General features: G+C 32.2%; 2 protein-coding genes across 2 annotated transcripts; one reads left to right on the forward strand and one right to left on the reverse strand.

Moving 5' to 3' along the window:
* Window positions 1-27478: 27478 nt before the first annotated feature.
* LOC121391316 (coiled-coil domain-containing protein 22 homolog) lies at window positions 27479-45885 on the reverse strand. The gene is given in 14 exon segments (XM_041522985.1): window positions 27479-27562; window positions 27630-27704; window positions 27758-27817; window positions 27886-27981; window positions 28032-28139; window positions 28196-28459; window positions 28517-28609; window positions 28899-29102; window positions 29576-29789; window positions 43944-44059; window positions 44394-44444; window positions 45308-45424; window positions 45579-45750; window positions 45836-45885. Coding segments are annotated over 14 exon segments (1704 nt in total).
* A 778-nt stretch (window positions 45886-46663) lies between these two features.
* On the forward strand, window positions 46664-48979 carry LOC121391317 (glycine-rich cell wall structural protein-like). The gene is made up of 5 exons (XM_041522986.1): window positions 46664-46774; window positions 47455-47489; window positions 48023-48149; window positions 48673-48763; window positions 48819-48979. The coding sequence occupies exons 1-5, from the start codon at window positions 46664-46666 to the stop codon at window positions 48977-48979; spliced, it is 525 nt and encodes a 174-aa protein (XP_041378920.1).
* The last annotated feature ends 23110 nt before the right edge of the window (window positions 48980-72089 follow it).

Below are 72089 nucleotides of genomic sequence, written 5' to 3' on the forward strand. Positions count from 1 at the left end.
ACAACACACAACATGGTGGATTACACTCAAGTCATTATCTCCTCAAAGTTTACTAACAGTATTAACTGATATTAATGAATGTCAAGTTAGGAGTCTTATATAGTGAACACTCATTTTGATAGTAACTGTGTCAGTTCAAACTATCACAAGTAGTTAACTTATAACAAAACAATGGAGTACCTATATCTTCACTCCTCACCTCTCTTACCAAATACTTACCACTTACTAACAACAGCTCTAACTGGTAATAAAATAATCAAGTGGTTATCCTTGTATGATGACAATAAATTACTAATAATGATATCCCTCATCTCTCTCATCTCATCATTAACAATAAACACTTACCAATTACTAGATCTCATTAAATGTCCTAAAATTACTAAATTTGGTAAACAACAATTACAAAATGTTGTTGTTAAAAATAATAGTTTGAAAAGATTGTATGTTTAATGGTAATTATCTCCATTTTAATTATTAGTTATTTTTGTACATTGTCATTGCAAATTTTTTACTAAAATAAATTATTTCAAATTCCATAAGTCAATTATTAGTTAAATACTTGAGTTTTCCAGTTCTTTGTCTTTTAACAAAGTTAACAATTTTTATAATTCACTCTCTAAAAAACGCAACTTCTCTACTTGACAATTGACCACGCCTACATTAATTAATAATAAAAGCTTTAATATTGTTTTTATTTCTAATATTTACAAATAGAATTATAACAAACTAGACTAAATTGTACATTAATAGTCCTCTAAGTTAGTAACTATATAAAAATTAATATTATCGCTACCTCTAATATCACTAAATACTAACTGTTAATAAAAAATCCATTAATAAAGCCAATTAATTTATCAAATCACCTAAAAACTTATTTCTCACACACAGTTTACTTAACAAATTAATATTATATTAATAACACGTTCTATTTAATAATACACTCACTTTTAACAATTCCATAAAGTACTGATCCATACAACATCAGAAGATTTCTTGCAGTAACATTACAACTATTAACTTACTACTAAATAAAACTTAGTTCTATTAACAGTAGTAGACTGTATCTAGTAGTTAGCGTTTGGCTAGTTAGTTATCTTTCTATCATTAGTAGTTTATAGTAAAGAAGACTTAAAGCAGTAAAGACTTAAGTAATCAGTAGCAAACTTTTTCTCACCGACAGCTTGCTGGCTTCTCCAGCTGCTACTTTAATGAGTGTGGTCTGTAACTATGGAAAAATTCCAAACCTGCAAGTAAGCTTGGCGCTAAGAGTGATGTTTTATTATTAAACAGACTACAGATTGAAGGAAGAGGATGAGACCAAAGGAATATTATATTTTCATCTCCCTGGAATATTGAGGTAGTGTTACTAGTGTAGTGATTCTTCTGTTTTAGCTCATTCATCCATTCATCTATTGCACCCAGTTCTATAGGGTGTCAAATAACTTACATTCTTTCCATTCTACTTTAATGTACATCTCTCAGCTGGTACTGGAGACCTCACAAGTCAAGGTACCTAAAGGTCTGTAGTTCACATGACTATCGGAGGTGGGGCAATGAGTTTATTAATTGTGAAGACTATTAGTATTATTTAATGATGATATCTTACCATCCTACATCTCGAGTGTTGTAATAATGATGTCATCAACCTCTTCCCATTTACAGTCTAACTCTTTTTCTCCAATATTTGCAACAGTATCAACTGAATAGCAAAATATATCTTTAGCCACATGTTCTATTGTCATGCACATTTCAGTGACGTGCTGCTATTTGTTGGTTTCATTTATCTATTGTTAGCCATCTTTGATTTTTTTTTTTTCCTTCACAATGTTCCAAGGAGTTAGTAAGCTACCTGCTAACTACCTAGTAATATTTTCTACTTAATATACCTATGTGGTATGTTTTGGACTTGGAGGTGGAGTATGGGGGGTGGTTCTTGGTGTAAAACTTCACTCTGATGACAATCATCATTAAATGACAGGTAGTGATGTCATCATATATGATGACATCATCTAAATCCATCACCTACACCCTAAACCAAACCTTATGACACATAGTGATGTCATCATTATAGTACAAGTACATCATCATAGAAGTTACACCAAGATGGACCCGTTATGGGAGTAGTAGGAGGAGTTGTAACTGATATTGGTAGTAATACTGACATGTTCTCAGGTGATATATCTTCAACAGGTACGGACCTCTCCTATTAATTTTATATAATATAATATTTTGTAATTTATTTATTCATCCATTTTTCTAACTATGTGTCCATTTTCTGCATTCATCCATTTTTTAGGTACCTGTTCATTTACAAGTCAATCAGGTGATATGTTACGGTACAACTGATGGTCTAAGTGGGTGTGGTTTAGGTAGGAGTGGTTTTGGAGGTGGTTTTGGTCAACCTCAACAAAGATCTGGACTGTTTGATTTGGAGGTGGTTTAGGGGGTGGAGTCAAGCAGCTTAATTGGTCTAGCTGGAATTATTTTTTCAAAGTCTTGTTCCTAGCTCTGGTAAATAGTTAATAAATTACTTAATAACTAAATAATAACTAGGGAGCTCTTTAAAAACTACTGTAGATTGGGAAACTTTCATGTTGCAAAAGTTTCATGTAAAAATTAAAGTGTTGAACATACTGTAAATATTTCAATGTGTAATAATCTTAAGTGTTTATTTTCATACATTGTCCCAACATTTGAATTTTTTCACCATGAAACTTTTCTAATCTACAGTACTATAGTCTTCTTTGTTCACTTTGCCACTGGAAATTAGTAGTGTGTGTAATTAGTATACATAATACATACCACACATCATCAAATTAAATACTTGTGGTGTTATTGTTTGAGTTATCATATGAAAATAAAAGCCCACATGTCTGTGTGTATAGAGTTTTGATTTTCTTTTTATATAAGAACAAATTTATTAATTACAGTAGTATAGTACTTTACTTATATCTGTATGATTGAATGTTTTACAGTTGAATGAATTTCTAATCATACTGGTTTCCTCTTCAAGTGGCAGCCATTTTACTGATTAACAAAATTGACGAGATCACATTCCTTGTGATCAATGGCATCTCCTATACTTTGTTTATGAATAGTACAACAAATCTTGTTCTTGTGGGTCCTATCATATAAAAAATGAGGTCAAAAGAACCAGATGACGTCAGGAGACCACTTGACTTTGAAATATTGAATTTGTCAAGTTATTACAAAGTTATGATAATTTTTTTTACTGGCAAGGTGAATGTGAATATACTATAGAACTAGTGTCTTGAAAGTTAGAGTATATTTATTATTTATGAGAAGGTCTAGCTTTCCAGTTCCTATAAAATTAGAGACTGTGTCCATAATTTATAAGAGATTCTAATTTTCTGGTTCCTATAAATATTTCGATAAATGACAGCATTGTTGTTATACTACAAACATTACAATATGGTAACTATGGTAACTACCTCAAAATATAAATGTTTATTTGTTTTTTCATTTTTCCCAATTGGTCTTAGATAAGGAGGTGGACTCAATTCATACAGTGTTGGTAGGTGGGAGCTTATGAAAGCTATGATCATATCATTGTGTTTTTAGGAAGGTAGTTAGTTATAAAGTAAGAGATACTACAAAGGTCTGTTAGTAGGAACTTGACTTCATTGATATATGTTTCAATGATGGTAACCTCAAGAAGTTTACACAAGTATCATACTAGCTGTGACCTTTGGTCAACTTTAAATCATAATATTTAATTTCAGACAATAACTTATTAAGATGCATTATTTAGCAGAGTGTTTAATCATTTCTGTATGATCATGTGATTGTCATGTGACTTTTATTGTATACATGTTGTATGTGTCTGTTTACTTGCAATTGTTTATTCAATTATTTTATACAATTTCTATTGTTACATAGGCGTATGAAGGGGGGGGCTGAAGGGGCTAAACCCCCTCCCCCCCAATATTTTTGAAGGGTGGGTAGAGCCCCTCCCAATAATATTTGTTGGGTCTATAGTCTTAGGTACAGCCACCTAGTCTATCCCTTGAAAATATTCTATTAAAGGCTGCAAATGGTGAAGTTTACAAAGAAGATTTTCAAATGGCTAAAATTTCTTGCTATAAGAATATCAATTTTGATCACCTACAAAAACAACTTCCCTTTGTTCCTGATTTGTTTTGACAAGCCTTCCTGGTGTTACCTCTGTGCATACGGTTATGAAGCAATGAACACACCACAAGTTTATAAATCAATGCTGTGTGAAGTACACAATCTTTTAAGATTTTATTTAACAATTACAACATCAGCTACAGCGAGAGGTCATTTTCTGCACTGCGAAATGTTCTTACTTACTTACACTCGTCTATGACTAAACAGAGATTGAACAACTGTATGCTACTCCACATACACAAGCAGTTAACTGATTTTATACAAATTGCCAAGGTTAAAAATTTATTCCTATTAATGCTGAAAGAAAGCTTTACATTCACAATCATTTAACTTTTCATAATTAAAAAAAGCTAACATATAATTATAGTTAAATTTTCGTGACCTCAAATCACTGATAAATATTTATACTCCCTGCATGGTCAGCCCCCCAATATACTGGTTCTCATACACCTATGTGTTATTAGTAATAGTAGTACTATCAATTATAACTCTTCTCATTTAAACTTGGTAGCTGTTTCATCTTCAGGTGATTGAGCTATATATGATAGTATTTCAGTACTTACTTGGTACTACTCAGTATGGAAGCCCTATTGGAGTCATTGGGTTTGATATGGCTTTGATCCTATTAGTATTGTCCACAATGTCATATTCATTGTTATGATAGAAGTCATATATGACAGGTTTCCAAGGAATTACTATGGCCTGAATGTATTTTTTAATAGATTAAATGTCTTGATTGTCTAGTGAGTAGTCTCGCCTCTTTTTTGATAAGCTGACAGGCACAGTTTATCAAAAAGAGGAAGGCTAGCTCACTATGCTAGGGTCTTGAGCAAAATGGCTATTGCAGAAGATAGTTTCATTTGATGAGATATTAAATGACAAACCAACTTTAGATAGTTATGTGCACATGTTCCTATCAGTACTAACTGGTATATAATGGGAACACAACTGAAACTCACATGTCAGAAAGTTAAATGAAATTGATGATCTATCCAATCTGTTCCTTACAAAGTATCAAAGATGTATGAAACTGTGGCTGGATACTAATCCTCAAGCTACAAGGAGACAAATTATTGACACATTGAAGATGGAAGTTGTTGGTCAAACGAGTCTAGCTCAGCAATATGAGACAATGTTAAAAGATCACATTCCTGCTATCAGTAAGTGGCTGAATTAGTGCATAAAATAAACTTATTATAATATACAACAGAAGAAACTCTCAATGAATCAAGTGCTACATTAGATCCTGTAATAACAAGTAAGACAAAGACATTAGGTATAAAAAGGTTGATCATCCATATATTTAGCTAAATACTCTACTTGACTGCATGAGATCTTGACCTTGTACCTTATGTATGTCCATATACCATACCTGTTATAGTTCTATTATAACTAGTAAATACACTAATATTAACAGTAAATGTACCAGTGTACCTTTTCTCCAGTACCTGGCTGTATTGCAGTTTGGGGATAAGACTAAATATCATGTTAGAATACAAGTTGATACTATGATGGACTAACTTATAAATGTAGTTGACCTTGTGATCATTCTATTTCTATATTGCTTTATATTATATATTCATTTCCTGTTAATAGTGAAGTATTTGATTACAGCTATTAATAGTATTCATAGCAAAGACACTAACAGTGTTTTGTATACATATAGATGAGATACACTAAGTACATTGAGATACATACAGCGCTGGTAGTTGTGACTATATTTATATATGATAGTTATGATTGTATCATTGTTTCTCCATTTTTAAGAAGGTAGTTATAAACAACAAGAGATAATACAAAGTTTATTACCTTACTTTATCACTGTACTAATTAATATGTTATTTTAATAACTAATTTATAGTTTACATAAATAGTTACTATGGAATCTATAATTGATATAAATTCCTCATTATATAATTTGTTATAATATTATTATAATACAATGTAACTAGCAAGTAATATATTATATTTTTTACAGTGTGCATATATGAACTTAACTTTCACATTTAAATTGTCAAAACTGATTACTTTGAGACATTGATCAGCTGTAATATCTAATATCATCATAAATTTGTTAAAGTATTGTTCTATTATATTGTTGTACTAATATGAATCTGAATGCTCATGGCCTTGCCCAGTGAGATATTCTCATTATTCATATATATCCCATAGACAGTGGTAGCTCTGATACGACTAGTAAATATATTAATTTGAAAAATATACCTTTTGTAAGCTAGTACAAATCCTTTACATTAGATCTTTCAAGTCTATTTAGTCAATATGGTCTATCATATGAAGAAATAGATAAAGAGTGTGATGATGGAGTTTTCATTGAGGTCTCACAACATATGAATGATGACTATATAGCAGCTGGTCATTTGTCTCAATTTATCAACTGAAAAAAGTGCGTAGTATTTCACAAAGTGATAAAAGTGATGTACAAAAGAAGATTGAGGTGTTGTGGGCATGGAAAAGAAAAAATGGTAGTGCAGCTACTTACAAAGATTTGGTAAAAGCTTTCTTGAAAATGGAAGATCGTTTTGTAGCTGAATCTATATTAAAATATCTTTTAAAGAGAATGACATCATTGCCACAAACAATTACATTTCACTTATCTCTGGAGAGAGCAAAAAATCGTTTCCCAAACTGGAAGACTTAACAGAGAGTGAGAGCAGGAGGCAGTGAGAAACCAACTAATGGATGACAATCGTGATGTACGTGAACTTATGCTCTCTTTGTTGCTCAACTTATACAATCATTTGTTAAACGTGAAGTTGACCCAAAGATTATTCAGTCAACTGTGCGTAGTTATGGCACTTCAGAAGGTCACCATCATCAATCAATGGTGTTTTGATTTTAGAAGAGATGACAGTGTTTCAGATGTGTTTTCTGAGTTGTCCCAACACACTGCACATGGTTCAACTATGATTTCACTTCAAGTAATAATAAAGATTTTGGGAGATGATTCTGAAAGGAAGTGTTTAAAAGAATATGAAGATGAACATCTCATTCCTTATTTAAAACGCTCCCATTTTTGAGATACCATGTGCTCCTCCACACACTCGATCTCAACGTACTGAACTTCTTCTTAAAGTGTCAGCAGATCTTGTCATAACTGGAGGAGAAGTAAAAGCTATTCAACGTAACCTTGCCAAATTACTGGGTTTTCAAAGTAGTGCTATCTTACACTTCCATGATTACAATGAAGGCTGTATTGAATTAGTATTTAGTCTTCCTACAGTAGTATTGGAGAAAAGCTCTCCTAAATCCAAGCTGTTCACTTACATTGAATGGGAGAAGTCAAGTCAATCTTACAAAGTTAATGTTGATCTAGTGACTGTATTGTAAGTATTACTTTAAATATATTCTCATTTTATCATCATATTAGATCATATTGTGAGAAACCAGAAGTATCTCTACTTGTTAAGTTACTACAAGAAAAAAGAGGATGTTCTTAATGAACTTTTAGAGAAAGAAAAGACAAAACAAAGTTAGTTATTTTATATATTCTGACTGATACTACCTAATGTAGTCAAATATTAATATTAATATATAATTATTAATATTAATATATGATATTAATTTCAAAATTTCTTATAATGGAAATAGAATCTGATGACATGGAATTATGTGAGCCAATTGTTATGCAGTCACCATTATCTAATATAAAGTATATGGAAGATCCTATTGAACATGAACCAGTGCATCATATGGAAACTTTTTATACTAGTAGTAGTGGTATAAAAAGAAAAGGTGATGATAATTTGGAATATGAAACACCATCAAGAAACAATGTGAGTATAAATATACAGATAGTTTGTTTAAGATGATATAGTATGTATTGTGAAAGTCTATTTTATCTTGTTATATTTAATATTATTTTTGTCAAAGTTTAAAGATTTAGGGTTTAGATTTAGAAGTTCAGAGTTTGGTTAATACATTACATAAGAACAATGACCCACTGTTTTTATGGTTGCTTAGCAACAGTTGTATCTGTATAGTTTGTTCTATATACAAACTGTTACTTCACACAAACATCATTTACATAGCAACAACAATAGTTTATACTCAGGTTACATATATATACCTCTGTATAGTTAAATGCCTTTTCACTGACAGCTAATAATAATCAACACTGTATTATTTTTGTATATTTTTTAGTACTAGCACACCAGTATGGAGAGAGAAGAACCACAAGATCAATCACCAAGTAACACTTTATCAGGTACATGTACATTAATTGAGATATAACTATGTACCTAATGTAAACAGAGAAGATGAAACTATTAGATAGAATGAGTAAGGCAAGGACCTTAGAGATAGAGAAGTTAACCAGACATAAATGTGAGCTATAGTACTGTTAGTAGTACATACCATATATGGTGATGTTCTATAGCTACTGATAAAGTATTAGTAGAGAAACAAGAAGAGATTGAGGCATTACAAATGGAAATAAAATCACTAAATGTACAATTAATGGAGAGAGAAGAAAGTGGAATCAGTCAGTTAATGGAGAAGATGAAAGGTCAGTAAATGTTATGACATGTATCTTATTCTACATATATCTATAATTGTTTTACATAATTCAATTAATATTATAATTATCATTAATATAAATTATTGTAGATCCAAGAATTATTGAATCAAAATTGAAGAAGACAATGTCATTAGAAGTTAGTCAGTTAAGGTCTACACAGAAAGGTAAGAACTTAATAGATATTAACAGAAAAATGTAAATAAAAAGAGTATGAAACTTTCACATGAAATAATTAAAATAATAACTTCCCAAGTAATACTAAGTAAAGAGAACGCTAGTCTGAAGAGGTAAAGGGAATTCTATAGAATTGAAAGTAATTCCTTGTGTGCTTTGTGATGTGTAGCAAAGACTTTCTCAAGAGAAAACAAAACTAATTATAACATTGAAAGAGCCTTAATTTGGGTCTCATATATAGTTAGAATATTAATTTTAATAATTTATTGATCAAAATATAGTAGTAACAAAAATCCAAAGAACTCACATAACTAAACTGCATAGTATTTCATGGACCTTATATTTCTTGTCTCTTTTTATTATATGCACCTGTTACTATATATAATTATGTTTAAATCTAGTATTAATATACATGTGCTGTACATGTGCTTTGTATTCTATAGAATTACAGGAGCTACAATCATTACAAGAGATAATAACATCTCTTACTATACAACTAAGAGAGAAAGAGGAAAGAAATGTTCGTTTAACAGAGAACATAAAGGGTATATTAACAACATGTATAGTTCTTTACTTTATCTATTGTAGATCTGAAGTCTAGGATATTAGAGGTGAGAGATCTCCTTAAAACTAGTCATCCACTTCTAAGTCAAAAACTTGAGGAACCACTTGATAGCAAACAAGAAAGTACAGGTACACATGTTATTTAACTTCATTTGCAACTACACATTCTTTATCACTTCATGTTTCAGACAATGAATCATATGAACTGGTTGACAAGATGAAACACTAGAGGACCTCACATCTATTGTCCAAGAAAGAGAAGGTATTATATAACTACTTAAAATGTACAACATCTTATATTGTGTATTGCATATTGTGTAGCTACTGACAGACAGCAAGAGATTACAAAATTACAGGAGATGATTAGTTTTCACTAACTCTTCAATTGACTGAGAAAGATAAAATCATTACTCAGTTAACATCAAAAGATACAAATGAGGAGGACACCCAACAAGAATCATCAGATGATAAAGAACTACCAAGTAAGTTGTCATTATAACTTTAGTATTATTTAAAACATGTCATTAAACTACAATATATATATAGTACAGTATGTACTGACTTGTAGCACACTCTTACAACATATGATAACTCATCAATTTTCACATACAACAACTATATGTGAATTTATTACACGAAGACACTAGTCTATTTCATTAGTTGCTTTCATTATCACACCTCTTGTCAACATTGGACAAGAACTCTTACTCAAGTAATGACTTCATCACTGATGGCTCAGTAGCAATAAAAATTCCAACTATCCAATATTTCTCACTAATCTATAGTTGATCTCTGTCATAATAATACCTACACATGTACCAATTAATATAGAGTTTATTGTTTACTTCAAGATAACTTCAGAGCTTGAGTATGTGGAAACTAGGACATCAAATTCAATACTACACTGTATGATTGGGGTTAATATAATTTTTAAAAGTCAATTTATAAAATACAAATGGAGGAGATTCCCCGCACCTCAACTATTTAGTGCTACATGTATATGTATATATACTATAGTCTATTTGTGTTCACATTGTCACTGGGTAATTAGTAGTGGGTGTAAGTAAGACACACTTAAATGTTTTTGGTGTTTATTCTTTAAGTTATCACATGAAAATAAAGACCACATGATATGTGTGTGTAGAGTTGATTTTCTTTTCTTGTGAGAACAAAATTTATTCTCAAATCTATAAGTTAGTATTATATCATTAATATATAAAAAATATTAATAAAATGTATACAATAGTTTATCTAACAATGGATCAAAGGAGCAGCTCATCTTCCACTATTACTTGAGAGCCACAGGTTATACATAAGATAGCTAAGAAACCTGAGAAGGAGGTTAGATTGATGTCACAAACTAAATATGTAATTGAAAAGGTAAGGTAGTTTCTTTGAGGAAAGGAAGCTCATTTAGAGAGAGAGATTGTAGAACATACAATAGAGGTTACAAGTGTATCAGTAATAAGTGTGTGTGTGACATTCATAATGAATACATTTCTCAAGAGGGTAAATTACTGACTCCTGTTAAACAATAAACAACATATAGGGTATGTGTGAATCCAGACTCTTTTAATAAAGGAAGTAAATACATATACTGTTAATAGCTTTTACATACAGTGACAATATCCCACTTTTGACTACTGTATTAAAAGTTGATAAGAGTTTTTGTCTATGGAGGATTCTGTAAGAGTTGTGGTTTCATACAATAAAGGAACAGTAAACAATACATAATATGAACAATGTAATACACTGGAACAACTTGTATGTAAACTAATATATGCATGGCAACAAGACAGTAATCTATACTGACAAAAGATAGGTAAATGTACATCCCTGTAAAGAACATAGTTAGGTAGATGTTGATGGTAAAGGAGGATGGAAGGTACCAAAGTGGGAAAAGTCAAACTATTGACTGTGGTTGATGTTGGTAGAGTGGAGGGTTGGGTTCCTTGTGCACAATTGATTTTAATCTAAGACAAACTCAGTAGAACTATTATGATGAAACAAATTCACAACACTTTATAGAATGGTTTTAACAACAGTTATTTTCAAACATCTATCTAGTTGTAGACAGTGACGTCCCCATTTGGCTCAGATCATCTAATACAGTAAATTATTAGTATAACACTCAGTAAATTTAAGTCCGTTTTGTAGAATCCGTTCATCTCCATACATCGTTGTTATAGTAACCTAACACTAGTAATGGCGTCGTCTTCTTTGTTCGGCCTTGACAATCGTAGTTGAGCATGTTAGAGTGTGTGTATAGCTATTGTTGTGTGTGTAAAATATTATATAGTATAACTGTGTTTTATTATAGGAGACCTGGAAGTGTTGAGTGGACTAGTGATAGTGTTATACTTACTTCATCTACTGTGGCAGAATGTAAAGAAGTGATACATCAATTAAAGAGACAACAACATACAACATGGAGATTAGACTCGACAGATTATCTCCTCAAAGTTTACTAACAGTATTAACTATATTAATGAACATCAAGTGTGGAGACTTATATAGAGAACACTCGTTTTGATATTAACCTGTGTCAGTCAACTATCACAAGTAGTAACTTATAACAAAAACAATGGAGGTCCTATATCTTTACTCCTCGCCTCTCTTACCAAATACTTACCAGTTACTATCAACAGCTGTAGCTGGTAATAAAATAATCAAGAGATTATGGTTGTCTTATGACACCTAACATTACTGATAATGATATACCCTCATCTCTCTAATCTCATCATTAACAATAATACATTACCAGAACTATATCTCTATGGCTGTCCTAAATTACTGAATTTGGTAAACAACAATTACAAAATGTTGTTGTTAAAAATAATAGTTTGAGAGTTTGTATGTTAATGGTAATTATCTCCGTTAATTATTAGTTATTTTTGTACTATTGTTTGTAATTTTTTACTCAAATAAAAAAATAAATTATTTTAAATTCCATTAAGTCAATTATTAGTTAATTACTTTAGTTTCCAGTTCTTTGTCTTCTAACGAAGTTAACAATTTTTATAATTCACTTCTCTAGAAAAACTCAACTTCTCTACTTGACAATTGACCACGCCTAATTAATTAATAATAAAAGCTTCAATTTGTTATTTCTAATGTTTACAAATACAATTATAACAAACAAAACTAGATTAAATTGTATATTAATAGTCCTCTAGTTAGTAGCTATATAAAATTAAATATTATCGCTACGTCTAATACCATTAATTACTACTGTTAATAAAAAAATCCATTAATTAAAGCCAATTAATTTATCAAATCACCTAAAAACGTATTTCCTACACACACAGTTCACTTAACAAATTAATATTATATTTAATAACACGTTCTATTTAATAATACACTCACTTTTAACAATTCCATAAAGTTACTGATCCATAAACATCAGAAGATTTCTTGATAATATTACAACTATTAACTTACTACTAACAAACTTAATTTCTATTAACCATAGTAGACTGTATCTAGTAGTTAGCAGTTTTTTGCTAGTTAGTTATCTTCTATCATTAGTATTTCTAGTAAAGAAGACTTAAGCAGTAAAGACTTAAGCAGCAAACTTTATCTCACCGAGTGGTTTTCTCCAGCTGCTACTTTAATGGTGTGGTCTGTAACTATGGAAAAATGCAAAACCCGCAAGTAAGCATGGCGCTAAGATTATTAAACAGACTACAACCTGAAGGAAGAGGATGAGACAAAGGAATATTATGTCAAAAGTTCATTGTGATGTCTGTTATAGTCAGTCAATAATGAAAACTATTAGTTAGAGGTAGTTATCATTAACAGTGAAACCATAGATAGTGAACATTTTCTCTCCAGTTAGTTGAGAAATACTACTTGATGTCCTATGACCTGTGAACTTGATATTTACTGGAACATGAAACAATTGTGTCTTTTCTTCCTCAGAGATCCAGTCAGTTTGAGATCTAGTGAGTTGTTCAGATATAACATGATGAAGGTAAGTTTCATCATATCGTCTACAAATTAAACATGACCTATTGTTACAAGATTGGTCAGTCTTCCCTCGATGTCATCTGTTTATCCATTATCCAACTATATATCCATCAGTTCATCTATCCCTTCTATCTAATTTATCCTTCATCCATTGGTCCATCTATCTATCCATTCATTTATTTTTAACTCTTTTCTCACTCATTTTATAGTATCATTTTCTCTTATCCATCATTAGATACTTCTATTAAACATATATTAAGATAAAAGGTAATTTATATAGTGTTAATATATTATATTAGTTAGTTGATATTATTTAGCTCCATGTTGTCATATACTTAGTATGTTATATGACAGATCTTCTTGTGGGATACCATCAGTTAAAGCAGCATATGAAAGGTAAATGGATTGATAGAATGGAGGAATGGATAAATAGATGTATCTATGGATACATAAACAGATACTACTCCAGTATTACACATATCATATTGTCATTATATATAGTCTCCTCCGTACACATGTCATGATGTCCTATATAAACAGCTATCTATATTTGGATAATTCAGGGACTACTAAAGATGACTGTAAAGAATTTTCATAGAACCTGTTCCTTCTGTAGAAGCCAAATAATATAAGAAAATGATGAGATAAAGAAAGAAAGAAAGAGAGAGAGAGAGAGAGAACAGATGTGTATGTATTGGCAGTTTATCAGTTAAGGGGACTCTCTAGTGTATCACAATCAATCCTTCTCTTTTACCTACTTATCTTCCTATGAGAGTAGCAGAGAAGGTCATTTACTTATTTATTGGCACCTATACTAACTGACTATGTCATATTTAGATATTGTTTATAGGGAAGCTCTTCAGAATCTTTTTTAGGCGAAAGGATTAGAAATTTTTGTCAAAATATTTTGCAGTGAACTACAAAGAAAGTTAAATAAAGAATTGAAAGTTAATAAACAATGAAATTAATAACTAATTTAAATTAAAGTTATATCTATTTAAGTGAAATTATACAATTGTTATAATAATATTGGAACAGCTAGCTTTAATAAGTTGGCTCAACTAATTTTTTGTATACATTACACTATTGTAATATTTGAAAGTAAAGAGAGACTTAACTAAGTATACTGACCTAATCATTAATTATATTAATTTCGTATTATTATTTATTATATTCTCATATATAATTATTAACATAACTGAAAGCATACATTACAAACAATAAAGTTTAATTTACTATTACTATAAAAAATATAACATGATATGTGGAGTAATAGAATAATTTGTTATAATGACATTATGTATTAAGTAATACAACTGATAAATTTAAAATACTCCCTAAGTATTATAAAGTTCAAGTATGACTGATTAGGGGTTTAAGATATTAAGCACCATAGGGACTACTATCAATTCTCTAATCTACAAATGTTAGTTAAGTCCCAACTATTTACTGGAACACTAACAATCTTAAACAATTATAATTCTTTTGTATTAGGTTGGAATGGGAATGGACACAAGATTAGAGTAGGAATGAGGATGGGAACAGGAATGCTAATTGGATGGGACTAGGTGGTGTTCTAGGAACCTTTCAAACCGTTTTCTGTAAGTTATATCATCTGATTTTTAAGTGTATGAAGTACTGTAATTAGATATTAACTATAATATTCATTAATATTGTCAAATCATTTATTTCTACAATGACTATATTTCTGTATTATAACAATTATAAGTTGTTTGTATAGCCTACTATAGGAAATGATGTCATGATTAAATCTGGTGTATTATTTAATATTTATACTCTCCTCCCTTGTATTTACTGGTATTGAAAACAATATGAGAATAAAGTTTAGAGGTAAGTATGAATTAATGAACAGATAGATAAGTAGACATTATGATAGATATTATGAATTGAATAATATATAGATAACAATGATATAATAGTGAACAATTACTATATTATATTGGTATATTAAATGTATTATATATGATTGTAGGAATTGAGATTTGAGTATTACTTGTGGTAACAGACAATAGATATGTCTACAATAGAGAACAAGAAAAAGAGACTATAATAACCAGAGGAAGGATCATAAGAGACGCTAAAACTAGTACTATATTTTTAGTTATTATAATTAATTATTATAATATTATTAGCTTAATTTATTGTTATTATTACTAACTGTTTATATATATATATATATATATATATATATTATATATATATATATATATACACGTCTCATTAAGTAAGTTTTTTACTTTCAACTGTACATTTTTATTAGAAAATAATATAACTTTATATTATTCATAGCTGTCAAAATAAGGTGGAGCTATTCAATTTACAAGCCCCACCCTTCTTTATGACTACAATGGATAACTCACTCGAAAGCTACAGGAAAGCTGTTATCGATACGTTTAATTCTCAATATGCCAACCTCAGTTCAGCTCTACAAGGATGTATGACAAAATTTACTGAAGAAGCATTTGCCGCTAGTCTGATATCTGAGTCTGTTATGAGAAGTGAGCAATTTTGCTGATATTAGCTAACGAATTTAAACTGGCTTGAAGTTGAGGAAAGGACGTAGAGGAATACAGACACATTGTCATTGTCTTGTTAGAATTCTTGAGGATGCTTGGTGGACCAGCAGCACCTTGTGGTCAGGGATCTTGCAATGGAGCTGTCAACATTATCGCCCAGTATCGTGGTATTATGTCAATGACAAAAATGATGAGATATTCCAGTTCTAACATGTTAGAATAATAGGATTAATTCAATGTAACATTTAATAGAAACCTTGCTGCCTGAAAAAACAGGAATCAGGAAAACTAATGTTTATAAAGCTAAAAGAACCCTCAATTATTATGTCCCCAATTAAAACTAGTACTATATAATGGATTGTGTAGTAGTTATAATCGGTTTGTGATTGAAATGACTATATTTTAGTGGAATTAATTATGAAAATGTTCATTAATGTAGGTGTGGAATTATGGTTCTTGTCACTGTATCTCTTAATCTATCTTACTTTAGTATTTTTACTGGTTTCTAAACTTTCTGCTAAAATTGGTCAATACCAGGCAAGTTGTACATGACATTAAGGTTATGGAATGTAAGCACTTTATCGTGAGATTCTAGTTTGTGACTATGCTAAATAACTAATGCTCTAGTTTTCTTTTGATAAAAATTTATGTACTTCTAAGGTGTTTAGAATAGTACAAACCATTTTGTCTAGTTCAGGTATAGTCCAAACACTAAAGTAGTGGTCAGGGTTAACATAACACAGTATACAATATGATGGACTATACTTGTAAATGTAGGTTCTTGTGTGATCTATAATCATTCCATTCTTATATTACTTTATATTGTATAATAATTCATTTCATGTTGTAATCAGTGAAGTACTTTATTATTACAGCTATTAATAGTATTCTTATCAAAAGACACTAAAATGTTTGTATGTATCATAATTGGGATATACTCTAAGTTATTAGTAATGGTAGTGGTAGGTGTGGCTATTTATATGCTAGTTATGACTGTATCATTGTTTCTTCATGTTTTTTAAGAAGGTAGTTATAAAAACAAGAACTAATACAAAGTGGTTATCTTACTTTATCACTGTACTAATTAATGTTATTTAATAACTAATTTTGTAGTTTCATGAGTGGTTACTATGGAATCTATAATTAATTACGGCATCATATAATTTGTTGGTATGTTATTACAATAGACAACGACTTGAAAGTAATATATTAATATTTACAGTTTGTACATAACCTTGCTTTTCATTATTCTAATTATCTATATATGATAATAATCCATGCAAACTATTAAACAATCAATCCTATTTGGGACATTGATTGGTTTATCTTCATTATAAATCAGGTAATGTATTGATCTATTTTCATATTCTACACGATATATTATTGTACTTAGAGTGTGTCTATTCTTCTGGCTTTGCGTGAGGAGACATTGACTCCACCCATTATCTTAAAATAGTGGGGGTAGTTCCTTGGATATGCTAGTAAAAATGCGAAGTTAAAACATATTAAGTAGCAATTAATAAGTCTTAAACTCCATCCATTAATCTTTATATTAGATCTTTCCAGTCGATTAGTCCAAATGTCTATCATATGAGAAGTAGATAAAAGAGTGTGATGATGGAGTTGTCATTGAATGTCCTCACAACATATGAAATGATGACTATATAGCAGCTGGTCTTGGCTCCATTTATCAAACTGAAAGTGATGGTATTTCAATCTTCACAAATTGATCAAAATGTCAGTACAAAAGAGAGATTGAGTTGTTGTGGGGCATGGCACAGACAAAATGGTAGTGGAACTACTTACAAGAGTTGGTTAAATCTTTCTTGAAAATGTAAGATCGTTTGGTTGCTGACTCTATATTAAAAATATCTTTTCAAGAGAATGACATCATGGCCACAAACAGCGGACATCTCACATCACTCCAAGAGAGAGAGCAGAACATCATTTTATCCAAACTGAAAGATTTAACAGGAGACTGAGCAGAAGGCAAGTAAGAGATAAGCTATTAGATGACCAATCGTGAGTTCGTAAAGCTTAGGCTGTCTTGTTTGCTCCACTTATGAAGATATTTTAGAAAACGTGAAGTTGAACCCAGAGAGATTCAGTCAATTGTACGTAGCTATGGGACTCAGGAAAGGGATAAGCTAGAATCAATGGGTGTTCGATTTTAGAAGAGATGACAGTGTTTTCAGATGTGTTTTTATGAGTTTTGTACAACCACTTGCACATGGTGCAACTATGATTCACTTCATAGTAATTGTTTGAAATTTTGGAGTGAATCTGGAAAGGATGCTTTTAAAGGCATATGAAGAAAACATCTCTTCCTTGATTTAAAACGCTTCCATTTTTGAGATACAGTGCTTACCTCCACACACTTCGATCTCAACGTACTGAACTTTTTCTTAAAGTTCTGCAGATCTTGTCATAACTGGAGGAGAAGTAAAAGCTATTCAAGTAAACCTTGCCAAATTACCTGGGGTTGTCAAAGTAGTGCTATCTTACACTTCCATGATTACAATGAAGGCTGTATTGAAGTAGTATTTAGTCTTCCACAGTAGTATTGAGAATAGTTCTCCTAAATCCAAGTGTTCACGTTACATGAATGGGACAAGTCAAGTCAATATTACAAAAAGGTCATGTTGATCTAGGACGTATTGTAAGTATTATTTTAAATATATTCTCCCCTTATGGTCATATTATATCATATTTAGAGAAACCCGAAGTATCTCTACTTTGTTACGTTCACCTAACAAGAAAAAGAGATGTTCTTAATGAACTTTTAGTGAGAGATAAGACAAAACAATGTTAGTTATTTTTATATGTATATACTCTGACTAATACTACATTGTGTTATCAATTACCTACATAGGTACTAGTTGGCCATCAGGTCATCATATTAACTCTGTGTGCATTACTTTTATTGATATAGCTAATAAAAATCACTGTATTATATGTGTGTATGTTTTATTAGTACTAGTACACCAAGTAGGGACAGAGAAGAACCACAAGATCAATCATCAACTGACAACTTTATCAGGTACATGTACATTAATTGAGATATAACTATGTACCTAATGTAAACAGAGAAGAATGAAACTATTAGATAGAATGAATAAGGCAAAGACCTTAGAGATAAGAGAAATTAACCAGACATAAAGAAGGTGAGCTATAATACCATTAGTAGTACATACCATATATAGTTACTGATAAAGTATTAGTAGAGAAACAAGAAGAGATTGAGGCATTACAAATAGAAATAAAATCACTAAATGTACAATTAATGGAGAGAGAAGAAAGTGGAATTAGTCAGTTGATGGAGAAAGATGAAAGGTAAGTAAAATATAAAATGTTATGACATGCAAATATCTACAAAAACTACAATTATTCTATAGAAGTTTAATAAACATTATAATTAACATTAATATAAATTAATGTAGATCCAAGAATTATTGAATCAAAACTGAAGAAGACAATGTCATTAGAAGTTAGTCAGTTAAAGTCTACACAGAAAGGTAGGAACTTAGTAGATATTATTAACAGGAACATGTAATAAAAAAGAGCATGAAACTTTCACATCAAATAATTAAAATGACAACTTCCCAAGTAATACTAGGTAAAGAGAATACTATTATAGTCTGAAGAAGGTAAAGGAATTCTATAGAATTGAAAGTAATTCCTTGTGTGCTTTGTGATGATGTGTAGCAAAGACTTTCTCAAGAGAAAACAAAACTAAATTATAGCATGTGAAAGAGCCTCAATTTCGGTCTCATATATAGTTAGAATATTATTTTAAAATAATTTATTGATCAAAAATATAGTAGTAACAATAATCCTAAGACACTCACTAACTAAACTGCATATAGTAGTTACATGATATTTCTTGTCTTTTTTATTATATGGCTCCTATTATTATATATAATTATTATGTTTAAATCTAATATTATATACATGTGCTGTACATGTGCTTGTATTCTATAGAATCACAGAAGGAGCTACAATCATTACAAGAGATAATAACATCTCTTACTTTTACAGCTAAGAGAGAAAGAGGAAGAAATGTTCATTAACAGAGAAACATAAAAGGTATATTAACAACATGTATAGCTCTTTACTTTATCTATTTGTAGATCTGAGGTCTAGGATATTAGGAGGTGAGAGATCTCCTTAAAACTAGTCATCCACTTCTAAGTCAAAAACTTGAGGAACCACTTGATAGCACAAACAAGGTAACAGTTTCTATACAAGAAGGTAAGGACACCTGTTTAACCTTCAATCTTTATACTTCACATTATTTTAGACACAGAATTCATACTTGAGTTGGTTGACAAGATGAAAACACATAGAGGACCTCACATCTATTGTCCAGAAAGAGAAGGTATTATATAACTACTTTAAAATGTACAACATGTTATATTGTGTATTGTGTAGCTACTGACAGACAACAAAGATTACAAAATTACAGGAAATGATTATTTTGAGTTCACTAACTCTTCAATTGACAGAGAAAGATAAAATTATTACTCAGTTAACATCAAAAAGATACAGATGAGGAGGACAGCCAACAAGAATCATCAGATGATGAGAACTACCAAGTAAGTTGTAATTGTAACTTTAGTCATATTTAAAAGATGTCATTAAACTACAATGTATATATAGTACAGTATGTACTGGATTGTAGCACACTCTTCAACATATGATAACTGATGAATTTCACATGCAACAACAACTGTATGTGAAAATTATTACATGAAGCATGTACACAAGTCTATTTCATTAGTTGCTTTCGTCACTACACCTCTTGTCAATATTGGATAAGAGAAAACATTTACTTGAGTAATGAATTCATCACTTGATGGCTCAGTAGCAATAATAAAAAATTCCAACTATCAAATATTTCCTACTAATCTATAGGTGAATCTCTATGATGATCTCTGTCATAATAGTACCTTCACATGTTACCAGTTAATGTAGTCCATGTTATTGTTTACTTCAAGATAACTTCAGAGCTTGAGTATATAATATGGAAACTATATAGGACATCAAATTAAATAGTACACTGTATGATGGGGTAGTATAATTTTTAAAAAGTCAATTTATAAAATACAAATAGAGGAGATTCCTGTATGTACTTCAACTATTTAGTACTATAAATATAATGTAGGGTATTTTGTACCAGTGTTCAGTGTAAATAGTATACATAACCATAATTAGTATTTGTGGTGTAATCTTTAAGTTATCACATAAATAATACAAACATGAAAGGTTTATGGTGATTTTATTCTTGTGAAACAAAACTTTATGCAACATGTAAATTAAAAATCACATGTATAAAAATATTAATAAAAATGTGTAAGGTATAGACATCTTGATTGATTGAGAAGATAAACCAAATATGTAATTGAAAAAGTTAGGAGGTAGTTCTTTGAAAAGAAAAGGAAAAGAGAAAGACGAAATTTAAGATTTAGAGAGAGAGGATTATAGAACATACAATAGAGGCTACAAGTGTATCAGTAATAAGTGTGTGTGACATTCATAATGAATACATTCTCAAGAGGGTAAATTACTGACTCCTGCATGTTAAACAATACACAACATATAGTGTATGTGTGAATCCAGACTCTTTTAATAAATTTAAGGACGAGTAATACAGTATATATCCCACTTTGACTACTGTATTAGCTAAAATTAAAAGAGGATGGAGTTTTTAGAGTTGGTAGGTTTTGTCTATGGAGGATTCTATGAGAGTTGGGGATTTCATATAATAAAAGGAACAGAACACAATACATAATATGAACAATGTAATGTACTGGAACAAACTTAGAAATAATAAATAAACTAAACTTGCATGCAAATGATACATAAACTAAGAAATGGCAACAAGACAATAATCTACTAATGAAAGATGAGTAAATGCACATCACTGTAAATGACATGGTTAGGTAGATGTTGATGGTAAAGGAGGATGGAAAGGTACCAAAGTGTGAAAGGTCAACGATTAATTGTGGTTGATGCTGGTAGAATGGAGAGGTTGGGTTCCTGGTACAGACTTTGTTTTATAGATGTAAGACAAATTTGCAGACTATTATGATGAAATAAACTCAGAAACTTTTATAGAATGTTTTTTTCAACAGTTATTTCCAAACATTCTACCTACAGTAGTAATAGTTTTAGACAATGCTTTGTACCATAACAAAACAAAAGGACTAATCTCCAACAACTGCAAACAGAAAAGATGATATTAAAAGATGATTAGCTGAACATAACATAGTATATGATGACAAAGACATTAAAGACATTACTAGAGAAAGTAAAACAACACAAACCAGGATGACCTTTGTACCTTACTGATAAAACAGCATATACACATGGACATACAGTTTTAAGGTTACCAGTAGTTCATTATGAACTTAATCCAATGTTATCACGGACTTCTGTGAAAGGCTATGTAGCTAAACATAATAAGATACACACTTTACTAGACAGGAACAGATTACACCTGACAGATTATACATACATAACAACTGATATATGGAGGAATTATTGTAGACATGTTTTGGATATAGAAAATGATTACTTTGAAAAGACAAACTTGTTGTTGGCACAATAGAAGAATCATAATTGAACTTGATGAAGATGATAGTGATGATGATCATGACAATGACATGATGATGCATATGATGGACAGTTAATAGATGAACACAATACAAAAAAAACAGACCCTACACAAACAATATAGTTACCAATCCAAGACGCAACTTAACAGAGGTTTTTAAAGACTGATCAAGATTGTTTAGACAATATATTACCACTGTCATGATCATAGCTTATATAATTTTTTGGTTATTTTTAAAGGCTGATTTCAGTAATACTTCTGTTCTCATATAAAATAGTTATATTAATTATCATTCTTTAGTACTTTTACCTAATTAATCTTTTACAGTTAGAATGTATTTCTTGGTTTCTCTCTTCAAGCAGCAGCCATTTTATTAATTAATTTCAAAATCCAACGAGATCACATTCCTTGTGGTCAATGGCATCTCCTATACTTTGTTTATGGAAAGTACATTAAATCTTATTCTTTTGGGTCTTATTAATGACGTCAAAAAATGGACAATTGTCAGGAGACAACTTGACTTTGAAATTTTGTATTTGGTCGAGAAATTAATTAGAAAGTTATGATAATTTTTTCCAGCAAGGTGAACACAATAGTCTAATAATATAGTTGTATTTGATTTACTATTAATTGACACAACAAATAAAATAACAATAAGTCACATGATCACTAGATATCAAGAAGTCAACAACAAACACATTATCAAATAATACAGGAATATAGTTACTCTTGACATCAGTACCTAGGCTAGGACTATCACTGGTATTATAAAAGATGTCCACAATATATAGAGGAATTTGAGTGTACATTTGAAGACTATATTGTGTCATATAGTTCCATAAGACACAAGCTATACATGACATCACTCATATAATGAAAGTACCAATATCATGTTTTATAATTAATACTATTATTATCATGTACTGACATGATTGTATAGTACATGTACTGTATTGAATATAGTGGAAATATTGGAGAGAATGAAATTTAAAGTTTACAATATATTATATTAAAATAAGTGTAGTATCAAAAGTTTTAGAATTTCAATAATCTTCAACATGATCAAATTAATTCCTCATCAATATTTTCAGCTATATATATATATACATGTACTATCATGTATGATGATAATATAAGAAAAAATGAAGAGAAGAATAGTAATCTTAGTTGATATTAAAATATTGTAATGACATCTGTGAGTTAACTGGTGTTCATTAGCTGACATAGAGAAATGATGTCACTATTATTACACACATGTACATGTTCTAGCGTCAATAACTATTGTTTCAAAAATATTGAAGTATATTATAAATTACATAACTTACATTATACTATTATATCACAACACTACATTTAATGTTTTATTATATTATGACATTTGTAAAATAAAAGAGAAATATCAATCAGTTGATATAAACATAAAAACGACAAGTCCAACAAAAACTCTGTAACCAGACATCATGATGATTTATGATTGAGTAGTGCTTCTTAATTGTGAATCATCTTGACAAGTGATATACTGAGTCATCCTCACTGACGTCTATCTGACAGTTCAGTACCTTGTGTGTTCGTCTCAGTAGTAGATAGTGACGTCCCATCCTGGCTCATATCATCTAATATAGTAAATTATTAGTATAACACTCAGTAAATTTAAGTCCGTTTTGTAGAATCCGTTCATCTCCGTACATCGTTGTTATAGTAACCTAACATTAGTAATGGCGTCGTCTTCTTTGTTAGGCCTTGACAATCGTAGTTGAGCATGTTAGAGTGTGTGTATAGCTATTGTTGTGTGTGTAAAATATTATATAGTAACTATGTTTTTATTATAGGAGACACTGGAAGTGTTAAGTGGACTAGTGATAGTGTTATACTTACTTCATCTACTGTGGCGGAATGTAAAGAAGTGATACATCAATTAAAGAGACAACAACATACAACATGGAGTATTGAACTCCACTCATTATCTCCTCAAAGTTTACTAACAGTATTAACTGATATTAATGAATGTCAAGTGAGGGGACTTTATATAGTGAACACTCATTTTGATATTAACTGTGTCAGTCAACTATCACAAGTAGTAACTTATAACAAAACAATGGAGGAACTACGTCTTAACTCCTCACCTCTCTTACCAAATACTTACCACTTACTAACAACAGCTGTAACTGGTAATAAAATAATCAAGAGATTATGGTTGTATAATGACACTAACATTACTGATAATGATATACCTCATCTCTCTCATCTCATCATTAACAATAACACATTACAAGATCTATCTCTCTATGAATGTCCTAAAATTACTAAATTTGGTAAACAACAATTACAAAATGTTGTTGTTAAAAATAATAGTTTGAGAGAGTGTTTGTTTGTTAATGATAATTACTCCGTTAATTATTAGTTATTTTTGTACTATTGTCATTGTAATTTTTTACTAAAAATAAATTATTTTAAATTCCAATAAGTCAATTATTAGTTAAATACTTTAGTTTCCAGTTCTTTGTCTTCTAACAAAGTTAACAATTTTTATAATTCACTTCTTCTCTAGAAAAACTCAACTTCTCTACTTGACAATTGACCACGCCTACATTAATTAATAATAAAAGCTTTAATATTGTTATTTCTAATATTTACAAATACAATTATAACAAACAAACTAGACTAAATTGTACATTAATAGTCCTCTAGTTAGTAGCTATATAAAATTAAATATTATCGCTACGTCTAATACCTGTACCACTAATTACTACTGCTAATAAAAAATCCATTAATTAAAGCCAATTAATTTATCAAATCACCTAAAAACTTATTTCCTACACACACAGTTCACTTAACAAATTAATATTATATTTAATAACACGTTCTATTTAATAATACACTCACTTTTAACAATTCCATTAAAGTACTGATCCATACAACATCAGAAGATTTCTTGATAACATTACAACTATTAACTTACTACTAAATAAACTTAGTTTCTATTAACAGTAGTAGACTGTATCTAGTAGTTAGCAGTTTTGCTAGTTAGTTATCTTCTATCATTAGTAGTTTCTAGTAAAGAAGACTTAAAGCAGTAAAGACTTAAGCAGCAAAATTTTTCTCAAAACCGACAGCTGCTGGCTTCTCCAGCTGCTACTTTAATGGGTGTGGTCTGTAACTATGGAAAAAAATGCAAACCCGCAAGTAAAGATGGCGCTAAGAGTATTGTGTTTAAACAGACTACAGACTGTAGGAAGAGGAGGAGACAAAGGAATATTATGTCAAAAGTTCATATGATGTCTGTTCTAGTCAGGTAATAATGAAAACTATTAGTTACAGGTAGTTATCATTAACAGTGGAACATTTTCATCCTCCAGTTAGTTGAGAAAATATTTCTTGATGTTCTATGACCTGTGAACTTGATATTTACTGGAACATAACAACAATTGTGTCTTTTCTTCCTCAGAGATCCAGTCAGTTTGAGATCTAGTGAGTTGTTCAGATATAACATGATGAAGGTAAGTTTGTTTACAAACATGACCTATTGTTACAACATTGGTCTGTCCATCTTATCTTATCATTTATCCATTATCCAACCATATATCCATCAGTTCATCTATCCTTCTATCCAATTTATCCATTCATCCATTGTCCATCTATCTATCCATTCATTTTATTTTAACTCTTTTCTCACTCATTTTATAGTATCATTTTCTCTTATCATCATTAGATACTACTATTAAACATATATTAAGATGTAAGGTAATTTATATAGTGTTTAATATATTGTATTAGTTAATTGATATTATATTAGCTCCATGGTTGTCATATACTTAGTATGTTATATGACAGATCTTCTTGTGGATACCATCAGTTAAAGCAGCATATGAAAGGTAAATGGATTGATAGAATGGAGGAATGGATAAATAGATGTATCTATGGATACATAAACAGAATTACTCAGTATTACATATCATAGTTATTACTCATTATTTTTAGTAGTCTCCTGTACACATGTCATGGTGTCCTATATAAACAGCTATCTAGTTGGATAATTCATGGACTACTTAAAGATGACTGTAAGGAATTCTTCATAGAACCTGTTCCTTCTATAGAAGCCAAAAAAAGAAGAAGACAAATGAGGAGATAATAAAGAGAGAGAGAGAGAGAGAGAGAGAGAGAGAATGGATGTGTGTGTGTTTGCAGATTTTTATCAGTTAAGGGACTCTCTAGTTTATCAAATCAATCTTCTTCTCTCTTACCTTGTTATCTTCCTATGAGAGTAGCAGAGAAGGTCAGTTACTATTTATTATGTACATATATTAACTGACTATGTCATATCTATATTGTATTGTTTATAGGAGAAACTCTTCAGATCTTTTTAAGAAAATAAATCAGGAAGTTTTGTCAAAATATTTTGCAGTGAACTAAATTAAAGAATTAATTGCTGGTAAATGAAATTAATTAACTAATTTAAATTAAAGTTATATCTATTTAAGTGAAATTATAACATAATATTGGAACAGCTGGGCTTTAATATAGTTGGCTCAACTAAATTTTTGTTTGTTGCAATGAATGTATCAAACTACATTAATTGTTGTGTTCTTTTCTTGTTGGTCAGAGAATACATCAACTGACATGGTTTGTCATGAACAAGAGAGTACCATCCCAGGAGGAGCTATTGCAAAAGGGGGCATGGCTGCTTCCATACAAAATTTTTTTAAAAACTTACTTAATTTCTTAGAAGTGAGTTCATTTTTATTGGAAAGACACTCTAGAAAGTTTACTATATTTTACAACTGAACTCAATATTAATAAAGATCCTTTCCCCCTCTAAGTTAGAGATATACATATTTCATAGTATCATTCACACACACTACATACAATCAATAACTATTAATGATGTGGTCTATAATTTTCTAAGAAGCTTTCAATTGAGCCACCAGCTGACTATTCTCCTTCTTCATTTGTTTGATAATCAGACATTATTTTCTCAAGATTAGAAGTGACCTTCTTACCACTCTCTCTATCAATCTGAAAAAGACAACATTAAAATGATCACTCCATTTTATCTGTCTATCTATCTATTTTAATTCTATACCTGTTCTTCTAAGTCTCTTTGTTCACGTTTAATTTGACCAGTTTCTTGAATAGAACTGACCACTTTATTACAATTCTAAATAAACACAAACAATAACAATATTGTCACATGACTCTCATGTGACTTACATCTCTAATACTAGCTAACAATTTATATGCTGATCGTCTAGCTTCATCTTTCCTTACATCCTATAGAAATAAATAAAGTCAAATATTATAACAATTGTTTAGTATATAATGACTAGTACAATACATACTTTGTATATCTGTTCATCTGTTACTTTGAAAGTACGATCTAACTTTCCAGAAAGTTGGTTAATCTCCTTTTGAACACGTCTGGTATCTGTTAATATCTAAATGAAAGAGAAAGTGAGAGTATGAGGAACAAAGTCATTTCTTCTACCTTGTTAATCTCTTCTTTTTGTTTTTGTATGTTAGCTACAATTTCCATAATACGACGAGTATAAGCTGATCTGCTTGTGTCCTTTGTCATACGCTCAAACTCTCCGACCTAAAGCAAAATAAATGACATGTCCATCCATCCATCCATCCATCCATTTCTCTTACTAGTTGTTTATACAATTCATCTTTATATCTTGTTTCATCAGCAACTTCTTTCATTTTCTCTCTAAGTAATCTGATCTCCTCTAGAAGCTCCTGTGTCTCCAACTACAGAGAAAATTATTAACCTCTACACAACACAATTTCCTGACCCTCTGTGGTATCAGATTTTGACTTTAACTCTCGAAGATCTCGTATCAAAGGTCCTCGTACTTCCTCCCACCTACCAGCCAGTTTAACAAGTCGATCAGAACTTGACTGTACCAGTTCCTAAAAACAAAAAAAAACCAGTTTGATAAACAAGTTTTAAATTAGTGTATTAAAAACCTTTAATTTAGCAATATTTTCATCAGCATTAGGCAGAAGATCATACGTCCCTTTCTTAATACGATAAGCATCTTCCTCCTCTTTTATTTTTAGCTGATTGTTGCCTCACTTGTTCCTGCATTTGTTCAATGCCTGTAAAGATCAAAGGTTAAAAGGTCAATAGGTCAAACACAGATTCATACCAGCTGTATATTTCTTCATATTCAGTTCCAATGTCTCAAAATGTGATGTCAATTCAGATAGTTGATTTTGTAAAGCAGTCAACTCTTCCTCTCTTTGACGTTGGAGGTCCTCTTCAGAGGTGGCTTCCATAGCAGATGGAGCCTCATCTTCCTATGAATTAAGGAAGATCATTTAAATAGTTTTATCTAACAAGTACTACTTTAGCAAACTGTAACTTCTCAGCATGTTGGAAGCGAGAGCCTTTTCCATGTTGACCTCCAGATCGCTCAAGAAATGACGACATTATTTGACTTAAATCAGACCCTAATCCAAGGGGTCCTGAACCTTGTCCCATTTTATTGTGAGCACGTAACTGTTCTGATAATTTCTTTTGAAGACGCTGTTTTTTACGTGCTCGGTATTCCTAATGGATACATGAGTACATGAAATGGATACATAAGTAGAACAATGGACATATATTATCCTGAATGGATGGATATTGTAGTTATCATTGGCTATATGTTCATACTAACTTCTTCAGAGAGACGAGATGCTAGTCCAGTTGGTTCCATTCTGTTTCCCATTCTTGCTGAGCAGCAACTTCTCTAGCATTCTTAGCTAACAATGATGACAGTATATCCTCCCTGACCCTCGGCTGGGCCACAACATATGGTAAATTTTGTGAATAGTATAGTTTCACCTCTATTGGATCATATTGTTAAGTCATGTGATAATCATGTGACTACAGACCTTTAGGTATCTTGACTTGGAGGTCTCCAGTACCAGCTGGAGCTTGTATATTAGTAGAATGGAAAGAATGTAAGCTGTTTGAACCCTTAGAAAAGGATGAATGGATAAATAAATGGAGGATGTTAAACAGACAGATTACTGTGCTACCTCAATATTCCAGGTTGTAGATGATGACCATCGTGTTGACCTTCTTTTACAATAAGATGGTGTCCATGGTGTTTGAAGTGATGTAGCTATTTCAGATGCTATACTACGAGAAAGTAGAATACCAGTTCCTGTTTTGGTCATCACTTCCTTGAGCACTTCCTCCTCGGCAATTTCTCCAGTAGAAACATGAGGTAGTTTACGCCAATCTTTAACACTTGAATACAAAAATGTTTGGTAACCCACTTCAGCTTGATATCCTAAGTTTCTATATAGAAATATCATATAATATGTCCATTAATTGATCAATTAATCTAATGTTTTGTTTAAACTATTAATTAATTAACTTCTATCTTATCCATTCATCAGTCCAATTATCAATTCATATGTCCATTTATCTATCTATCTATCCATTTAACTAACTTGACAAGTATTGGCCAGTCCAGTACACATACGATAACGAGCAGACATTGCCTCAGGAAGATGGGTGGAGCTTTCAAACTCTGGAATGATAATCCTCAAACAACACACAAAGCTTCTACTACCATATAAGGTGAATCTTAAGTTGGAGTCATAACATCTTACTCAAAGAAAGAGAGGGAGATGAAAGAAGGTGGGGCAATGAGTTATTAATTGTGAAGACTATTAGTATTATTTAATGACGATATCTTACCATCCTACATCTCTGAGTGTTGCAATAATGATGTCATCAACCTCTTCCATTGTTTACAGTCTAACTCTTTTTCTCCAATATTTGCAACAGTATCACATGATAGCAAAATATATGTTTAGCCACACCTCTATTGTCATGCGCATTTCTATAACGTGCTGATCTTTGTATCTATTTTGTTAGCCATCTTGATTTTTTTCTTTGTCCTTCACAAATTCCAAGGAGTTAGTAAGCTACCTGCTAACTACCTAGTAATATTTTTTTTCTACTATATATTAACCATGTGTGTATGTTTTTGGACTTGGAGGTGGAGTTATGGGAATAGTAGCAGGAATTGTAACTGGTATTGGTAATAATACTGACATGTTCTCAGGTGATATGTCTTCAAGGTAGGGACCTCTCCTATTAATTTTATATAATATAATATCTTTAATTATTTATTCATCCATTTTCTAACTATGTGTCCATTTCTCTGCATTCATCCATTTTTTAGGTACCTGTTCATTTACAAGTCAATCAGATGATATGTTAGGTACAACTGATGGTCTAAGTGGGTGTGGTTTTTATGAGGAGTGGTTTTGGATGTGGTTTTGGTCAACCTCATCAGAATCAACAAAGATCTGGACTGTTTGATTTGGAGGTGGTTTAGGGGGTGGAGTCAAGCAGCTTAATTGGTCTAGCTGGAATTATTTTTTCAAAGTCCTGTTTCTAGCTCTGGTAAATAGTTAATAAATTACTTAATAACTAAATAATAACTAAGGAGCCCTTTTAAAAACTACATTAGATTGGAAACTTTCATGTTGCAAAAGTTTCATGTAAAAATTAAAGTGTTTAAAAAATTTGAACATACTGTAAATATTTCAATGTGTATAATCTTATAGTGTTTATTTTCATGATTGTCCAACATTTGAACTTTTTCACCAATCTACAGTACTTTCCTTTGTTTCTACAGTACTACTGGAAATTATTTAGTGTGTGTAATTGTATACATAACACATACCACATATCATAAATTAAATACTTGTGGTGTTATTGTTTGAGTTTTCACATGAAAATAGAAGCCCACATGTCTGTGTGTATAGAGTTGATTTTCTTTTATTGTAAGAACAAATGTATTAACTACTGTAGTAAGTACTTTACTTATATCTACATGATTAATGTTTTACAGTTAGAATGAATTTCTGATCATACTGGTTTCCTTCTTCAAGCGGCAGCCATTTTACTGATTAACAAATTCACGAATCACATTCCTTGTGATCAATGGACTCTCCTATACTTTGCTTATGAAAAGTACAACAAATCTTGTTCTTGTGGGTCCTATCATATAAAAATGAGGTCAAGAGAACCAGATGATGTCAGGAGACCACTTGATTTTGAAATATTGAATTTGGTCAAGTTATTAGAAAGTTATGATATTTTTTACTGGCAAAGTGAATGTGATATACTATAGAACTAGTGTCTTGAAAGTTAGAGTATATTTATTATTTATGAGAAGGTCTAGCTTTCCAGTTCCTATAAATTAGAGAGTGTGTCCATATTTATAAGAGATTCTAATTTTTCTTATTCCTATAATATTTCAATAAATGACAACATTTTTGTTATACTACAAACATTACAATATGGTAACTATGATAACTACCTCAAAATATAAATGTTTTATTGTTTTTCATTTTTCAAGTTGTCTTAGTTAAGTAAGGAAGTGGACTCAATTTATATAAGTGTTGGTAAGTTGGAGCTTATGAAGCTATGATCATATCATTTTGTGTTTAGGAAGGTAGTTATAAACAAGAGATAATACAAAGTCTATTAGTAGAACTTGGACTTCAATTGATATGTTTCAATGATGATAACCTCAAGTAGCTTAACAAGTGTCCTACTAGCTGTGATGTACATGGCTATGAAGGGGGGCTGAAGGGCTAAACCCTCCCCCCAATATTTGAAGGGTGGGTTTGATCAACTTTGATCAACATCATAACATTTAATTTCAGACAATAATTTTATTAAAAATGTTTTATTTAACAGAGTGTTTAATCATTTCTGTATGATCATGTGATTGTCACATGACGTATATTGTGGACGTATACATGTTGTATGTGTTAGTTACTTGCAATTGTTTTTATCAATTATTTTTTATACAATTCTATATTAATCTATATCTCTTCTCTTTTTAAACTTGGTAGCTGCTTCATCTTCAGGGTGATTGAGCTATATATAGTTTTCATGACAGTATTTTGTCAGTGCTTGGTACTACTCATATGGAAGCCCTATTGGAGTCATTGGGTTGGATATAGCTTTGATCCTATTAGTATTGTCCACAATGTCATATTCATTGTTATGATAGAAGTCATATATGACGGTTTCCTACACATTTACTACGGCCTGAAATATTTTTTTATAGTTTAAATGTTCTAGCGAGCTAGCCCCTCCTCTTTTTGATAAGTTATCGGCTAGCTCGCTAGGCTAGGGAATGGCTACTGGCGGAAGATAGTTCATTTGATGAAATATTAAATGGCAAACCAACTTTAGCTGAGTTATGTAAATATGTTCCTATCAGGTACTAACTGTATATAATGGGAACACAACTTGACAACTTGATGTTAGAAAGTTAAATGAAATTGAAGAGCTACCCAAACCTGTTCCTTACAAGTATCAAAAATGTATGAACTGTGGCTGGATACTAGTCCTCAAGCTACAAGGAGACAACTTGTGGACACATTGAAGATGGAAACTGTTGGACAAACGAGTCTAGCTCAGCAATACGAGACAATGTTAAAAATCACATTCCTGCTATCAGTAAGTGACTGAATTAGTGTGTATAAATGAAACTTATTATAATATACAACAGAAGAAACTCTCAATGAATCAAGTGCTAATTAGATCCTGTAATAAGAAGTAAGGCAAAGACATTAGATATAAAAAAGTTGATCAGCCATATATTTAGCTAAATACTCTACTTGACTGCATGAGATCTTGAACCCTGCACCTTATGTATGTAATATATACCATACCTGTTATAGTTCTATTATAACTAGTAAATACAGTAATATTAATAATATTCACAGTAAATGTACCAGGTACCTTTTTCTCCAGTACCTGGCTGTATTACAGTTTAGGGATAAGACTAATATCATGTTAGAATACAAGTTGATACTATGATGACTATACTTGTAAATGTATAGTATTTCTTGTGTGACCTTGTGATCATTCTTTCTATTATTGCTTAATATTTATATATGTGGGGGTTTTCCTGTTAAAAAAAAATAGTGAAGTATTAATTACAGCTATTAATAGTATTCATAGCAAAGACACTAATAGTGTTTTGTATACATATATATGATATACACTAAGTACCATTGAGATACATACAGTACTGGTAGTTGTAACTATTTATATATGATAGCTATGATTGTATCATTGTTCTCCATGTTTTAAGAAGGTATCTTATAAACAACAAGAGATAATACAAAGTTTATTACCTTACTTTATCACTGTACTAATTGATATGTTATTTTAAAACTAATTTGTAGTTTACATAAGTGGTTACTATACTATTAATATAAATTCCTCATTATATAATTTGTTTGTAATATTTAATAACAATGTAACTAGCAAAGTAATATTTAATTTTTACATGTGCATATATGAACTTAACTTTCACATTTAAATTGTCAAACACTGATTACTTTGAGACATTGATCAGCTGTGATATCTAAATATCATCATAAAATTTGTTAAAGTATTATTATATTATTGTACTAATATGAATCTGAATGCTCATGGCCTTGCCCAGTGAGATATTCTCATTATTCAATATATCCCATAGACAGTGGTAGCTCTGATATAACTAGTAAATATATAATTTAAAAAATATACATTTTGTAAGCTAGTATATCTCTTGTACATTAGATCTTTCAACTCTATGGAGTCAACATGGTCTATCATATGAAGAACTAGATAAAGAGTGTGATGATGGAGTTTTCATTGAGGTCTCACAACATATGAATGATGACTATATAGCAGCTGGTCATTGTCTCAATTTATCAACTGAAAAGTGGCGTAGTATTCACAAAGTGATAAAAGTGATGTAAAAAGAAGATTGAGATGTTGTGGACATGGAAAAAGAAAGAATGGGAATGCAGCTACTTACAAAGAATTAATAAAAGCTTTCTTGAAAATGGAAAATTGTCTTATAGCTAAGTCTATATTAAAATATCTTTCAAAGAGAATGACATCATCATTGCCACGAACAACAATGTTTCACCTTGTCTCCAGAGAAAGCAAAAAATTGTTATCCAAACTGGAAAGACTTAACAGAGAGTGAGCAGGAGGCAATAAGAAACCAACTAATGGATGACAATCGTGATGTACGTGAAGCTTATGCTGCCTTTGTTGCTCAACTTATGTCAATCATTTAGAAAGCGTGAAGTTCACCCAAGAGATATTCAGTCAATTGTATGCAGGCTATGGCACTTCCAAAAAGGATCCACATGAACCAATGGTGTTTTGACTTTTAGAAGAGATGACAGTGTATCTGATGTGTTTTTTGAGTTGTCCAAACACTGTACATGGCTCTAACTATGATGCACTTAAAGTTATAGTAAGATTTTAGGAGATGAATCTGAAAGGAAGTGTTTAAAAGAATATGAAGATATACATCTCATTCCTTATTTAAAACGCTCTATTTTCAAATACCATGTCCTCCTCCCCCCACTCACTCAATCTCAACGTACTGAACTTCTTCTTAAAGTGTCTGCAGATGTCTATGTTACTGGAAATGAAGAAGTAAAGCTATTCAACGTAACCTTGCCAAATTACTGGGTTTTCATAGTAGTGCTATTATTACATTTTGAGATTACAATGAAGGTTGTATTGAATTAGTATTTAGTCTTCCTACAGTAGTATTGGAGAATAGCTCTCATGAATCCAAGCTGTTCACTTACATGAATGGGACAAGTCAAGTCAATCTTACAAAGTTAATGTTGATCTAGTGACTGTATTGTAAGTATTACTTTAAATATATTCTCACTTTATGATCATATTAGATCATATGTGAGAAACCAGAAGTATCTCTACTTGTTAAGTTGCTACAAGAAAAAGCGATGTTCTTAATGAACTTTTAGAGAGAGAAAAGACAAAACAAAGTTAGTTATTGTATATATTCTGACTGATACTACCTAATGTTGTCAAATATAATATTAATATATAATTATTAATATTAATATATAATATTAATTTCAAATTTTGTCCTTTTTTTATAAATGAAAATAGAATCTGATGACATGGAATTATGTGAGTCAATTGTTATGCAGTCACCATTATCTAATATAAAGTATATGGAAGATCCTATTGAACATGAACCAGTGTATCATATGGAAACTTTTTATACTAGTAGTAGTGGTATAAAACGAAAAGGTGATGATAATTTGGAATATGAAACACCATCAAAGAAACAATGTAAGTATAAACATGCAGATAGTTTGTTAAGATGATATAGTATGTATTGTGAAAGTCTATTTTATCTTGTTATATTTAATATTATTTTTGTCAAAGTTTAAGATTTAGGGTTTAGGTTTAGAAGTTCAGAGTTTGGTTAATACATTATATAATAAGCAATGACCCACTGTTTTATGGTTGCTTAGCAACATTTGTATCTGTATAGTTTCTTCTATATACAAACTGTTACTTCAACAACATCATTTACATAGCAACAACTAGTTTATACTCAGGTTACATATATATACCTCTGTATAGTTAAATGTCTTTTCACTGACAGCTAATAATAATCAACACTGTATTATTTTTGTATATTTTATTATGTACTAGCACACAGTATGGAGAGAGAAGAACCACAAGATCAATCATCAAGTAACACTTTATCAGGTACATGTACATTATTGAGATATAACTATGTACCTAATGTAAACAGAGAAGATGAAACTATTAGATAGAATGAGTAAGGCAAAGACCTTAGAGATAGAGAAGTTAACCAGACATAAAGAAGGTGAGCTATAGTACTGTTATTAGTACATACCATATATGGTTATGTTCTATAGCTACTGATAAAGTATTAGTAGAGAATCAAGAAGAGATTGAGATGCTACAAGAAAAGATAACATTGTTAACTTTACAGTTAATGGAGAGAGAAGAAAAGATTAGTCAGTTGATGGAGAACATGAAAGGTAAACAATTACTTGATATTCTCTTATATAATATAATCTGTTTAGTGCCACAGTCTCAGGTGATAAAGTTCCGTGATCCAGAAGCACATGAGCTTTTGCGTGATCAGATTCAACATGATCTTCAGTTAAGTCAAAATTTTGAGAAGGTACTACCTAGCCAACAACAGCTATCATTAGATGACAAACTAGATGACAGAGTGGATGAGTTAACTTCATCAGATCATGAAACAGCAGACATCACTAGTCAAAGTAAGATATAGAAATTTATATGTTATATATTTATATAGGAAAGCAATTTGATTGGTTAGCCACATGCAGTATATATACTATATATATGTATCTGGTTGGGGTCGATTACAAATCTAATCATAATTGATTACAATCAATTATATTTTTGCTAATAATTATAATTGTAATCAACTTTCTAGAAACAATATAATCAGTAATTATAATCAGACAAAGTAATTACTGTAATCACAAGTGATTAGATCAATTACAGTATCCTTTGTAAGTAGTATATTGAACAAGTACACATGTGTCTGTATTAGCATTTGGTGGTCTATATTTATGAAATGATGCATGAAAGAACATGTGATTAGATTGATTACAGCTTGTATGTTTGCAGCTGAATGTCCAAAGTCTATATATATAGACAGGGTGCTTTTGAAAAACTGATGTTTATCCAATGTAATACTAAGTTATTTGATGATGTAGTTTAAATTTCATAATGATCGCTCTGTAATCATAATCATAATCATGCTTTTTTTCCCAATAACTGTAACTGTAATCACTGTATTATCATAATGGTCATGTAATTGACCCCAACCCTGATATGTAGATATACTATAGTATATTTGTGTTCATCTTGCTACCAGTAATTAGTAGTGGGTGTAAGTAGTATACATAATACAAACTTAATTGTTTATTGTGTTATTCTTTGAGTTATCACATGTAAATAAAAGATCACATGATGTGTTGTGTGTGTATAGAGTTGATTTTCTTTTCTTGTGAGAACAAATTATGGGCAAATCTATAAGTTAGAATTATATCATTAATTTTAATAAATGTACAATATTTTATCTTTAAGTGAACAATGGATCAAGAGAACAACTCATCTTCCACTATTACTTGAGAGCCATAGGATATACATAAGATAGCTAAGAAACCTGGGAAGGAGGTTAGATTGATGTCATAAACCAAATATGTAATTGAAAAATTAAGGTAGTTCTTTGAGAAAAGAAAAGGAAGCTCATTTAAGAGAGAGAGAGGATTATAGTAGAAGTACAATAGAGGCTACAAGTGTAGTCAGTAAGAAGTGTGTGTGACATTCATAATGAATACATTTCTCAGAGGGTAAATTACTGACTCCTGCATGTTAAACAATACACAACATAGGGTATGTGTGATCCAGACTGTTTCCATAAAGGAAGTAATACAATATACTGTAATAGCTTTTAATACATGGTATATCCCACTTTGACTACTGTATTAGTTGATAAAATTAAAAGAGGATGGAGTGTTTAGAGTTGGTAGGTTTTGTCTATGGAGGATTCTATGAGAGTTTGGGATTTCATATAATAAAAGAAACAGTACACAATACATAATATGAACAATGTAATGTACTACAAACTTGTAATGTACATTGAAATCTAAGTGTGCAAGTGCTTTGATGTTTCAAGATTGTATCCTTCAGTGGAGGGGACCAGTGGCTTCTAATAGAGATATCGTGGAGGATATGTATGTCTGATATATTTAAGACAGTACTATTTTATAATTTCTAATGTACTATTCATATGTACAGAGATAAAATTAAGAAAAAACAATGTTGTAGTTAGCAATAGTACCTACGTTGATGTGGCCCAAATTAAGGTATTTAATGTGATGTCAGGAAATATATGGACAAAAGTGACTGTTTAGAAGAAACTTTGAGTATAGCACTCAGCATGCTTTAGAGATGGAATGTCAAAGAAAATATATCATTCTTATTTTTCAAATTTATACATACAATATAAATTAATTTATTATACATGTATTGTAAATGTAAGAGATTCTAATATTATTTGGAGATGATTAGTTTACTAAATTTTCAATTGACAGAGAAAGAAAGGTCATTACTCAGTTAACGTCAAAAGATACAAATGAGGAGGACACTCAACAAGAATCCATTAGATGATGAAGAACTACCAAGTAAGCTGTCATTATAAGTTTATTAAGGTTTAAAGGACTGTGGTTAATTGTGTACTAGCTTACAGTTATACAGCACATTACTATGACACATGATAATTTTGAATTGGATGATTTCACAAGCAACAACTGAATGTGAAATTAATTCATTGGACACATAGTCTATTACATTAGTTACTTACATTCATCATACCTGTCCTTGACATGGTAATTCAAGTAATGGTTTCATCACTGATGGCTTAGTAACAATAAAATTCTATCTATCAAATATTTCCTAGTACTCTATAGTAGATCTCTATGATGATCTCTGTCATAATAATACCCTACACATGTACCAGTTCATATAGTCCATGTTATTGTTTACTTCAAGATACCTTAAGAGCTTGAGTATAATGTGGAAACTAGGAGATCAAATTCAATGCTACACTGTATGATTGGGTTAATATAAGTTTTAAAAGTCATTTTATAAAATTAAAATGGAGGACATTCCAGTACCTCAACTATTTAGTACTACATATATATGTATCATGATTGGGGTCGATTACAATCGTAATTATAATTGATTACAATCAATTATATTTTTGCTATAATTATAATTGTAATAAACTTTCCAGAAACAATATAATCAGTAATTATAATCAGACAAAGTAATTACTGTAATCACAAGTGATTACAGTAATTACAGTATCCTTTGTAAGTAGTATATGGAACAAGTACATGTTGTCTGTATTAGCATTTACGGGTCTATATTCATGAAATGATTGCATGAAAGAACATGTGATTAGATTGATTACAGCTAACAGCTTGTATGTTTGCAGCTGAATGTCCAAAAACCTATATATAATAGAGAGAGAGAGAGACAGGTGCTGTTTATCTGATGAGTTGTTTGAAAAAACTGATGTTTATCCAATGTAATACTAAGTTATTTGATGATGTAGTTTAATTTCATAATGATCACTCTACAATCATAATCATAATCATGCTTTTTTCCCAATAACTGTACTGTAATCACTGTATTATCATAATCGTCATGTAATTGACCCCAACCCTGATATGTAGATATACTATAGTCTATTTGTGTTCACCTTACCACCAGTAATTAGTAGTGGGTGTAAGTGGATATACATAATAATACACTTAAATGTTTGTGGTATTATTCTTTAGTTATCACATGTAAATAAAAGACCACATGATGTGTGTGTATAGAGTTGATTTTCTTTTCTTGTTGTATCAAATTTATTGGCAAATCTGTAAGTTAGAATAATATCACTTTAATTTATAAAAAAATTATAAAAATGTACAATAGTTTATCTAACAATGGATCAAAGGAGCAGCTCATCTTCCACTATTACTTTGAGAACCACAGGATATACATAAGATAGCTAAGAAACCTGGGAGGATAGTTAGATTGATTATGAAAAATACAATAAATCTTGTTCTTGTGGGTTATGTCATAAAAAAATGACATCAAGAGAAGTGGATGGTTGTCAGGAGAGGACTCGACTTTGAAAGTTTGAAATTTGGTAAGAGTATTAGAAAGTTATGAATTGACATTAGTACCTAGGACTACCATTGTATTATAAAAGATGTCCACAAGATAGAGGAATGATTTATGCTTGACTGTTGCTTCTTGTAAAATAATCTTGACTAGTACATAACTAACTGAGTCATCCTCACTGACGTCTATCTGACAGTTCAGTACCTTGTGTGTTCGTCTCAGTAGTACATAGTGACGTCCCCACCATTCTGGCTCAGGTCATCTAATTCAGTAAATTATTAGTATAACACTCAGTAAATTTAAGTCCATTTTGTAGAATCCGTTCATCTCCGTACATCGTTGGTATAGTAACCTAACATTAGTAATGGCGTCGTCTTCTTCGTTAGGCCTTGACAATCGTAGATGAGCATGTTAGAGTGTGTGTATAGCTATTGTTGTGTGTGTAAATATTATATAGTAACTATGTTTTATTATAGGAGACACTGGGAAGTGTTAAGTGGTACAGTGATGGTGTTATACTTTACTTCATCTACTGTGGCGGAATGTAAAGAAGTGATACATCAATTAAAGAGACAACAACATACAACATGGTGGATTGAACTCAACACATTATCTCCTCAAGTTTACTAACAGTATTAACTGATATTAATGAATGTCAAGTGAGGGGACTTAATTTATATAACACTCTCATTTGATATTAACTGTATCAGTCAACTATCACAAGTAGTAACTTATAACAAAACAATGGAGTACCTATCTCTTCTCTCCTCACCTTTCTTACCAAATACTTACCACTTACTAACAACAGCTGTAACTGGTAATAAATAATTAAGAGATTATACTTGTTTTATGACACTAAACATTACTGATAATGATATACCTCATCTCTCTAACCTCATCATTAACAATAACACAATACAAATACTATGGCTCGCTGGCTGTCCTAAAATTACTAAATTTGGTAAACAACAATTACAAAATGTTGTTGTTAAAAATAATAGTTTGAAGAATTTGTTTGTTAATGATAATTATCTCCGTTAATTATTAGTTATTTTTGTACTATTGTCATTGTAATTTTTACTGAAAATAATTTATTTAAATTCCAATAAGTCAATTATTAGTTAAATACTTTAGTTTCCAGTTCTTTGTCTTCTAACAAAGTTAACAATTTTTATAATTCACTTCTTCTCTAGAAAAAACTCAACTTCTCTACTTTGACAATTGACAGCTGCTACTTTAATGGGTGTGGTCTGTAACTATGGAAAAATGCAAACCCGCAGTAAAGATGGCGCTAAGAGTATTGTGTTTAAACAGACTACAGACTGTAGGAAGAGGATGAGACAAAGGAATGTTATGTCAAAAGTTCATATGATGTCTGTTCTAGTCAGGTAATAATGAAAACTATTAGTTACAGGTAGTTATCATTAACAGTGGAACATTTTCATCCTCCAGTTAGTTGAGAAATATTTCTTGATGTTCTGTGACCTGTGAACTTGATATTTACTGGAACATAACAACAATTGTGTCTTTTCTTTCCTCAGAGATCCAGTCAGTTTGAGATCTAGTGAGTTCTTCAGATATAACATGATGAAGTAAGTTTGTTTACAAACATGACCTATTGTTACAACATTGGTCTGTCCATCTTATCTTATCATTTATCCATTATCAAACCATATATCCATCAGTTCATCTATCCTTCTATCCAATTTATCCATTCATCCATTGTCCATCTATCTATCCATTCATTTATTTTAACTCTTTTCTCACTCATTTTATAGTATGATTTTTCTCTTATCATCATTAGATACTACTATTAAACATATATTAAGATAAAAGGTAATTTATATAGTGTTAATATATTGTATTAGTTATTGATATTATATTAGCTCCATGGTTGTCATATACTTAGTATTTATATGATAGATCTTCTTGTGGGATACCATCAGTTAAAGCAGCATATGAGAGGTAAATGGATTGATAGAATGGAGAATGGATAAATAGATGTATCTATAGATACATAAACAGATATTACTCAATATTACATATCATATTGTCATTATATATGTCTCCTGTACACATGTCATGATGTCCTATATAAACAGCTATCTAGTTGGATAATTCATAGACTACTTAAAGATGACTGTAAGGAATTCTTCATAGAACCTGTTCCCTTCTATAGAAGCCAAAGAAGAAGAAAAATGAGGAGGTAGAGAGAGAGAGAGAGAGAACAGGTGTATGTATTTGGCAGTTTATCAGTTGAGGGGACTCTCTAGTTTATCAAATCAATCCTTCTCTCTTACCTTGTTATCTTCCTATGAGAGTAGCAGAGAAGGTTAGTTACTATTAATATATGTACCTATACTAACTGACTATGTTATTTAGATATTGTTTATAGGAGAAGCTCTTCAGATCTTTTTAGGAAAAGGATTAGAAATTTTTGTCAAAATATTTTGCAGTGAACTAAAGAAAGTAAATAAAGAATGAAAGTTAATAAAATGAAATTAATAACTAATTTAAATTAAAGTTATATCTATTTTTAAGTGAATTATAACAATTGTTATAATAATATTGGAACAGCTGGCTTAATATAGTTGGCTCAGCTAAATTTTGTTTGTTGCAATGAATGTATAAAACTATATTAATTGTTGTGTTCTTTTCTTGTTGGTCAGAGAATACATCAACTGACATGGTTTGTCATGAATGAGAGGGTATCATTCCAGGAGGAGCTATTGCAAAAGGGGGGCATGGCTGCCATAGAAGAATTTTTTAAAACTTACACTTAGAAGTGAGTTCATTTTATTGGAAAGACACTCTAGAAAGTTTACTATATTTTACAACTGAACTCAATATTAATAAAGATCCCTTTCCCCTTAAGTTAGAGATATACATATTTCATAGTATCATTCCACACACACTACATACAATCAATAACTATTAATGATGTGTTCTATAATTTTTCTAAGAGGCTTTCAATTGAGCCACCAGCTGACTATTCTCCTTCTTCATTTGTTGATAATCAGACATTATTTTCTCAAGATTAGAAGTGACCTTCTTACCACTCTCTCTATCAATCTGAAAAAGACAACATTAAAATGATCACTCCATTTTATCTGTCTATCTATTTTAATTCTTACCTGTTCTTCTAAATCTCTTTGTTCACGTTTAATTTGACCAGTTTCTTGAATAGAACTGACCCACTTTTATTACAATTCTAAATAAACACAAACACTAACAATATTGTCACATGACTCTCATGTGACTTACATCTCTAATACTAGCTAACAATTTATATGCTGATCGTCTAGCTTCATCTTTCCTTACATCCTATAGAAATAAATGAAGTCAAATATTATAACAATTGTTTAGTATATAATAACTAGTACAATACTACTTTGTATATCTGTTCATCTGTTACTTTGAAAGTACGATCTAACTTTCCAGAAAGTTGGGTTAATCTCCTTTTGAACACGTCTGGTATCTGTTAATATCTAAATGAAAGAGAAAGAGAGAGTATGAGGAACAAAGTCATTTCTTCTACCTTGTTAATCTCTCTTCTTTTGTTTTTGTATGTTAGCTACAATTTCCATAATACGACGAGTATATGCTGATCTACTTGTGTCCCTTTGTCATACGCTCAAAACTCTCCGACCTAAAGCAAAATAAATGACATGTCCATCATTCATCCATTTCTCTTACCAGTTGTTTATACAATTCATCTTATATCTTGTTTCATCTGCAACTTCTTTCATTTTCTCTAAGTAATCTGATCTCCTCTAGAAGCTCCTGTGTCTCCAACTACAGAGAAAATTATTAACCCTCTACACAACACAATTTCCTGACCTCTGTGGTATCAGATTTGACTTTAACTCTCGAAGATCTCGTATCAAAGGTCCTCGTACTTCCTCCCACTTACCAGCCAGTTTAACAAGTCGATCAGAACTTGACTGTACCAGTTCCTAAAACAAAAAACCAGTTTGATAAACAGGGTTTTAAATTAGTGCATTAAAAACCTTTAATTTAGCAATATTTTCATCAGCATTAGGCAGAAGATCATACGTCCCTTTCTTAATACGATAGCATCTTCCTCCTCTTTATTTTTAGCTGATTGTTGCCTCACTTGTTCCTGCATTTGTTCAATGCCTGTAAAGGTCAAAGGTTAAAAGGTCAATAGGTCAAACACAGATTCATACCAGCTATATATTTCTTCATATTCAGTTCCAATGTCTCAAAACGTGATGTCAATTCAGATAGTTGATTTTTGTAAAGCAGTCAACTCCTCCTCTCTTTGACGTTGGAGTCCTCTTCAGAGGTGGCTTCCATAGCAGATGGAGCCTCATCTTCCTATGAATTAAGGAAGATCAATTAAATAGTTTATCTAACAAGTACTACTTTAGCAACTGTAACTTCTCAGCATGTTGGAAGCGAGAGCTTTTCCATGTTGACCTCCAGATCGCTCAAGAAATGACGACATTATTTGACTTAAATCAGACCCTAATCCAAGGGGTCCTGAACCTTGTCCCATTTTATTGTGAGCACGTAACTGTTCTGATAATTTCTTTTGAAGACGCTGCTTTTTACGTGCTCGGTATTCCTAATGGATACATGAGTACATGAAATGGATACATAAGTAGAGAACAATGGACATATAGTATCCTGAATGGATGGATATTGTAGTTTATCATTGGCTATATGTTCATACTAACTTCTTCAGAGAGACGAGATGCTAGTCCAGTTTGGTTCCATTCTGTTTCCCATTCTTGCTGAGCAGCAACTTCTCTAGCATTCTTAGCTAACAATGATGACAGTACATCCTCCCTGACCCTTGGCTGGGCCACAACATATGGGTAAATTTTGTGAATAGTATAGTTTCACCTCTATTGGATCATATTGTTAAGTCATGTGATAGTCATGGTGACTACAGACCTTTTAGGTATCTTGACTTGGAGGTCTCCAGTACCAGCTGGAGCTTGTATATTAGTAGAATGGAAAGAATGTAAGCTGTTTTGAACCCTATAGAAATGGATGAATGGATAAACAGAAAGATTACTACCTAGTAACACTACCTCAATATTCCAGGTTGTAGATGATGACCATCGTGTTGACCTTCTTTTACAATAAGATGGTGTCCATGTGTTTGAAGTGATGTGGCTATTTCAGATGCTATACTACGAGAAAGTAGAATACCAGTTCCGTTTGTTCATCACCTCCTTGAGCACTTCCTTCGGCAATTTCTCCAGTAGAAACATGAGGAGTTTACGCCAATCTTTAACACTTGAATACAAAAATGTTTGATAACCCACTTCAGCTTGATATCCTAAGTTCTATATAGAAATATCATATAATATGTCCATTAATTGATCAATTAATCTAATGTTTGTTTAACTATTAATTAATTAACTTCTATCTTATCCATTTCATCAGTCCAATTATCAATTCATATGTCCATTTATCTATCTATCTATCCATTTAACTAACTTGACAAGTATTGGCCAGTCCAGTACACATACGATAACGAGCAGACATTGCCTCAGGAAGATGGGTGGAGCTTTCAAACTCTGGAATGATAATCCTCAAACAACGCACAGAAGCTTCTACTACCATATCAGGTGAAAATTGAGTTAGACTTGTCACATCTTCTTCAAACTCACTTGAAGAAAGGGAGAAAAAAGAGGGCGTGGCAATAAGTTATTAATTGTGAAGATTATTAGTATTATTTAATGACGATATCTTACCATCCTACATCTCTGAGTGTTGCAATAATGATGCCATCAACCTCTTCCATTGCTAAGGTGTAATAATTCTTCTCCCCAATATTTGTAAAAATGTCACATGAATAGCAGTTACTTAAAATGCATGTTCAGCCACACCTTCTATTGACTGCGCATGCGCAGCTCAATTTTAGTGGCATGGCAGTTATAACTGGTGTTTGTTGACTTTTCTGAAACTGTCTTTTTACTTGCAGTATCGAGGAAGAACTTGTCAACAATAAGTTTTATATCTTCTTCTTTGCAGAAAAGTATAAAGTTATTGCAAACAAGGAATTTATCTGTTATTAGCTATCTTGATTTTTTTTATCTGTCCTTCACCAATGTTCCCAGGAGTTGGTAAGTACCTGCTAACTACCTAGCTATACTATACTATATATAGTAATATACTGTACTATATAGTAATATACTGTACTATATATAGTCTATGTGTGTGTGGTGCTTGAAAATATAAGAAACTATGTTTAAACAGCCCTCATTTTTAACCCCAAAGACACTATGTTATGTTTTTCAATTTTAATGCAGGAGGTGGAGGATAGGAGGGGGTGGTCTCTTTAGTGGACAGACCCCTGGTAATCTTGGACTTGGAGGAGGAGGCGGAGTTGGGAACTGGGTATTGGCGGTAATACTGGTATGTTCTCAGGTGGAATGTCTTCAACAGGTAGGTACCTAACTTGTTAATTTACAATGTATTATCTTGTAATTTATTTATTCATCCATTTTTTTAACCATGCGTCCATTTACTTTATCCATCTATTTTTAGGGGCAGGTTTATTTACAAGTCAACAAAGTGGTATGTTTGGGGCAACTGGAGGTCTAGGTGGGAGTGGTCTTGGAGGTGGTGCTGGCATGTTTGGTCAACTCAACAGAATCAACAAGGATCTGGACTATTTGGATTTGGAAGTGGTTTAGGGGGCGGAGAGTTGGAGCTAGCTCAAGTGGTCTAGCTGGAGGTGGTCTTTTTCAAAGTCCTATTTCTAGTTCTGGTAAACAATTAATAACTAATTAATACCCAAGGCGCTGTTTTATAACTGCTATAACTAGTGTCCTGAAAGTTAAAGTAAATTCTTTATTTACAACAGGTTCTAATCTATTTGGTTCCTATAAATTTAGAATGTGTCCATAATTTATGAGAAGTTCTAATTTTTCTCATTCCTGTAACACTTTTTTCTGACAGTGATAAATTTTTGTCGTCCCCCACAAACATATATAACATAGCAGTTGTCTCATTATAACATAGCAGTTACCTCATTATAATATAAACATTTATTGTTTTTCATTTTTCCAGCTGGTCTTGGAGAGGAGGAGGTGGATTAACAGGAAACAGACTTGGATATGGGGGTGTGGCCGGGTATGGGGGTGGCTAGCACTGGAGCCTTTTCTACTCCTCTTTTCAATCGAGGTGCAGTCGGAACATCTCAGGCTGGACTTGGTTTAGGAACAGGAGGGCTAGGTTTAGGTGGAGGTACAAGTTTAGGTGGCCTTGGAGGTGAGCGAGATCATGTGACTTTTCTGCATGTTTGTGTAACAAGGCTCCTCCCCTTTCTGTACTTTATAATTTATTGACTGTTCTTTTCATGTATTAGGTGGAGTTGGCCTTGGGCTATGGGGATGGGTGGAGGTGAGTTATTGGTACCCCCCTTAGCATATGGTGTAAGTATTACCTTATCTTCTATATCTTGTGGTTATGAATAATTACTGTGTGTTTGTGTATTGAGGTTGCTAAGTTATATTATGTAATTATATATAATAACTTGTGATTGTTATAATTTTATTGAGTGCTCTATCAGCTGGTTTTAAATATATCATGACCCTCCATAATGATTTAATTATTAGTTAATCCCTACCAAATATTGTGTTGGTGTACATAATATGTAAACAACATGGAATGTAGATAGCTATCTAGTTATAAATGACATTAAAATTTTCTTGTTCTATAGCCTATTAAAGGAAATGATGTCATGATTAAATCTGGTGTATCATTTAATATTTATACTCTCCTCCATTGTATTACTGGTATGAAACAATATGAGAATAAAAGTTTAGAGGTAAGTATGAATTAATGAAACATAGATAGATGGATTGATAGATATAATATATACACTGTACATTTATAGGAACTGAGATTTGAGGATTATTCTTGTAATCGTAAAGGCTCAGCTGGAACTGGTGGAATCTTACTTCTCAAGCTGGTGGTCTAATGGGCGGAGCCAGTGGAACTGGTCTGTTTTCTGGTGGAGCAGGAGGAGCAAGTAAGAAAGGAGATCGCAAACCTAAAAATGTTTGATATATCTTTAAAGCAGGTGGATTATTTAATACTGGTCAACAAGGTACTGGATTGTTTGGGGGTGGAGTCAATAAAACTGGCCTCTTTCCTACAAGTAAACCTGGAGGATTAGGTGGTGGAATAGCCGGGGGAGGTCTCCTTAATCCTACAAGTCAACAAAGTGGATTGTTTTCTGAATGGGTGGATTGTCTGGAGGTAGTGGACTAGGAGGCATGGGGGCATCCGGAACATTTGTTTGGGGGGCAAACAAGTCTTGGTGGAACATCTGGTGGGTCTGTTTACTGGTGGGCTAGGAGGGATGAGTGCTGTAATGAGGGGGGTCTGGGTGCCCAAGGACAAGTAATATATTATATGTTTTTCGTACAGTATTACTCTATCTCATCTTGTAGCTTGGTGGGGGTCTGAAGACTAGTATGGGAATGGGAGGGATTGGAGGTTTGGGACTGGTCTAGGGGCAGGAGGACTTGGAGGTCAGTTTTATATAATACTTTTACTTAACCTTTCTCATTCTTTTTAGGTGGTATTGGAACACAAGCTGGTGCCCTTGGAGGGGAATATTCAACAACCTCTTGGAGGAGGGGGTCTGGGAACTGGTATAGGAGGAGGAGGTGTGTTTTGAGTCTTGACTTCTATATGTACATGTACCGTATTCTCGTGTTTTAGGACTTGGTACTCAGACTGGTCAATTAGGAACTGGCCTTGGTATGGGTACAGGTCTTGGTACAGGTACTGGATTGGGGATTGGTCAGCCTGGTGGTCTTGGAACTGTCTCGGCCTCTCGGGAACAGGAATGGGACTTGGAGGAGGAACAACTGGAACATTAGGTTTAAGTGGAGGTAAGATTTCAGCTTCATTGTTGTTGCTATGACAACATGTACATGTTTTATAGGATTAGGTGGTCAAGGACTTGGCATGGGATATACAAATCCAATGTGAGTTAATTAATGAACATTGACAAGTTATGAATTTTATATATTTACAGGACCCAGAATCCTCTTCAAAATCTTACGACCCAACAACAACAGGCTCAAATACAACAACAGTTACAAATTTTGGCTAGTTCTCCTTTTGGTGACTCACCTTTATTTAGAACAGCTCTCAATGTAAGTAAAATACTCTAATTGTATTATAAAAGAATACAAGTTATTATTTGGATAGCTCCCATTGTTTACCATGACTACAGCATTAAATTTCTTGTTATAGGAATCAGATAAAACTAAGAAGGCTAGAGATAACACACCAGTGTCTTCTAAGATCTCTTCATCTACATCCTCAGCTTCTCCTCATTACTAAACACTCAACATTCGTCCTTCAGCCAAATTTCATCCAGTATCACTCAAACTCACACCCAGTCAAAGAAAGATAAAAATGCTATATTTGATGGTCTGAATGATTCTATATCTGGGAATGAGTCTTTTTGTGCCTCGTTCAAGTATCAAGAAACTTATTATCAAACCTAAACCTAAAGAGACACCTCCTGTACCTGTTTCTATGGCTCCTCCTACTTCAGAATCTCCTCTTTCAAATGGTGTTCCAACTCCTTTATCCACATCTACTACTGTATCTTAACTAAACCTGCTTTTCCAGCACACCCTGTTTTCAGCTGGCAAGACAAATGACAAGGTCGAGAGTCCAGAATTGGTTTTGGGTGTTCCTGGTTCTAAACCTATCCACAAACCCACTCCAGTGTAAGTTTTGAGTCTGAGTCTTTTGTTTACTTTTATTGCTGAATTTTTTTGTCCTTTCTAGACGTCCTACTCCACCAGTGACAATACAATGAACGAAACTTGGAGTAGGAGGAGGAGAAACAGACTGTCTCTTCAACCACATCCACTTACACTATCACAGATTCTCCCCTCCCTACTCCCTCTTCACGACCCCTTCAAGCAACAACCACAGTGATACTAACTAAACCTGAATATTATACCCGCCCACCACTTGATGAACTAGAGCAGTTGGTTGACCAAGATGGTAACTGTATTATGAGGACTTCACTGTTGGTAAGACTGGATGTGGTGAGATTATATTTATTGGAAAGACAGATGCACTGGTATGAATCTGGACGAGTTAGGTAAGGAAGATGTCTGTCTGTCTGTTTTGTTTTTTGTTCATATGGACACATTGTCCATATTGTAGTTATTCTCTCTCTTGTCTATCTTTATGTGTGGCAAGTTGTCATTCTCTCTCTCCCTCTCTCTGCAGTGTCCATTTATCCTAAGGAGGTCACTGTTTATAATCCGATGATAGTCTCAAGCCTCAAGTTGGTGTGGGTTTAAATAAGAGAGCTCAAGTCCAACTCTCTGGTTACTGGCCGATATGTAAGACCACACGTCAACCTATTAAGGATCCTGGAGATTAGCTCAAATGGATTATGTTACAAAATTAAAGAGGTCATCATCAAAAATTGGAGCCACATTTCAAGATTACATTCCTGATACAGGAACATGTATATTTGAGGTATGTGTGTGGTCAAACCTTACTATAAGGTGGTGTCACATTAGGTTGTTAAATTTGAAATTGATATAATTTTTTTTAGGTGGAGCATTTTTCAAAATATAAATTAGTTGCCGATGACGATGAATCAGATGATGACGACCAAGGAACCAGTTCTGCTAAGGTGGGATAATGTGGGTGGGGCTTTCATTAACAAACTAATTGATGACATTTTAAATTATGTATTATATAATGTAATATAGTTGGGTTTTTTTTTGTTATGTCTTTGTATCAAGTGTCATTTTCTTAAAATTATATTATTGTTTATTTTTGAACTACTTGTTGTCATGGAGATGTCTTTTCTTCTGGTAGGCTAAGACCAAAGGAGGAAGTACTACTACTGGAACTGGACAACCAGTTGTATTAACAGCCAAACTGGCTTGACAACTACCACTCTATACCTCAGTACTAACTAGTCAAACTGGTTTGATCACTACTCAACCTGCTCTATTAACCAGTCAAACTAGTTTGACAACCAGTCAGCTTCCTGTTCATCCTCTCACACAGGACCAAGATGAAGACTTCTCTGACAATGAGGGGAGGAGTTTTTCAGGCTGCTGAAGACCATGTTACCATGTCACGCCCTTTAGCTCCATCTCATCACCTAGCAACCACATTAGGTCTAGACACTCATCGTATACAAGTAATGAAAGCGTCTTTTTTTACTGACTTTGACTCTATATCTCAAGCCCATCTTCGTTATGTTCCTCCAATAAGGACAGATCTTCTTCAACAGGAAAACCATTGCACATACTCACCCCCTAAGCTCCACCCATTCAGCGAGGGATCACATGACAACTAAAATCTTCCCTCGTCGAACTGTTGAAACTTTTCCTACTTTAGGAAGCGTTCCAACATCCCCACACTTATCAGCTTCTTCATTATCACGACAACCAGAACAAGTGGTACACAGTGGGACCTTATCATATTGTCCCTTCATCTCAAGTTATTCCACAACAAAAAAGTAGATTATATTGTTTCGTTGGAAGAAGAAGTATCATTTGTAACAAAACTGGGCTTACTAGCTGATGCTGGAGTCCATTGGACGATCTTTTCGTGTTGGTTGGGGGTCCTAACTGGTCTCTCAGTCACACTGGTTTTCAAACTGAGAGCCATTACTACAGATCTCACTCCACAAACAGTGTACACAGCACTTACCAGTAGTCATGATGATAAAGAGGCGGGGTTAAAATTTCGCATTACCATGGAGAAGTTGGATGCTAGTCCATGGATGAAAGATGAGTTACTGCCATTGGGAGATATAAGGCAAAGTATTAGTTATTTAATGGTTATTAATAGTTATTACTGGTTATTAATAACAGGAACTTTATGAGCCCATATTGAAAATACAGCTGTCACCCATAGTGAGGTACAATTAAAAGATGAGGAAGAGTTTATGGAAGATGGAGACGTAGAGGATGTTCCTATGATCGTACCCGTTAGAGGACAGCTTTGTTAAAAGATATTGTTGATGCTGTCATAAATTGACAATGAATGTAAGGATAGAATAGACAGATGAATGGATGGATGAATCACAACACTGTAAATTTTCATAACCATATTTGTTACAGATGAACCTCAATTGAGGAGCCAGTTTTGTGAAGTTTGATCTTGGTTAATGCATTATGGGGACAGTTATCATCAGAAGATGACAAATGATAACAAAGAGAATGGGCGGAGTTCAGACAAACCATCTATTGGAATTTGACTGAGAGAGGCAGCGACTCTCAAAATGGCTGACAGTGTTACTAGAGATAAATCTGATGCAAAAAAAGTTAGTTCAAAATACTACTATAATGTCTCTATAACAAATGTAGTCCTTATTATAAACACATCCTGGGGGAGTCCCTAATTTGATGAGTGATTTGTATATACTAATAGTACCTTTCTTTTGTCCAGGAACAAGGATACTTGTTTAACTTGTTTGACTTGTTGACTCAGTTTCGTTTACTGAAGCATGCTCTCTTGCTTCACTCTAATCAAGACCACAAGTTAGCGTTATTATTAGTCAAGCTGCTAGCTCTAATGTTATGAATCGACAAAATGCTTCGTCAGCAATTGAATGAATGGGACAGACTAGAGGTGAGGTTGTCATGATAAGCCACACCCATTAACCACATATATATTTGCACAGGCTCATGAATTCATTCATCCTCACGTCTCCTGATCTATGTGTTACTGGCTGGACTAATGGTGTGGGAGGGGCAAGGACAGTACATCAATGCTTGTGAAGGGTTGCCATGGAGAAAAGCTCTGGCCCTACACCTTGGTACGGGTTCCTCTCCTACTGCTTCTATCAGTGAAGGTTATGAGAGACTATAAACGACGCTTTCAAGGTATGTGCATTAAATTAGAACAATAAAGTCTAACAATTGTGGCGTCACGACGATGAGGTGTGATAGCTAAGAGATAAATGAGATAGTGAAGGAGGAAGTTTGATGTTCAAGAATGTGCCAGCTGTAAATCTACATAACTTTGTTATAACAAGTTATGATAAACATGTAAATCAATTTAGTTTGTATTATTTAGAACAAAGTATTAATTTAAAAACTGGAGAGTTGATAAATTTATGAAGAATTCTATTATTGTCTATAACTATCTGTTTGATCAATCATGTCTTCATTATAGTGTTCATTAGTGAGTGATCATGAGTATCACCCAAAAATTAAGTATTATTAAGTATTATAATACATTTTAATATATCACAGTGGTATATTTTAACAGACAGAGCGAGACAGATCAATGGGATATTATACATTCCAATAATAGCCCAATGAAATGTGTTTTGATATTAGAGTAGAATTAAACCAGCTGATAAAAAACAGTACACCAGAGTATTGGTATACAAAATGTGGGGTAATACGCCATAAATAACAAGTATTGTTTACATGTACTTTGTAGTATTAAATTATGGGCTATAGTCTATTACTCTATTTTATTATCAATGGATTACATAACACAATAGTGATAATCAGGGAGGAGGTATACATTTTTATGATTAAATTGGAGTAGAGGTCTAACAACATTACAAATTGAGGTTTTAACATATCTATAAATGTGGTCAGGGGCTATGGTGTTGTAGTTTTTTATTCTCTCTTATTTCACTACCTGATTTTGTTATTACTCTCTCTTTCTCGTGACTTTTATATGGTCTCAATCAAATGCTTTCTACTGTAATGATGTGGCCTATTTAATTAGTGTTTGTTTTGAGGCTTATTACTATGGGTGCTTATAGGATTAACTATAATAGCTGGATACCATGTAAGGTACCTACTCCCTTGTAAAAGGTTGTGTTATGTGGTCGTCTCTAGGATACCGCTTCATTAATGAACTTCGAAGCAATTTGTTTACTTATTTCATGATGTGGTCATTCTGTCATGGATCCCTTTAATATTTAGCAAAGATAAAAAAATATAATGGATAATGATGCTGGTTTAAAGTGGACACTTAGAATAGTTATTTTGCATTGAACTCTTCCATTTGATGTTCCACTGTAGTATGACTATGTCTTCTCAATTGGAGACATCAAATTATATATTTGTCTTTAGGGAGAGGACTCGTATGCAGCTGTTCGCCTTCCCTCCATATATCTTGTCTAGAGAAGTCATTGGATGTAGAACAACCAGACAACAGACTTATGATACTTGCTTTCACTTGTTGCAGCTGTACTGTATGCGTGATTACAATCTAGACTTGACCTTTGCACCTTCTGGCTCCACCCCTTATCAACTTGATTACAGAATAAGGTAGATCTTGTCTTAATTATAAATTGTTTTTAATTTTTTTAATCTAGTTGGCACTTGTGGTCTGTTTGTCTTGTTTTGGCTATAACCACACCCACCATTCTCAATTGGCATCTCTTCATTGTCATTTTGCAGCCCAATTAGAATCTATGGGAGCGTGGCCATGGGCAGTGTTTGTAGCGCAGCATCTAGAAGTGTCCATGCATCGTTACAATATGGTTCATGAGATACTTTGTCGTCATTGTTCATCGGAGGACCTTACAGAAAATGAAGTGTTCATAATAGAGAATTACACATACCATATCAACTTGTTTTTGAAGCTAAGGTCAGAACTGACAGGTGGCATGTACTTCATTGTGCTTCTTTGTAGGCTCAAAGAGCTGAATATGATGGTCGTCATGATCTTCAAGCTACTCATTTACTCCAGGGTAGCCATTGGAATAAAGCACATGCTGTTATTATGTGCCATGTAGCCCCTGTTGCTATAGTAACAGGTGACGGACACACTCACACACAGTCCTATTTTTAGTCTCCATTTTATTTTTCATAGATGACACAGCTGGTCTTTTAAAGCAATTAGAATTATTAGCGGATCATTGTACAACAATACAGAATTGGGACACGCAAGGATCAGTAAGTACTTATAATGTTTCCCTTTAATTAAATTACAAACCCATCATTTGTTTGTTGATTATGTCACACTTTACTTTCATTCTCTATCTGCATGACACAATAGCTTAATTAGATTTTTATTGTATTTTTAAATGAAAACACACATTTCAAAATTGCATGGATACTGTGATAACCACATGCACTGGTTGCCTAGTTACCCATGCATGACATTGTTAGGTGTTTGGATTGATGTTACCCCAAATATCATTGACATTTGAGCTCAATATATAAAATAACAGGACACCTGGTACATCAAAACAAAGCCATCATTTTTTTATTCTTTCTTAAGAGAAGTTGTTATGTAATAATGCTGCATGTAATGTTTCATAATTATCACATGATTCATTATTATGGCTTTAGTTCACATAACCTTTTGTCTAAATGTACTGTTTAATTGCTTAGTCTCTCTCTCTCTCCAACTGTCATACCTTAACAAGTAAATTAATAGTATTTTATATAATTCTTTTTATTTTTCAAGGTATATCTTGACTACTTGAGAGTTGCACAAAGAATTGAAGAACTAGCTAATGTAACTTAACAGTCTTATTTATAAGTTACATCAATTATATTATCTTATAGGCTGACCATGTCTCAATGAGACAATTGGATGATGTTTATACTGGATTACAGGGAATTAGTACAAGAATGGATTATTATCAAGCCACACCCCCTTAGAATGGTGAGAAATACTATCAAAACAAAGCTAACAATAGAAATAGTCACAATTATTTCAAACTTTAGTGCAAGCATCCTCTCATTGTATTGCGGCAAAACTTATTGCATTATCCTAGACAGCAGCTGCTAGCTAACAGCTGCAGTGACTTCATATTAATTGTCAATGGTGGCTATTGTTTAGACAATGATGATACTTAATATTAATTAGCCTTTTTTTATTAACTTTGTTCTTTTTTAATTTTAGTTTGTGTCAGACTGAATTGCTAAAAGGACGGGCCACTTTTCTTCGAGCTGTCATGAACATTAAGGTAGATTAATGTTATGTCATTTTAATTTATATGCTTGCCCTTGTCATTGTTTATTGTGTATTATTTACTTGTTTACTTGTACATTTGTTTGTTTACTTGATATTTACTTGTTTTCTTGTACACAAGTGTACATTATGTTTACTTGTACAGTTTGTTTGTTTACTTGTACATTTACTTGTTTGCTTGTATATTGTACAAATTTAAACAGATGTCAAGATTCAATTCACATCTTTTATTTCCACCTGTCCATTTTCTAGTCTGAACTTGGTCCAACTTCTACTCGTGAGGACCGTCTACTTCTTCCAACCATCTCTACTTTACCAATGCCAGAAGAATACACCCTCTTTGAACTCCGTCAGTTGTCATCCTCCCTCCCTCTCCCACAAATTGACCACACCCATTGTCTTAAATACAATCACTTTTCAGATACAGTTAGTATTATATTATAATTTGTATCCATGGAAAACTAGAAATGTTGACAAATTTAAAAAAGATAAATATTGAGCAGCTGCTAGCTATAAATTAAGAATTAATTAAAGTGATCTGAAAAGTTAATAATTTTAATAATTAATGCCTTTTGAAGGAAATACCACAATAATGAAATACACTAATTAAAACTGACAGAAATGATAAGTGATATATTAATACCAGCATATTAATGCATTTTATGTATTAACTAAAACATACTTCTCTACATGAATAATAATTGTATATTATAAAAAAACACTATACAATAGATAATGAGTAAACAAAATGATATTTACCTATTTTTGTACAAGGTCAATTATCTGGGGGTTTGTGATACAGGTAATACAGCTGGTACTAAAACAGGTTGTAGTGTAGACATTATTTGTTGATAGACTAATGGATTTGTTGGCGATACAGTTGGCATATTGTCAGGTATGGCTGGACAAACAGGTAATGTTGACAAGAGGAGCGGGTTTGTTGCTTGAAGTGCTGCTGACTGATTAATAGACAACAGACTTTGTGGAAGTAGACCAACTAGTTGCGCCTGTTGAGAAAACGAGTTTTGTAGTAATGGAGTCAACTGCGAGGACAATGTAGATTGTGGGTGGATCATTAATGTAGAAGGAAGGGAGGGAGTTGATGTAGAGTGTCCACTCAAATGTAATTTAATACCCTGATAATCAGTGGGCATGACTAGCCCTTGAGTACATTGAGAGGTTGTTGGACTGGTCACACTGGTTCCTACAACTGGTAGGACAACATATAGTGGCTGTTGTGATGACATGGCAACAGATGGTAGCATTGTCGAAGGGATACTTGTTGAAATTGTGTGGATACTACTAGAGGGTACATTCTCTGTTGTCATGGCAACTGTTGTTTCACCATTGTTATGAGTTACTACAGAAGTACATGGTGAATTAGTGATAGTGTTACTGGAACTACCACCTGTTGTAGTTGGTTTTGGTACAGTACTCCGATGAGCATATTTGATATGTTTCTCATGGAACTAGGATCAGTATAAGCCTTACCACATCCTGGATGTTTACATACATAAGGTTTTCTGGTGACATGAGTCTTCATGTGTTTTGCACGATCACTTGTGTTATTGAATTTCTTTCCACACACCCCTCATGATGACAGGTATACGGTTTTTTCGCCAGTATGTGTTCTTGTGTGTAGCTTGAGGTTTTCTAACCGTGAGAACCGACGTTTACAACCAGAATGACTACATTTATAGGGGCGTTCTCCTGTGTGGCATCGAAGGTGAGTAATCAACTTATAGCGTGCATCAAATGGCTTCTTTTGTCTAGTGCAATCTTTCCATAAACAAATGTATTGTTGTGTACTCAATGTATGATTGTGTTCTAAGTGTGTTACTAGTTGTTGAAGTGATAAGAATTGAGCTCCACAGTTCTCCCATTGACATTGAGGTACTGTTGATGATTCCTCTTCCTCTTCTCCGCCATTATAAGTTGAGTTCAGAGTAGAAAATTCTCCCAAAAATTGATGGAAGTACGGATGAGGGATGAGAGTTGGTGCAGCAGATTGTGTAAGTACTGTCCGAGAAACACTTGGTTGCGGACTGTCTGTTCTCTAAAAGAGGGAGAGAAAGAGACGGGGGGAGGAGAGAAAGAGAGAGAGGAGGGAGAGAGCAATTATGTATAGTGCTTTGTAAGTGTCTGTTTTTGGCAGATGGCAAACAATGGATTATTAATTAAGTTATTGCCTCAAGAGGCATACATGACATAGCTTGTATGCAGCTGCCATTGTTCATGAATAGTTTTGTAAATGTTACCATGTGGATTATGTAGTTGTGGTTTTGTGGAACATGTTATGATGTATATACATTGTTACACGCATAGTCAACGCAATAATGTGTCATGAAACATTGGTTGCCATTCCTCGTTACTACAGATTATATGATCAAGTTACAACGTGTCAGTAACTCATAATTGGAATTCAATTGTAATTTATGTATTATGAATAACACTTTTTAATAGTACATTGGGTGGTCCATAAAAGAAATGAGACTGACAATTATCAAATGATTAATTACAAATTTGACAATTGTTTAATTGTAATATGTCAATCTGACACAACACACACACACAGAGACCAGTATAGGTAAGAATTGAAATATTGTTGATGACTTTAACTAGTCTAGAGCTTACTAATGGTAGCTATCCTATGTCACTATGGTAAGTACTGATGTTCACTAGTCTAGAGCTTACTAATGGTAGCTATCCTAGGTCACTGTGGTAAGTACTGATGTTTACTAGTCTAGAGCTTACTAATGGTAGCTATCCTAGGTCACTGTGGTAAATACTGATGTTTACTAGTCTAGAGCTTACTAATGGTAGCTATCCTAAGTCACTGTGGTAAATACTGATGTTTACTAGTCTAGAGCTTACTAATGGTAGCTATCCTAGGTCACTGTGGTAAATACTGATGTTTACTAGTCTAGAGCTTACTAATGGTAGCTATCCTAGGTCACTGTGGTAAGTACTGATGTTTACTAATCTAGAGCTTACTAATGGTAGCTATCCTAGGTCACTGTGGTAAATACTGATGTTTACTAGTCTAGAGCTTACTAATGGTAGCTATCCTAAGTCACTGTGGTAAATACTGATGTTTACTAGTCTAGAGCTTACTAATGGTAGCTATCCTAGGTCACTGTGATAAGTACTGATGTTTACTAGTCTAGAGCTTACTAATGGTAGCTATCCTAAGTCACTGTGGTAAATACTGATGTTTACTAGTCTAGAGCTTACTAATGGTAGCTATCCTAGGTCACTGTGGTAAATACTGATGTTTACTAGTCTAGAGCTTACTAATGGTAGCTATCCTAGGTCACTGTGGTAAGTACTGATGTTTACTAATCTAGAGCTTACTAATGGTAGCTATCCTAGGTCACTGTGGTAAGTACTGATGTTCACTAATCTAGAGCTTACTAATAGTAGCTATCCTAGGTCACTGTGGTAAGTACTGATGTTCACTAGTCTAGAGCTTACTAATGGTGGCTATCCTAGGTCACTATGGTAAGTACTGATGTTCACTAGTCTAGAGCTAGATGATTGTGATGAAAACAATAATCTATTTCATGTCAGATTTTAGATGCAAATACTTAAGTTCCTCAGAAAGGTGTCTTTATCAAATACTAAGTTGGCCATTATCTATGTCAGTGCCTTTTTTGGGCTGACAGGTCCACCCCATCTCTCGCTATCAATACTTATTGTAGTTTTATCCAATCACATCATTTGATATATATATGAAGATAGTGTGTGTTCTCTCTGTTGGGGGAGGAACTAGAAACATAATTCATGTGTCCTTCTTTATCTTTGTACAAGCCCCCTCCATTCAACTCTCACACTGTTTTTATCACCTTTATGTGTGATAGTTTATATTGGATGTTTGATGCTTGTATAATCTTCACTTGAGATATGTAAACAATTGACTTATTTACCTCCAGTTACCAATGTAGGCTCATTGATGTGTGCAGCTGTTATTAACGATCCATTGAATGCTTTTGATTTGAGTTGCAAAGTTGAAACCAATTTTTAATTGATATATTTAATACTATTTGTTCCATATTACAATTGTCCCCATTAATGTACTTGGGCTTAATGCACAATAGTCTCTTATACTATAATAGGCTCTTATACCGTAATAGGCTCTTATACTATAATAGGCTCCTATACTGTAGTAGGCTCTTATAATATAATAGGCTCTTATACTGTTGTAGGCTCTTATAATATAATAGACTCATATATTGTAATAGTGATAGGTAGTGTCTTATGCTCAATAGTATATGAGACATCTACTATAGCACACCTTATATGATGTCATTACTATAGGGGAATGGTCCTTCTTAGTAAACATACATGTTGTTTTGATGAGGTAGAAGTTCCACTAACCAACAGGGGTGTTGCCTGAGTCATCATTGGAGAGTTTAAACTAATTAGTCTGATGCTTTTCAGACATTTGTCCCTACCTTTAAAAACAAAACACTTCTAATGCATTATATTATTTTTATATTACTACTATTGTTATATATTTAATATTACAGTGCTAAGTGAGTTAAGAAACCATGAGGGAGGAGAGTAAGGGGAGAGTGTTAGACTAACCTTTTGTGGTCCAGTCAACCCATCCTTCCCACAGGTCTAAAAACAACAGTACACTATATTGTATATGTTATTTCTAAAGTGATATCACACATTCTTAAGATAACACTGTCTATAAAGGAGGCCACATAAGATGTTAACCTAATATTTAATTAAAACAGCTGTATATATTCACTATAAACATCTCCCCCATTATATAGGTATTGTCTATGAGTTAATATTACATTCTTCCTGAAGTGTGACCATAACAAGATCATTATTATATGTAATGATTGAAAGGCGGATATAGTAAAGAAATATATCAAGGTACTATGTTGTCTGGTGGGGTTAAAGTGAAGGCCACTACAATATGTAGTATGAAAATCAAAAGACAACACATTAAGTAATAGATATATTGTATACCAGCTGCATTTGAATCTTTCTACCACGTAGTCACATGATATAATAAATCAATGATTGGTTTATGTCTCCAGCTGGTATTGTTAAAATAAAAGAAACTACAAAAAATGGTTCATATTTTTTTATAATACACAGCAGGTGTAATAAATATAGACAACACATACTCTACCATACATGTTTTATCATGATGCCGTTATTGAACGTGCTGAACTGCTATATATCGCACTATAATTTAATTAATTTTTAATTAACCATAAATGGCTTTTGTAGGTGTGTGCATATGTGTACAGTAACCAAAAAGTATGGCCCACACAACCTTAATTCAATAATATCTCATCATATAGTCACTAACTATACACAATCCCTGGGTATGTCTTGGGTAAAACCACAAAGACCTCAAGCTGAAAACACCTTAACGGAGTGAGTGGCTTCGTTGTTGTCAGACAAGTAACATACCATTGTTTCTACTATTAAAGCAGGTTAATTAGAAGAGCCCAACCTCCAAGGCCCAAAAGGACAGACAATGGGTAGCACTGTGGTATACCATGTCCCAGTCTTGTCCCCTTCTTAATCAAATTAAGGTGCCAGTTGAAAAGAATAATTTATATCTTTATTTTGATTTAATCAAATTAATGTTCTACCACAGAAGTAAACTTATAAGGCTTCCAATTATAAGGGCTACTGCTGATAATAAATTGACAAAGAGGAATAGAAACGTCGTATTTTTAAAATATAAGTCCATTAGAAACGAGTCTCAGGTTTTAATGACTTGATTTATTAAAACACATGGCAAAGCATAAGATTTAGTTATGTAAGTCAAAGACAGGAAAACAAGCATTAGGTATTGTGGTCATTAGATGTTTGAGTCAGCGTAGTTAACAGACATAACAACTCCGCCCTTTTCCCAAAGGGGGCTTCGGTGAGGAGGAATATATTAATAATAGTGCTTAGGGTCATAAATTTTTTAACTAATTCATTACACTGGCGAGTAATGAAATCAGACAACCATTAGCTTTTGTAAACAATAGACATTTAAGGAAGTCTTGTTCATTGATTTGTTTTTACCTATATTAATTTAAAAGTATCATTTGTTTCTGTAATATCCTTGATAGGAAAGCTTGTAGCAGAGTAATGTATACATGTAACTTTAAATGGTATATTAGGTCACGGATCATTAGTCTGACTATGTCAGTAAAAATGCACATTTCTTTTTAAGGCAATGATATGTGAGGAAGAAGGAGCTTACCCGAACAACATGTGTTATTCACAGCAACGTAGATATTGTTATTTCTAACGATATCGTAAGCTGTTCTTTGATGTGTGATAAAAATCTGTGTAACGTGCCATATATGTTAAGACCACACAAAATAGACGCTTTGCGGTATCAACAAAAACTGTTTTGCTATGTCATAATGGGAGGTAGATCCGTATAGTGATTTTCAGATCGCTAACCTCAGTACTAAATATTCCTATAGCTAGTACAAAGATTGTCTTTACAGAATTAATGAATTATCAGTTACATAACAACACATGACAAGTTATTTTAGTTAATTGAGATTTCTGCTCACCTGTATCTCAAGTCTGACAGATGGTGATAGCGTAGTTCTATTTGCTGCCAGCGACATCTCTTCTCTAACTTGAGATGAGGATAATTGTAACGCGTTCGGAGAACGTGATGCTGTGCTACTCGAAGATGGAGAAGGTATATCTTGTTGTGCACTTTTGTTGCTGTTGACCATGAGTTGGTGACATTTTATTATTGCCTTGCATAGTTTTCCTTTTTAATAGACTTCTTTGTTTTATGATCTGCAAGCAAGAATTAAAAGTTGTTTCTAGTGTTTGTTGTAGTCAATGATCCTATACATTGGATTAACAGTTAATTGTAGTGTCTATTTTGTATGTTGTTATTTCCAACTGCTAGATAATATCAGCTGGATAATATGCAGGTTACTAAGGTTTTAGGAGACAGATACTGCAGACCAACCTACCATCATCACATCTAATATAATTGTTAACATTCTACTATTAAAAATTAAGTTTTTTTGCAAGATGACAATACAAAAGAAAAGGTTACTTCTACCTTTATTTAGTGCAAGAAAAGTAATGCATATATATATATATACATATATATATATATAATGTAAATAATAGATCATACATCATACAATTATACTTTTTCGTACCTTTATCTTTTTAGCATTCGTTAGAACGAACAATCTGTTCAGTTTTGTATACTGGATGTAATCAGTTTGGTGAGAGGAGCGATTCAGAGGTTGCTTCCAATTCTCGGCATCTTTACTTGTAGCTGGGAGGTCTTGCCTAAGGAGGCCTTACACACGAGACAATGCAATGATATGTAGGCGTGGCTCATTTAACACACTCTAGGGGGTAGATTGTGAATAATATTACAGTACAGTGCCTGAGGCAACCAATCGTCTGCGGGGGGTGAGTGGACGGTTGCTTGTGACTTTTTTTAGATGAGTAGAGGTAGTTACACTTTGGTATGCACGCTTGAGTGTAGTGGAATGTTGATATATTATTGGTACAATAACCACATGTCCCTGAGTTAGCATTAATGGACAAATTGTGACAAATGTTCACTAGCTCATTGCATGGAAACACTAAAGCCTGGTCTCAGTCTAAAAACAATGACCAATAGTAGTTATCTAAATTCACAATGTTTCACGAAATAAGAACTCTCATGTATTGTATATACTACATTATAATAAGTATTACATCGACCTTCCTCTACTCCACCTTCGCGGATATCGCAGTCTACGAATTTCATTATCGAATTTATCGTGAAATCTATATCCCATAGCACCTGAGAATGCAATATAATTCAATTTTACAACTGTTTTTCCCAGCCGATAGCCTCCCACTCTGACCTCCCTCTGCGTGTGTATAGTTTTTGACTATTCCAAGTGAACAATCGCACTACAATAATGATATGTTTAATATATCTTTATCCATTGTAAACAAAACTTACCGCCTCTTTATGGAGTACAAACGTTATGAATGTGCGCGTTGCATGCTGTCAGTAATTGTTACATGATTGTTTTATTAAAAAATAATTTAATTAACAATCACAGATCATCAAAGAAATTGTCGCCTTTTTTTGGCTCTTTTGAACTCTCAAACAATTCTCTTCGTCGCTTTTTTCTTCTTCTTTTTCGCCCTTGTCCTTTCTTGTCTACTTTTTCATCACTATCTTTATCACATTTACTGTCTATCCAAATTTTTGGAATATCAGCAGTTGACCAAAATTTGACACAGTCATGTGACCCGCTGACAAGAATTGATCCATCATATATGAGTTTTAAATTGTCAACTGGATAATTATCTGATTGATGACCAATCTCTGATATAAATTTTTGTTAGGAATAATCTGAACAGCTCTATTGCAGTACAAAGAGAAAAGTATGGTAATGTAATAAAGAGAGTAACAAATTATAATTAATTAATAATATAATTAGGAATCAATTAATAATCAATTATCACACATTACACAACTATAGGAAAGTATATTCTAAAGAGTTCTAAGTTGTTTGAATGTCCATTTGTATCTAGCAACAATTCATTTCATTCCTCTTCACATATTTATTAATCTCTATATTACTTCATCCATTTTACCATTTATCCATTCTTTACCAATCTATCCATCCATTCATTACTATTCATACATCCATAAGTTATTATGATTTTCTCATTACATTTCCTCATGCAATAACTTCAAATTACAATAAATTACCTTACAAATAATTATTCAATATATTAAATATTATATTAAAATACATTACACATAACTTGTATAATACCTAATAGTTCCATCAAGTCCACCAGTACATACTACACTGTTACTAATTTGGATGCAAGCATCAATAGACTGACCACACCTACTCACTGGATACCTATGGTAAATGGAACAACCATTCAATGTTACATACAACAAATAAATGTTGCTATAGCAACAGGATTTTCTGGTTATTTAATATTATATAGACTGCAACATATTAGACAATACACCAATCATAATAATGACATTCTATAACATGAGCAGTGACATCACTGAACTAGTGAGGTTTTTCATAGTTCTGTTTAACTAGTGAACTGTTTCATAGAGTCTGTTCAACTAGAACAGTGAACAATTTCACATAGTTCAGTTAAACTATCTAGTTCTGTTGAACTAGTGAACAATTTTAAATAGTTGTGTTTAACTAGTGAACTGTTTCATAGAGTCTGTTCAACTAGAATAGTAGATAATTCATAGAGTCTATTGAACTAGTGAACAATTTCCCACAGTTCTGTTTAACTTAATATAAACTATATTACTACTCTATACAACTGTTCATTTTATGCTATTAATTTTTAACAACTAAATATTCAACCAGGAATTATCTGTTCACACGACAGACCTCTATTATTAATTGATCTACTGATTATTAGAGGAACTTATAAATAAAATATGTTAACTGTTTTATAATTAATTCATTACAACAAATTATATTAAATGACTTAGAAAACCATAGACCTTTGGTTCAATACATTCACGAGAAGTCTCTACTTCAATGAATTACCGATATCTTAAGTAGTTAAATCTTAAAACCTCTTTTAATGTTAACTGAAATGTTAAATATTCATCTGGCTGATTAATAAGTGTTCCCCAGGAGGTTGAGGGGTCTGGGTGTTCATAGACATTTAAAACTTCCTAGACTACAAGAATGGTAGAATAATGTTGTGCACTGCATTTCAACGTGAGGACCTCCTTACAAGTTATTATCCTAACTTTTTAGATCATTCAAGTTTATTAATTATAAATTTGCGATAGTTATTAATTGCTAAATCAGTACTATAATAATTTATCTGTGCTATTAAATTTTATAGTATATTTTAAATACAACCAACAAACCAGTTGTAATGTACTATATTCTGTTTGTATTGAGAATGACTGTGGTCTAGTGGAATTCCAATAAATGACCTACGTCATCAACCTAAATTGGGCATGGCATTATTGTTGTAAAGTTTATTGTGAGTCATAGCAACATATTGTAGCTTTTCCTGCTACTTTGTGACTATCTCTTCTTAATTTAGCTCACTTTTACTAGTAAAAGTGGTTCTTGACAGTTTCTGCTGAAATTGAAAGGCCTTTTAGATAGTCCAAACTCCAAACCATTTCTCTCTAACTCATTCTTACCCTGAGCTTTAACACTTGAGTTAGTAGTCATTCTCAACATTAACATAATATATTGCAATATATTTGAACAGTATTCTGTAAAACACACGATATCATGATATAATGTAGCCATTTTTTTGCAAACACAAGTATTCAGGGTTTAAAATTAACATGAGAGTTATTTTAATTTAATTACTTATTGTACATAATGTCAATTTTTCATGGGAATTACTTCTCCCGCATTAGGAAAAACCTATTATGCAAGGGGAAGGGGGGGGGGTTGTTGCCCTATTTTACTTTGTCAGTTTTCAGTTAAGTTTGTCATTTATACTTTTCATTCTTCTTCCTTGTTTTTTAAAACTATCAGATAATTAATATACTTTAATAACTAATTAATAACATGAACACAATATATGTATACAATAAGACTTTCACTTTCAATAATAGTAGTTGGTTTTATTGTTATACCAATCTACCAACTATACAGTAAATATTTTCTTACCGATCTGTAATATCCCCCCAGAGACCCCACATGAATATTCCCAGAACTCCTTCTCCATCCCCACATACAACTCTACTACTGCCTCCCTATGAAGAAATCAATGATATACTATTAATATTTTTACTTACTTTAACAATGGTAACACAAAGGAGTTCACTCTCTGAACAGTCTGATCTCTGCTCTAATTTTCTCTGTCTCATATCAACAGCAGTTAAACTTCCATCACCACTGAATAAGAAAATGATATATATATTTTTTCTCTCTCTCTCTCTCTCTCTCTCTCTCTCTCTCTCTCTCTCTCTGTATGTGTGTGTGTGTGTGTGTGTGTGTGTGAACCACAGGGACCTAAGTCAGTTTCATTACATTATCAGTCATGTTCTAATATATTCATAAAATGCTGACCTTGTACACAATAGAGTATATTTATTACTATCACAAATCATATCAGATATGTAATCAGTGTTCTCTGATATAGAGAACACTTCTTTTCTCACTCGGCTATCCCAAACCTATAGTAACAAAAGAGTTAAATATTATAAATGTACTAATTAATGATGCTATTATAAACATGTTCATACTTATCTTGACATTCAGTAACTTTACTAGGTATATAATTATGCATTATCTCTAAAAGTACATTGAAATTTGACAATAACTAGTGTACATTTCATAAATGTCATTGACATAGTATATTATTTTAATGAGAGTTTCACAGTATAATAACCATCTCATGAAAGACACATTTTAAATTAAGGACAACTTCTAAGGTCTCACACTGATACTTATATATAACCTCTATATTGAGGACACTTTTTCTAGTCCCATACTAATACTTTAGTGTATTATATAACCTCTATATTGAGGACACTTTTCTAGTCCCATACTAATACTTTAGTGTATTATACAACCTCTATATTGAGGATGCTTGTTCTAGTCTCATACTAATACTTTAGTGTATTATACAACCTCTATATTGAGGATGCTTGTTCTAGTCCCATACTAATATTTTAGTGTATTATACAACCTCTATATTGAGGACACTTGTTCTAGTCCCATACTAATACTTTAGTGTATTATACAACCTCTATATTGAGGACACTTGTTCTAGTCCCATACTAATACTTTAGTGTATTATACAACCTCTATATTGAGGACACTTGTCTAGTCCCATACTAATACTTTAGTGTATTATACAACCTCTATATTGAGGACACTTGTCTAGTCCCATACTAATACTTTAGTGTAATATACAATCTCTATATTGAGGACACTTGTTCTAGTCCCATACTAATATTTTAGTGTATTATACAATCTCTATATTGAGGACATTTGTCTAGTCACATACTAATACTTTAGTGTATTATACAACCTCTATATTGAGGACACTTGTCTAGTCCCATACTAATACTTTAGTGTATTATACAACCTCTATATTGAAGACACTTGTTCTAGTCCCATACTAATACTTTAGTGTATTATACAACCTCTATATTGAGGACACTTGTTCTAGTCCCATACTAATACTTTAGCGCATTATACAACCTCTATATTGAGGACATTTGTCTAGTCCCATACTAATACTTTAGTGTATTATACAACCTCTATATTGAGGACACTTGTTCTAGTCCCATACTAATACTTTAGCACATTATACAACCTCTATATTGAGGACACTTGTTCTAGTCCCATACTAATACTTTAGTGTATTATACAACCTCTATATTGAGGACACTTGTTCTAGTCCTACCATATTAATAATTTAGCATAAAAATCAACCTAAATAGTAAGGAAACTTTTACTAAGATTGTCTACCTGTTGATTTGTATCATTTGAGGACAACTTTCTCTATATTGTTTCTCTAAGGTACCAAAATTTAAAGAATATTTCCAAGGCCAAAAATGTATAATCATAGAGAGGACTCTGTCACGTTGTCATTGTGATAATTTGGGAATCAACTACTACAATTAACTTGACGTCAAAATAACCACAGAACAATTATTTTAATATATTATTCTGACCTTAATAAATCCGCTCTCATCACCACTAGCTAGTAATCTCTCTGATATTGGATAAAGTGCATTAACTGGTGAACTAAAGTGTTATAATTGTCGTCATAATAAATGAATAATATAATTTTTTTATTTACAGTAAAACCTCTTAAATACATAAGTTATGATTTTAGTATAGAGTGAAATATCATTCTTTAGGGGTCAGATACTTTGGGTCTTTGAAAACTGATATATTTATTATGAAAATGTCCTCAATAGAGATATAAAAATAATGAATTACAATATAATTAGAACCAGTATCTTGTTACATAGAAGATATATCAATTTTATAGGAAGTACCATTGTATGATCTAATATATTGTATAGTGGACAATAGGCTCCTTTACTTTAGTGGCTTAGCAATTTTTGGCAAATATTCATATCAATATTAACGAATTTTTATCACATCCATTGCTACAGTTATTGTATTGAGATTAATTAAATTAATTGGTTGCTAAGCACACTCACTGACAGTCAGAATACGGTCTGTGTATCATTTTCATTGCTTTCAGAAAGTCACACACAATAATAGAATGAAAGGATGAAAACAAAGTTACTTGTAGAGAGAGTCATGTCATGTGGTATGGCCCCAAAAATGTTTTGAGGCTGTCTAGTATACTTCATATTAACATAATGTAAAAATTAAATACTCAAACAGTTCAAAATTTAAAATAGCTAATAGACAAATTCAAATTAACAATGATATTAACAATTGACTTGCATAATAATGTAATAATGACGAGAGCTGGGAACAGTTCATCTTTAATTAATATTTAATAGAGAGGGTTAAATTTTGATCATACACTTGTGTGATAGACTAATTCACTTTTAAAAAATCTTGTTTTCTCTGAAAGTTCATAATCTGTTTTTCTTTCAAAATTCAAACATTTGTCAATGCAATTATTTAAATTTGATTTGAAAACACAATATAGAAAGTTATTGAGTTTTATGTAATCATTGAATTAAACTATATTGTTTGAAGTGAATAACATTTACAATACCCAAAACATTTAACTGTACCTGAATAATCACACACAAAGCAAAGACAAATGTATATAATTATAATTGAGGAAGTATTTTTAATTGGCTCACACTTTGTGTGGATTAGCAACAATAAAACAGTCCAAAGTAATATAAAAAGTAATTGAATATTAGACATCAAAAGTTATTAATATTAGTTAATTAACAGACAGAGTCATATTATTTTATTCATAATGCAGTAACAACACCTACAGTCATAAACCATAAACACACAATAGACCACACCCACTAATTATATATGGTAGTAATGGTAGTATAACTCTTACTGGATTTATTAGTGTAGTATATGGGGTATATACAATAGTGAGGTTTAGGGTTCAAGGTTTAGGGTTCAAGGTTTAGGGTTTAAGGTTTAGGGTTTAAGTTTCTACTACCATTTCTAAACTCAAATAATGATACATAAGTGTTTTTATAAGATTAATAGTGTAGTTTATCAATTCTCCTGGTAACACTTATTTATCAACCTCTAAGACAACAATCTTAAACTTGGAATTAAGTAGTTTGATAGCCAGTTAACAACTAATAGTATGAATGACATGTTTAAAGAACACAATAAATGACTCAAGGCATTGGACTAGAACACATTGAGTATAGCATACAACATTATGGTACATTACAAAGTGAACTAGTTTAGATCTCTTGTGTACCTGTGTGCATCAGGAATTGACTGAGAGACAAACCAAATCTCTGTATCAATTATCTTGAGACATTTATCTTTCATACCACAGTACAGACCTATAAAATACATGAGACAACAGTTGATTAGCAACAAAATGTGTCAACATGTATGACATGATGTTGTGACCTGTTTTTGATGTTTGCACACACACACACACACACACACACACACACACACACACACACACACACTATAATAAAATTGAAACTCAACCAAAGACAGAATCTCATATTGATGGAAAACCAAGAGATAAGAAAGTTCAAAAACAAACACAGAAATCATTAAAATGATACACAGCTCAAAAAAATTTAAGTTACAGCTCATTACTTTCAACCTGTTAAGACCTGACAACAGACCTAACTTACTAATATATTATAATTCTACTAGTTTTTGATGATCAAAATATTAACTCATTTTAATCTAACATAATTTGTGTAAGATTGTCTCCAGGTTGAACCCTGAGGAGATCAACAACCATTCTCTTTATTCTAACAAAGAGAGTCTTCATATCAGAGCTGTTATCATTAGCTAAACCTTCAAATTTGTTTGTTAAAGTCAGAACTAGTTCTTGTTTGAACAGTTCATTGATTACATAATTTATTGACATTAGAAATTCTTCCAATAATTTTAACTTTTCCTGTAATGCATCAATCATAGAGTACATTTAGTAGATTAGAAGTAAAGTTATCATTTCTAATAAACCTGATAGATGATGATATAAAGATTAGATAAACCAATATTTTCAATTTAACTAGTATTTATTATTAACTGTACTAGTTCTGTGCTATTTTGCTCTATTTGGTGTTTGTGTTGTCAATAAATTGTCAGAACTTAAAAATTTTTTTTTTCACGAATGCTGTCAATTTTAAGAAGTTTCCAAATTTTAATCTGCAAACATTGTTTCAGAAACAACAATTAATTTTGTCATATTTTATCATTGTCATACTAAATTAGGTAGTAAATTGTATTATAAGAAAAAAATTAACATCAAAATTTTGCTATTAAAAAAAACACAACACACAAAGCATGAAGGACAGTCATAAGATCGTTTGGACAATGTATGTAAGGTAACATCCTCTTGGATAACATTAGAATAAAGCAATAGAATTCTTGTAATATCACTGACATACTTAGCACATACCAAATGCAACAAGAGTGCTTTGATAACGAGTATGATTAATCAAGCTTCTTTGTTCTAGCATTTGATAAAAGGTTCATGGCAGAACCACATCTCTCACACAAATTCTCCCATCTTTATTATTAATTTTATTATGCTTGTTCATAATAGACCAATCAAAATTGTTCAATTGGAGGTTATAACGTAGTACATATTAACCTACACCTTGTACAATTGTTTTATGATCATTATATACTATTATATTATAATTTATGATAGATAACTTTAAATAGACATACTGGATTGTATTATAACAGAATTTAGAGCATCCTGAACAGCAACTTGCTTAGCAAAGTGGTATGTGCAATATGATACGTCATACAATAGCTTTCATGACATGTATTAGGTAAGATGAGTCACTTACATAATGTTGTAATGATCATATTATATCTGGTATTATAACAATGATATTACCAAACCACAAACAATGCAATG

Source organism: Gigantopelta aegis, unplaced genomic scaffold, assembly GCF_016097555.1.
Source record: "Gigantopelta aegis isolate Gae_Host unplaced genomic scaffold, Gae_host_genome ctg2075_pilon_pilon, whole genome shotgun sequence".
Lineage (NCBI taxonomy): Eukaryota > Metazoa > Mollusca > Gastropoda > Neomphalida > Peltospiridae > Gigantopelta > Gigantopelta aegis.

Coding starts and splice junctions, on each gene's coding strand:
- LOC121391317 (XM_041522986.1), top strand. CDS start 46,664: ATGTTTGGGGCAACTGGAGGTCTAGGTGGGAGTGGTCTTGGAGGTGGT. Junction 46,775..47,454: donor ACTATTTGGATTTGGAAGTG/GTTTAGGGGGCG, acceptor TTCATGTATTAG/GTGGAGTTGGCCTTGGGCTA. Junction 47,490..48,022: donor GGCTATGGGGATGGGTGGAG/GTGAGTTATTGG, acceptor GTAATCGTAAAG/GCTCAGCTGGAACTGGTGGA.